The 72,089-nt window shown below is 38.5% G+C and overlaps 1 protein-coding gene across 1 annotated transcript; it reads right to left on the bottom strand.

Annotated features, from left to right (window-relative positions):
• Positions 1–30,933: 30,933 nt before the first annotated feature.
• On the bottom strand, positions 30,934–41,486 carry LOC117664358 (uncharacterized). The gene is made up of 5 exons (XM_034415278.3): positions 41,165–41,486; positions 39,643–39,786; positions 35,819–35,956; positions 33,813–33,953; positions 30,934–31,088 (listed from the first exon to the last, which is right to left on the bottom strand). The coding sequence occupies exons 1-4, from the start codon at positions 41,256–41,258 to the stop codon at positions 33,814–33,816; spliced, it is 516 nt and encodes a 171-aa protein (XP_034271169.1). The 5' UTR covers positions 41,259–41,486; the 3' UTR covers positions 30,934–31,088; position 33,813.
• Between the last annotated feature and the right edge of the window lie 30,603 nt (positions 41,487–72,089).

Raw genomic sequence — 72,089 nt, 5'->3', positions numbered from 1 at the left:
TTGCTGTAGCAATTAAAAAAACCAGACTAAGAGAGAGAAATCTAAATTCTCATTCTCCCTTAAGTATAAAGCCATCTGGGTGAATTTGAGCCTGTTATTTGTTTATTATTTCAGTTCAGGTTGTCTTCATCCCCCAGAACTGAATAATTTGAAACATTTATACAAATCTGATTTTAAAAAACACAAAGAAAGAAAGAGAATATGCTTAAAGGCATATAACACAAACGTCCCTGTATTGATTTCTATACTTGTGGGTAGGGGGGTGTTACCATATACATAATAGTTGAACTTTTCTGCAAATAGCATCCAGTTTCTTGGAAAAGACAATTAGAAAGCACTTATTTATATTTTTTTCAATCTAACAGTAACAAATCATTGCTTAATACATGTACAGTATCTACTTCCCAGGCTGAGGATCCAGTTGCACAAAATAAAGTGGCAATTTTTATCAAAACAATACAATGAAACTATTTCACCATGTTGAAGTAAATGCTTGGTGTGTTTTAGCTAATCTTCTGTGCATACATGTAGCTGCACAACAGACTTTTCACTTGAAGCGATGTTGCACAGCAAAATAAACTGACTCAACTTGACACTCACATTAGAACAGGAGTGTCAAACTCAATTTCATTGAGGGCCGCATCAGGGTTGTGTTTGACCTCAGGAGGCCGGAGTGGGCGTGGCCAGGGTGGGCATGGCCAGCTCCACATCACTCATGTCAGGGGCACCTATGGTGGCCCAAGAGCTCTGCCAGAGAAAACGTGGCTCTTCAAAGCTCTGTTTCTTATACATATAACATACAACAATCCAGCATTAATAAAAAGCAAGCCTCTCAAAAAGACAAAATTCCAAATTGACAGCATCAAAATATGTAGAAAATATATAAAGTTGGGTGCCCATCAGACGCCAACTTTCGATCAAAAGGTCGGCAGTTCAGCAGTTCGAATCCCTAGTGCCGCGTAACGGGGTGAGCTCCTGTTACTTGTCCCAGCTTCTGCCAACCTAGCAGTTCAAAAGCACGTAAAAAATGCAAGTAGAAAAATAGGGACCACCTTTGGTGGGAAGGTAACAGCGCTCCATGCGCTTTTGGCATTTAGTCATGCCGACCACATGACCACAGAGACATCTTTGGACAGCACTGGCTCTTTGGCTTTGAAACGGAGATGAGCACCGCCCCCTAGAGTCGGGAACAACTAGCACATATGTGCAAGGGGAACCTTTACCTTTACCTACAGTAGATGGAACTAGAATTCTGAACCTTCCCCTTTTGCTCCTCACCAAGGCACAAACATGCCTTGGCAAACATCATACCCCCAGGTCATTGCCTTCATCTCATCCCCAGCCTATGAGTGAAACTATAGCTACGTCAGTATTAAAGCAATATTTTCCCCATTATTCAAAGACTGTCCCAAGGAGTATAGAATCAATTTGCCTTGTCATCCTGTCCTGGGATACTTGTATTGAGTTTTTAAAAAGCTGTGAAGACAGACTGTGGATTGGAAATGGAGATGGCACTTCATGCCAATATAGTTTTCTGCCAATTTCAGGATAAGGAAGTACTGTATCTAATCCACAGAACTCTGAACCTGGTTTTGAAGACACAGAAGTTTGAAGAGAGCAGGAAGTTCATGTGTGTAAGAATAAACAGTGAAATACATGGCTGAGCAAAATATCTTATTATAAGTATAATGTTTCTCAGAAGTAAGGGGTCTTATTTATATATGGAGAGAAATTCTTTTCCAGATAATCGTGATACTTAGCTGGAAAGCACTGGGCTAAACTTTAGGAATTATGCCTTTTAAATCCTATATTTTGTATGTTGGTGCTGGAATGGCATTTATGAACTGACATACCCATCTGGTGGACAGTTGGTGAGGTGCTGTGATCAAGATGCTAGATCAGAACAAGAAGACCCAAGTTCTAGTTCTCCCTTAGGCACAGAAACCAACTGGGTTACTTTGATCCGGTCAATCTTTCAGTCCTAGACTGTGGATTTTTTAAATTTAATTTTTAAATCTATCTACCAACTCCCACTCGACCATTGTGGTAGATTATCATCCATAATCATCTTCAACAAAAAAAAAACTTTCCTTCTGTAGTGAATTCATTCATTCCTTCTATAGTGAATACACATACTTGGTTGTTCTAAGCATTCATTTTGAGTCTCTGATACTTGATCCCCTGAACTATATCTAGAGTATGATTTTGCTTGTTGCTTTTTCTCTAGTATGGAGTTTTGTGTTTAACCCTGCCTGGCCTGTATATTGCATTGAACTGATATGCAGTTTTAATTTTATTTCACCCCCTTTCGCTTTGTTTTCTTATTACTTCTGCAACTAAACAAGTTCATATTTGAAGCTGATCCAATCAAATTTGCAGTTCTTAAATGAGTGCATGTAATAAATGAAATTATCAGTGGGATTTCAGACATCTTCCAGTATAGAAATGAAAATAAGTTAAAGCAATCATCTGCGATGTACAAGCAAACTGAAAATACAGGTCAGTCCAACTTCACATAGAGAAAATGCTAGGTATGAGAGTGGGAGAAGATATTATCTTTTCCTAGCATAGTTCTTCTAATATAAATGCCAGTTTAACACTAGAAAATGATTAGATTTAAGATCTGCTATTACCATGAAGATACCAAGTGTCATTCTTCTTGTGGGTCTCCTTGTTCTTCTCTCAGACATGACATCAACACTGGGTAAAACACATACAGGTATGTTCTTAATTAAATAGCTTTCTATGGAAATGGACAGAGGAACACACTGCATGTACTAAAGATAAGTAGTGGTAATTAATCCATTACATATACTCCCTCAACTTTAAAATGACTATGGACAGATAATATATATTATGTAGACTATGGGAGTCTACATAACACTGTATATAATGTAGACCATGGGAGTCTACATAATATACAGTGCTACAGAATATAATCCAGAGTACAGTTATTGGCAGCTATGAAAGAACATAACCAAGAAAAGGACTTCATGAAATGCAATAATTAGCAGACTGGTAACATTATATCATGGCCGTTACTTGGAAATTTAGGAAATTCTCCTAGCACATTTGGAGGGTAGTAGGTTGGGGAAGACTGCTCTATACAATCATTTAAACCTTCCCTTAAAGTATTTTTGAAAGCCATCCTCTAATCCTTGAGTATTTATAATCTTATTTGGAGGAACCTGGCTTTTTTGCCCCATTTATACAATTTTCAAGCATCCATAAATGAGGGGTGAGCTTGGTGGGATAAAATGCAGTCCCTGGTACCTTATAAACCAGGAGCTTTTAGTCTGATTGTTTGAAGGTAATCAATGATGTAGTTAAATGTTATAGATCAAGATGTTGGGCAAACAGATAATGTATTAGCTCAAGGCTCCATATTTATGGCTCCATAAATGTGTTGAATTTCTGATGTTAAATTTGAGAAGAAAATACTGGGAATATAAAAATATCTGATCCACGGCCATACTAGCTGTGCACTTGAAGGTGCATGTATAAAGCAATATTTATCTATTAAACTAGGAATCTAACTTTTATAAACTAGATGTTCTGTATGTAGCTGAAGGAGGATAAATAGAGTCTGCATCAGAGGTAGCTGATATGTGGCTTCCTGGGTACAGTATTCCTAGATTCCAATACTAATCGGGAGTGCCAATTTTTATTGAATAAAGTGCTTAGCTGTCTGGGATCATAATTTCCATTCCATATGTTTTCATTTGTAGAAAAATACATTCCTAGATTTTTCCCATGCATTATAAGGTTCCTGAGGTAAAGTAAGCACCCCACCAGTATTTGGCACTAGAGCCAACACGTTTGCAATATTCTCTTGTGGAAACAAAGTTTTTGACAGGAATGGTGCTTGCAGGGATATGATATGGGCTCTTCCTGCAAGAAAAGTAAAGTCACTCCCTAGAAAAAGATTTTTTTTCTGTTGCATTGCTGCAGCTTTGTAATCAGCCTATTTTCCTACTAGTGGGACCTCTTGCTTTATATTATTTCCTCTATACTAAATACAAAATAACCAGCATGGAAAGCTTAATGGCATTATTTATTATCTCCCCTCTCCTGAATTCCAATTCTCACAACAATATGCAGTCACAAAAGTGCATAGTTGCAGGGGTGGGCTGCTGGGGGTTCGCAGCGGTTTGGGAGAACCTCTAGCTAAGATTCTGTGCAGTTCGGAGAACCCCCAAATCCCACTCCTGGCTGGCCCCACCCACCCTGCCCCTCCCAGGAGTCTCCACACAGCCCGTTTTGGATGCAGGTAAGCGCAGGGCACGCACGGAGGCTCGGGGAGGGTGAAAAACGGGCCTACTGGAAGTTCAGGAAGGGCCTCCAGAGCCTGGGGAGGCCATTTTTGCCCTCCCGGAGGCTCGAGAAAAGCCTCTGGAGCCCGGGGATGGCAAAAATGCCCCCCTACCATGGTGCACGGCCACCCAGCAACCAGGCAGAGAACTTCTTGCTAAAATTTTTGAAGCCCACCCCCCGCATAGTTGCAAATATGCTGCAATGAGGTTGGTTGGTTGTTTTTGCCATCTCAACCTACCGGTACATGGGCTGCTAATTGCAATGGAGAAAAGGTGACCCAAACGTGCTTTTTCAAAAGGCAATTGGACTTTATTTTTTTCCTTGAAGACATTTTGTTTCTCATCCAAGAAGCTTCTTCAGTTCAGAAAAGGTGACCTTACCCATCTTTCTGTTTGCAACTAGTATATTCAGATGCCTGAGAAAGAGTATTAACTGAATGCTTTTTTTTTCTCTTCTATTGGACAGTTGGAGAGATCACATGATCTCCACATGTTTTTGGCATTTTGAGCTCAACAGATGTAAAAATTGTTACGGGCTGTTTTTGAACTATTTTGAGAAATGGGACAGAGTAGAAACAGAAGGAATCTGGCAGTGGCTCCAGTCAGGAAAGAGGAATGCTGTTAGCTTATGTTGTACAATATGTTATGCAGTATGTGACAAAGGCATTGTTTTCATTTTTACAGAATAATAGAGTTGGAAGAGACCTTGGAGGTCTTCTAGTCCAACCCCCTGACCATTTCATACAAATGGTTGTCCAATCTTTTCTTGTCCAAAGAAGAAGAAGAATATTTAGATGAAATTCTAAAGGGTGGATTGACCATTCCTTAGTTACAAAATGGCAGAAGGTGTAGGTACAATCATTTCACTCTATACACATTTCTCCACAGTTCTACAACCTCCCTGTTTTCCATCCTTCAATGGAAAGATGTCGTCATAAAAAATCCTCTCATGAAATAGGCCTTGGGTGTCAGGTGTGCCTCCTTTCAATACTCAAGAAAGAAAAACCCCAAGTCCATTTTCATAGAGAAAGGTACTTTTACTGAGTATGAACTGAATGCAACCAAAGGAAAGCAAGGTCTGAAGCAAAAGATGCGAAAATTACATATAGAAAGCATCCCCAAAATCCTTCCCCCAACCGTCCAGCGAAAATTATCCAATCCACATTGTCAGATGTAAATGCCTTATTCTCCAATGTGTAAATAATGTATATATGGAACATCAGAGGTTAACTTATTCTTTGGACTTTAATGTATTCATAACTTACCACTCCCATTCCTAGCTCCACCCCTTGTATATATAAGGAGCCACCCTCACCATTCTCGTGGCTTCTACCTCGAATATTCAGTGAATATAGAATGCCTATCATAATTAAAAAGAAATATATTTAAAGCTTTAACTTCTATTATCTTTATTGAGTCTGATCCTGAAAATATTGCAACAAGCTGGTAGCAGAGGATGGTTTATTGACTCAATAAGTAATTAAAAATGTCCAAGAAAGATAGGCCCAACACCAGGGCCTACAGCAAAGAAATAGAAACTGATCAAGAGATGATCAACGAATCCACCAATGCGATTTCGAGAGAATCCGAAGAATACACCACTGAAGAAGAAGAACTAATGAGTGAAAATAATGACCAGAAAGAAATCGAAATAGAAAATAACGAACTCAGGTCAGAGATATTAAAGATACTAAAAAGCCAAAAGAATGATGAAAGTCTCATCGCGGACCTCCAGGAGATGCTGAAGAACAGCGGAGCAGCGAGAGAGAAAAACGTCATTAAAGAAAAACCCAAAGATCAAAAAATCGTAAGTGAGATGACTACTGAGAAAATAGTTGTTAAAAAGAAAAGATGTGATCCCGCGCGAAATTTTGAATGGCAGCCATCTTGGTTTCAACGAACTTCAAAAGAGAATGGAGCAGAGCCAATCAAAACGCTCAGTTCAAAATTTCTGGCGCGAAAAACACTATCAGACGAAGAAAGTGAGAAAGAAGTCTCAAACTCTTCAGATGATCCAAAATCAGAAAGTGAAGACGATTTAACAAAATCTCAAGTAAAATCAGCAATGAAAACGCTTTTTGCTGCTTTTGGGCCAAGACTGAAAATTACCAAGACATCTACGAAGAAGCAAGAAATCAAACCGGCGACTCAAGACCTGCACGCTCCCATCCTGACTTCGAAAGCGACGACGCCCGAGCCCAGAGAGCCATGCCGATTTCGCCCTACACCACAGACAAAATCGAATACCAACGCACACAAAAAGAAGAAAAGAACCGTCACCACCACCAGAACCCCAAAAACCGAGCCAGAGACCGACTCATCTGAGGAGGAGCGGATCGAGAGAGCTGAAAGGGAGAGAACCTTCCACGACGCCACCAAAGAAGAAATGAACAACGCGCATGTGCGAAACTACGTAGACGACCCAGAAGGACTTGAACTGGCCAGAGAACCGCGCAGACTCATTGCAAGCATCCCAATGCCGTTCTGTAATTTCCTGCACTTGAGAGATCACGGACTGCCCCAGGTTGTAAGTAATGGACAGAATAATGTAGGTAACTTACCCAGTGACTTCCCAAAACTTAGAATTGATGGCATTAATTTACAAGAGTGGTATCAACAGCTTCAGGTTATTTTCATGAAAGAAAATTTACTATTCTTTATAACTAGCCCTCCAAGAAGACCTTGGACTTTAAAAATAGATTGTTTACATCATAGAGCATTTTTCATAATAATATCTAGCGTGTCTCCTGCAATGTATCATAGCATCAAACCAAACCTAACTGTATCAGAAATAATTCAATGCATGTTTAATCTATTTCACAGCGATAGCGTAGCTACAACCACAAGAATGTCTAAGGATTTCTTTTCCTCTAGAGTAAAACCAGGGGTTTCTATAAGTGAGCATTTGATAAATCTAAACAAAATAAGAGCTGAGCTACAATTGAGGGGGGAAGTGATTTCAGATCAAACAATGAAAAGTGTTATTATCAATTCACTTGATCCATCATGGGATAGCTTTATGTCACACTTAGATACCATTAATTTGGGATATTTATCCATAGAAAGTCTATCTAACAAATTGATAGCAGAAGACAATTCAAGAAAAAATCGATCCAGTAACCAAACAGACCACAAACCTTTTAGGAAAGTAGTCTTTCAAGATAAACATAATGAGGCCTTTAGATGCTACAATTGTGGATCCAGGGAACATAGTAGAAGAGACTGCCCCAAAGTCTCAAGAGAGAGACATAGACCAGAATATAGGAGCAAATATAATTACAGACAATCTTCCACAGATAGACACAAATATAGAAGCCCACCAAATTACAAAGAAGGTAGAGGGGGTAGAGAAAATTCAAAAGAGAGGAAATCTGGGTCACTGAATGGGCTAAATAAACAAGACAGCACCAGAACACAGCAGGATGAGAATAACAATTGGCTTATTGACTCTGGTGCAACAAATCACACCACCAACAACAAAAGTATATTATCTTCATTTATAGAAGATAAGTTTGTGATAAAGGTAGCTAATCAAGAAAAGGTTCAAGTACTAGGCAAAGGAAATGTGACCTTGCCTGGTCTAGGGAAAATAGAGGGGGTATTATTAATCCCAGAAATACCTCACAACATACTAAGTGCCATAAAATTAAGCAGAGAATCTGATATCAATATAGTTTTCTCAAAGGGGAAAGCAACTATAGAAAAGAACAAAACAAATGTAGGTACTGTAATGATAAAAGGAGGTCTACCCTATCTGATAACTAAAGAAAGATGTTTACATAACATTGATTCAAATATGGAAGATTGTATTGAAGCAGATGATGAAAATGTCAGTAACAGTGACAATGATGAGTGTAGAATAACTCATGATCACAAAAACACATACAAGGAAAAGAAACCAAAAATAGGTAAACCAATTCATGATGAGTGTGCTCACATCTTACACAGGAAGTTAGGACATGCAAGCTTTCCTGTAGTACAAAAAATGACTGAACACGCAGAAGGTGTCAAAATAAAAAATTGTGAAAATTATTTGGAATGCTCAGTATGTAAGTCCACCAAACTAAAAACCAGTCCCAGACCAAAAAAATCTAACAGATCAACTAACAATATTTTTGATTTGGTACATATGGACTTAGTTGGTCCATTAAGTCCCTCAATTACCTATAGAAAACGTTACTTCCTAACAATAGTGGATGACTACAGCCGATATGGTTTTGTTTACACATTAAAGCACAAGGATGAAACATTTCAGAAATTTAAGGAATTCTACAAACGTATAGAAACACAACATAATATCAGAATAAAGCAAATTATGACAGATAGGGGATGTGAGTTCATGTCTAAAGAATTCTCCCAATGGTTAAAGGATAGAGGAATGTTACATTTCACGTCCAATCCTTTTTCTGCATTTCAAAATGGAGTTGCAGAGAGGAAAAATTCCACACTACAAACCATGATTAGGTGCACATTAGAGGATGCTGGTTTAGGCAAACAATTTTGGTCAGAGGCATTACATTATTCGAATTACACTCAAAATAGAACCTGGTCCAGTATTGTGAATAAGACACCATATGAGGTGATGTACAATAGAAAACCCAAATTATCACACATGCACATATTTGGAGTCACTGCAGACGTACACATACCTAAACAATTGAGGAGAAAGGGAGAAAACGTATCCAGGAGATTAAGATTCATGGGATACGAAACTGGAACCAAAGGGTACAGATTTATTGATAGTAATAACAAATTTATAGTATCCAGAACAGCTGTGTTCCATGAACAGGCCAATTGGTCAAAATTGCACCTTAATGAAATATTTCCTAATAAATGTAAAGATACGATATCTTGTGAGGAAGGAACAACAGAAAATCAAAATATTAACAAAAGTAAGAACAAAACCAAAACTTGGACTAATAGTCAGCATAAAATAAAGACAGACACATTAACAAAAAAGGAAGCTAGATATTTGCATGATAACCATAGCAAGCCTGAAAGAACTATTAGAAACAATAGAAACCAAATACCAAATAAATACAAAGATTACATAATGAATATGAATGGAGAACAAATAACACCTAATACATATGAAGAAGTATTGAAACTTCCACATGAAGAAAAAGAAAAATGGGAACTAGCTATGGAAAAAGAGATGGAAAGTTTACAAGGATTAAATGTATTCACACCTGCGATCGCACCTAAGGATAAAACAATTATAGGTACCAGGTGGATTTATAAAATTAAGAACTTAGAAGGAGGCAATACCTTATACAAGGCTAGACTAGTTGCACAAGGCTATGCACAAAAATATCCAGAAGACTATACTGATACATATTCACCCACAGTGAGAACAGAGAGTGTCAATACAGCCCTTGTAGTAGCATCTGCACTCAATCTGGACGTATTCCAATATGACATACAGACCGCATACTTACATGCAAAATTAGATAAGGAAATATATGTAAGAGCACCACACAGTCAATACACTAATAAGAACGAAATTTGGTTATTAAATAAGAGTCTGTACGGATTAAAGCAATCCGGCAAAAGATGGTACGATTGCTTGGTAAAAGTACTTAAGACCATGGATTTCAACGCCACCACTGCTGATAACTGTTTCTTTGTAAAAAAGAGTAATGATCATATTGAATTTGTATTAATTTACGTGGACGATATTTTATACATTGGAAAGCATAAAGAGAGCAGGGAAATCTTTGTAAATAAGTTAAATGAACACTTCTCACTGAAATCTCTGGGTAAAGTGAATAAATACCTTGGTGTGCAAATTAACAAAACTAAAAGGGGATTCAAACTTACACAGAAAGATAAAATCATCGAACTCCTAAACAAATGTAACTTAAATAATGCTAAAACCTGTGACACCCCTATGCAAACTGATTTTCTTAGAAACACTGATGAATCTTCCCCTGAGTTTAAAGACAACACATTTTACAGATCAGTTATAGGTTCACTCCTTTATATATCTAATTGGACTAGGCCAGATATTGCATTACCTCTCAATCTATTGTCAAGATATGTTAGTAAACCAACCTTGTATCATTGGGAAGCTGTCAAAAGAATTCTAAGATATCTGAAGGGTACATTAGATTTTTGTTTAATGTTGGAACCCAATAATGACAGAGAACCAAAAATTACTTGTTATGCTGATGCAGATTGGGCTGGTGATACAACATGCAGAAAGAGTACTTCTGGTTATGTTTTTCTATTGAATGATTGTCCAGTTTACTGGTATACTGGTAAACAAGAACTAGTAGCCACTTCTACTACAGAAGCGGAATATGTTTGTTTGTCCAAAGCTGCAAATAACCTTGTATGGTTCAATGATCTGATCACTGATGTTTGGAAGAAACCCACCTTACCATTTATTATGCATGAAGACAATAAAGCGGCCATTGAAATATCCAGATCCGATGCAATTGGACAAAGGTCCAGGCATATTGATATAAAGTTTAAGCATGTGAGACAACTGTCTCAAGACGGATTCATTAAAGCAATACATTGCGATACTTCTGAACAATTAGCTGACATATTAACAAAACCCTTACCTTCTAAACAACACAAATATTTAACTTCTAAATTATATGTATTATATTGTCCTGAATCAGAATGTAATTGGTGTTGTGTAACGAACCGGCATTTAGAGGGGGATTTGTCAGATGTAAATGCCTTATTCTCCAATGTGTAAATAATGTATATATGGAACATCAGAGGTTAACTTATTCTTTGGACTTTAATGTATTCATAACTTACCACTCCCATTCCTAGCTCCACCCCTTGTATATATAAGGAGCCACCCTCACCATTCTCGTGGCTTCTACCTCGAATATTCAGTGAATATAGAATGCCTATCATAATTAAAAAGAAATATATTTAAAGCTTTAACTTCTATTATCTTTATTGAGTCTGATCCTGAAAATATTGCAACACACATTCCCCCCAGGGGTCATGTGGGGTGCAACGTCCGATGGTGCCATCCTTCTGCTATGCCATGACAGTCGACCTTGAATTGTTATCAGCTTCAAAGAAAACTCTGAAGAAAACTTTCTCTTCTCCACCAGCTCACTTCCCCCCTCCCAGGTATTCCAATAGCTCCCCCCTCCCCCTGTTTCATGGCAGCTGAGCAAGCAAGTAATGAAAAAGTGGAGACTGACACTGGGTTTCCAAATTCCCAACTTTTTCAACCCCATGAAAGAGAATAGATTCCAGAGGGTATATTCCCTTCTCTGACTAAATAAGGATTTTAGAATTTATTCCAAATTCTTTTGATAGTTCTTTTTTGTTTTTTTCTTTATTTTTCAGTTTGGTGTTATTGTATTTTCTTTATTGTATATTTTTCAATTTGGTGTTATTGTATATATATTCAGTAGTAAATTATTCTCATTTTGAAAAAAATACATATTTTTTTCACCTTATTTAAGGCTATGCAGTTTATGGAATCATATAACTAAAGCGACATATTTTTTTAGTAAGTAAGTTTTCCTAAATGCATTTTTAAATGTACATTTTATATTACTGATAATTTTTAAAGCTTAGAATTATGTTGGACAATAAGGAAATGAAAAGAGTAGAAATTTAAGTGCGAATATGCATCCCTCTTGAGAACAATTTATTATTCTTTTTTTTAATACACTTTATTAAGCTTTTATTACATTAAAAACATAAAAAAATATTTCACTCAACAATAGCTATTTGTGGTGTTTTTCTTGTGATGATAATTCGTGCATTATTTACAAAAAATTAATTGTGCATATTTACATTCTTATTTTATCTATTACTTATACTTAATAACTATCTATCTTTAATCTACAGTATCTCCTTTCTATCCAGTTATACCACTGTTCCCAGACATTATAAAATATCAATGCCTCTTTATCTTTTAGACACAGCGTTAATTTGTCCATTTCTGCGCAATTCATGACCTTTTGTATGACCAGTTTCTCTGCGGGTGTGCATGGCTGTTTCCAACATTGAGCATAGGCAATCCTGGCAGCAGTTAATATGTGTAGTACTAGATATTTTGTGCCCTTCACATATTTTTTTTTTGAAGATCAATTTATTATTCTATCACATCTTTCAATTACAGAACAGAAACTCTACCCACAAGACACCTTCCTATGCAGAACCTAATGCATGTGAAATTAACTCTGATTGCAAAAGAATCCAGATTTGCTGCCTATATCAGTGTACAAAACGTTGTGTGAATCCGGTAGAAGGTATCTAAGAATATTCGTTTTATACTTTGGAAAACTACACAAAGGAGAAAAAAGAACAACAATAAGGTATCTACTCAGTTTGCTGAGAACCAGTTTGATTAATGCATCAGGCCAAAACCAGGATACTGTGAATCTAGTCTAGGCATGACGCCATCTAGATGACCTAAGGACAGTCACTTCTCTGCCAATTCTAGTAAGCCGGCAGTAGCAAACCACTCCTGAAATCTTGCCAAGAAAATTGCAGGAACCTCTCCAGGCAATCACCAGGAGTCAACACTGACTTTAAAGCACAAAAACAAACACAGACAAAACTCAGCGTTCAGCTTATACTATACATTAAACAGAAATACAAACTTTTTGTACAGTAAACAAATGTACTAAGGAAGTAGACATTATGAACTGGACTACTAAAATAATAAAATATTGTATTGGGAATGATTAGTATAGAGGGTGTGATAACTATTAAATAAAGACAGGAAAGGAGAAAGGGAATAAGATGAGAACTGGAGAATATCAGCATCTCAGAAATCCTCAATGATCACGTTAACTAAAGGTGATGAAAGTTCTGATCCAGTAAATTGAGGATCTGTATACTGCACAAGTAAAAAAGAGGGTTGTGAAAATATCTACAGACCCCTCACATCCTGGACATAAATTGTTTCAACTTCTACCCTCAGAAAGACGCTATAGAGCACTGCACACCAGAACAACTAGACACAAGGACAGTTTTTTCCCGAATGCCATCACTCTGCTAAACAAATAATTTTCACAACACTGACAAACTATTTACTAAGACTGTATTACTATTATTCTTCTCATTCTTCCTATCTCCTTTTCTACTTATGACTATAACTTTGTTGCTTGTATCCTTTCAATTTATATTGTTTATTTAGTTTCCTAATATGATGTTTATTGCTTATTTAGTATCCTATGACTATCACTAAGTGTTGTATCTTATGATTCATGATGAATGTATTTATGATGACTATGATCGTGATTTATCACTTATATCTTTTATGTACACTGAGAGCTTATGCATCCAAAGACAAATTCCTTGTGTGTCCAATCACACTTGGCCAGTAAAGAATTCTATTCTATTCTATTCTATTCTATTCTATTCTATTCTATTCTATTCTATTCTATTCTATTCTATTCTATTCTAATTCTAATTCTAATTCTATTCTATTCTATTCTATTCTATTCTATTCTATTCTATTCTATTCTAATTCTAATTCTAATTCTATTCTATTCTATTCTATTCTAAATATAAGGGTAAAAGAGTTTGGGAAAATCAAGGTACTGTCTTATGCAGCAGGAGTAACCATTGGTAAAAATTGCAATGAATGGGCAAATATAAATTCAGATGAGAGGAGAATGAATCATCAGAAGTTGGGAAAACAGCTATAGTATACAGACATTACCTGCACATGTATATAAACTAGCAAATGGGTATTTCTATGCATGTTTAGTTTCTATTTCTAATATCTCTGTGGCCATAGGAGTTTATTGGACTTTTGTGCATTGTGTGGAGACATGTAGAGACCTTTTGGAGGGAAAATTGAACCTAAAATCTCATTTTCCCTATTAATCAGAAGTTTTTCTTCCCCTTTTTTCCCCTAGAATAATCTCCAATTGAATTAATGTATGAAAGAGCATCCTGAAAGAGAAAAAAAAATGGCATGACAAGGATTGTAACTTAAATTCACCCAAGCTTCTTTTGAAAAGAAATCATTGTATGATGATTGAAGATCATTGAATGATTGAAGATCATTGAAGATATTTTTCAGACAATTCATCCAGCAACAGATAACTGTTTTGATTACTGTAAGAAGCTGATCTAATAAGAAGGCCTCAAATGTTATGAATATTACAAAATCACTCAGGAAAATTTGATAAATAAATAGGAATCAGTTGAAAAACATTTAGCATTAAAATATGAAATTATGGAGTAAATATGTTCTTTATGTCCAAAGAGTTAAAACTTAGTCACTGCAAGAGAAGCAAACTGTCTCTGTCTTGTAGTCCAAAGTCTCCATTTCAGAAACCCTTCATTTATATTTATGTCTGGCTTAGTTATAGATTTGGAATCAAGGTCTGACTACATCATGAAGCTCACACATACTTTTCTCCTTGGGGGAAAGACCAGGACAAACTTCAGAATTTGTGTGTGTGTATGTGTTTCTTGACACAATTTATTTTTTTCTCATCCTGCATTATTATTTATATAAGGCAGAGAATGTATCCAAACTCATTTCCTATTTTCCCTAAAACAACAACACTGAGTTGAGTTGGGCTGAGAGAGAGAGAGTGATTGGCCCAAAGTCACCCACTAAGGTCTTTGCTGAGGAATACTAAGTAATGAGGATATGATAACGTAGAAGACAATACCAATTATACACGATGGCTTCGATTCAGACTTATAGTTACAACAGAACCATGTAATGACTGAGCCCTTGGATTGGTTCATTTTATTGATCTTAACACTGGAGTAAATCTAATTTGTACAGTTACAAAACCCTCAAAAAGTCTGATGTAAAAAAATTAACTTAAATGACATTTTACAAAAAGTTTTTTAAAAAAAACTGCATATTCAGAAAGAGTTCAAAAATTACAAATATTTTAATTTAAAAAATATTTTAATTTTTAAAAAATTACAAACTTCAGAATTAATGAATAAAACAAATGAAATGTCTAAAGCACTATGAACTCATACTGTCTGTATTCATATATGTTATTTATGTCTTCTTTCGGTTGTTTGTTCGTTCATTCATTACTCACATTTATAAAGCCATCTATTTTCCATCTCATAACTGTGCAAGTCTCCCTATTATAATAAGTGTTGAAAGGAAATCTGCAGCTGATTTTATTACCCGTGGAATGGCCTTTAATTGCCAAGTCATTTGGAACAATATAAGGATTTTGAGTCACAATGCCCATAAAACAGCCAATTCCTGTTCAGGACTATATATGAGTTTTTCCCCATTCTCAAATCCATAATTAATTCAATTGGGTAATATAGCAACAGTTCAGTTCAACAGTTCAGTCTGATCTGAAATATTGCATTCATAACTTTTTTTTTTCAATTGACAAATACAATGGGAGAAGAAAGTTTCATATTGATATAATGCTATTATGAAACAAACACTTTTAAATTTTAACTGTTGATCAGCTTGTCCTCTGAAGATGGAATATAATAGTGCCCTCTTTGTATTTCCCTGATGCTCTGTTATCAGGAAAAATAAGAGAAACAATATCAGTATTTCAAAATAAGAAGACAATATGTACCATTTGGGGATGCTGGCAGTGAGATTTTAAAGATACCATTATGTTTTCAAAATAAATTTGGGCCAATGAGGCCACCTTTGTTTAAATAAATCCTGGTTTTGCTACAATTATAATTCATTTGACCTGAAGTGCCATTGATCAGAGTTCTTGTTCTTTTGGTATTCAAAAGGTTTTTTTTTTTCTGTGACTACTTTCCAATGAAGAACAAAAGGCGATACTTCCAATAAAAACATAACATTAATGCAACATTTCTCACAGATAGTCCTCGACTTACGACTGATCACTTAACAACCATTCAAAGTTATGGCAGACTCCCTGTCAGATGCAATGAATCAAGAATGACACTATGATGTACTCAGATTCGTTTCATTATTGCTGCTCAACCATAGAAAGAATCTTGCCGGACTAAAGCACAAGTTCATAACTATCAGGTATATTCTGTAAACATTTAAGGATGGTCCACTCTGTGCTTCTGCCTGAATACCAAGGATTCCAGGTTGATTAGCCTCTTATTTATTTATTTATTTATTTATTTAAATTTAATTTCTTAGCTCCTCCTAAAAGTCCCCCTTCCTCCAGCAACTCTGCACCCGATTTCCCTATGCATTTTGAAAGTTACTTTTTATGACCCATTTTCAGAGTTACAACTGCAGTATCACATGGTCAAACATGGTTGCATTTTTGGGTGTTTGGCAACCAGCTTGCCTTTACAGCCATTTGCAGCAACTCACAGTCAAGATACCATAATTTGGGTTATTTATTGCAGTTTCCAGTATTTACTTCTGGTTTCTGACAAAAAAAAGTCCATTGTGGAAAATTAATTCACTTAATGAGCCTGGCATACATTTAGTGACCATGGAACCATAGTGACCATGGACCATGGAATAACCATGGCATCTACTTACTACCACAATGATTTATGACCGTAATTCTGGGCTTTGAGCAAAGAACTACCTATATTTACTGGGACAAATAGTGGCTTCATTTCTATTGCCAGACAATATTCCTAACACTTTTCTTTTAAAGAAATCCCTTGATATATGAAAAGTTCATATACCTTTATCAGTGATGTTCAGCATGTCTGTTATCCTGAGGTTTATATATGATGTAAGAAAAAAAATTAAATAAGAGGTTTTCAAACCACCCAACTCAACGTATTTGTACTTCTAGGAGCATTGAGAATACAGCTCAGCGCTATAAACCAATGTTATAAATGTATAGAATGCTGGACCGGTTAAACTGCTCTTATGGTTTTCTCCAAAGAATCTTAGGAATTGTTTGGTGAAGATGCAGAGATTTATCTGTTAATATACTAGCCCCCAACAGAGCTTCTAGACTCACCATAGGAAGGAATGGTAGTTAAATGTGAGTAATTAAATGTGTCCTCAGTTTATTATCAGCAAACAAAAAATACCAGAAAAGCTAGAAACTCAATATTTTATCAAGAAGATAGTATAGATGCTCCCCACTTTGAAGGTTGAAAATAAACTACTATAAAAACTCATCCTGCCTTCACACATTGAGCTTTTGAGACACATCTGCACCATGAGACACATCTTCCTTGTTGGCCTCTTGGCTTTTTGTGTTGAACTGCCTTTATGTTGCCACACCTTAAATCTCTTCTCAAAAGGTAAGTGTTAAAAACTACAGGTTATTATCTAATCTGGATGTGACAACATTTGGGTTAGTTAGAAATGAGATCTAAAGATTCTGACTCCACTTTAGGATTGGAACTGCCTCATCAAATGCAGTTGTGTCTCCACTAAATGTTTGCCTACAGCATATTGATTTGGGAAGATTCTAATGATTTCTGAAGCTTTACCAGCTATAGATGGGAATGATGGAAATAAGAACTTTGGAAATGTTTGCTGACTGGCTTTTCATTGTGCATAATAGGGGGATAAATTTACAGTGAACCCTCACTGTATTTCAGACATCATTATATTAGAGAGGGTCCAGAGATATTTTACTAGGAGGGTTCTCAAATCTTCTGCTCGAAATATAATTCCCTATACTACCAGGCTTGAAGTTTTAGGTTTGGATAGCCTCGAATTACACCATCTACATTCCGACCTATGCTTAGTTCATAAGATTATTTACCAAAATGTTCTACCTGTAAATGAATTCTTTAATTTCAACCATAACAATACAAGGGCCATCTTAATCTTAATTGTAGGAAATATGACTTTTGCAATAGAATAGTAAATGTCTAGAACACTCTACCTGATCCTGTTGTTAGTCTCTCTAATCCCCAAACCTTTTACCTTAAACTGTCTACCATGGACCTTTCATGTTTCTTGAGAGGTCCCTAAGGGGGTGTGCATAAGCGCACCTGTGTGCCTACCGTCCCTGTCCTACTGTTCCCAATTATATGTAATCATTCTATGTGTTTATAGCTATGTTATGCCAATTTATATCCTTTTTTTTGTGCCAAAAGTTTTTAATGTGTCCATGTCTGTGTCTACTTTGTTACTTGTTTTCTTATTTGTTGACAAATTAATAATAATTTGTTGACAAATTATTATTATTATTATTATTATTATTATTATTATTATTATTATTATTATTATTTAGATTGATCTCATCAAATTGTGCAAGGCATTTGAAGGCTCTCTTGGCTTGCTCTTTGCCACATGTCCTTTTTTCCACATTTTTTTTCCAAGCCAAAGAAAAGGAAAACAGAAAAAAGATCAATATTTTTCCTATGGAAATCAGAGTTTCTTTCACTTTTGAAAAGGGAATCTCTAACAATACCCTTTTGTTTCTGCCATGTTGCCATCAAAAAGAATTCTTAGGTTACGACTCTGTGCATACCAGTATATAGCTCCCCAAATGATGGGATTTCTCTGATATTAGAAACATTTTTAATGAATGGAATAAAACATCATCTGACTTAGAATCATAGAATGTAAGGTTGGAAAAGAACATCACCCAGCATCTATGAATCCAAATTGTTCCTATTTGCACCATGGGTATTAGCAGTTGTTTTTTTTCATTATTCTTCTGGGAGTTGAAGTCCACAAGTCTTAAAGCTACCAAGTTTGGGGACTCCTGTCTTAGCTTGTCTTCAAGATGATGTCCACTGATTCTCAGGAGGTTAGTGAAAAGGATAGTCATCACTGGGTTTAAAGAGTCTTGAGGACCCTTCTGATGTTATCCAGATATGTCCAGGAAGTTGACTGCTTCAGTCCTTCTCAAAAGGAGTAATGCCTCTTCAATACACAAATTGAGTCATCTTTTGAAAGGATGCTAGACCTGTTTTTTAAGCATAGGCTTAGTGCTAAAAGTTCTAAATCTTGAACTCTTGAATGAGAGTGGTCCGATGTTGCACAAAAAGCAAGTTTAAACTGGAAAATAGAGTTGGGTTAAACTAACCACATGTTGTTGACTCAGTTGGCTATCAGTGTATTGCAACTATCTATTGTTTCTGCCAACATGACATTTCACACAATAATTCTTTTTTTTTACTGTTTGGAGTTGATGACATTTTGTCTACTTCTACACCATTTGACCTATTTCCCAAGCTACTTCTGGTCATACCATTCACTTGCAACACCAGTGAAAATGAACGGTGCTCATTGCTATCAATCAATCACTCTCTCTTATTTAATCCAATGATCCTTCTTCATCCCTATGACCTGTCAGCCTGGCCATTTTGTATGCTGGTTTAGTATTCTTTCAAAGAGTGCTAGATCCAGGTTCATGAATTTCCTGAGAGTTAATACACACAGAAAAATTTTAAAGCACCTGCCCACATTTGGCCATCCCCATCCTCTTACACATAAAAGAGAGTGCCTAGTAGTTGTTTTTCCCTCTAGCAGATGATATTAGCTGGGAATGCTAATATGAAGCCAGGGGAATCCACCAATTGATTTCCTTCTCTTAAAACAATAAGGATAGTAACAGCCTTGTAACCCAGAGACAATAGGGACTTGCAATAATGGCCCTGCAATTTATGCAGGTTACTTTTCTCTAGTTCATGGACCAGAGCATAGTCCTTTAAACCAACATCTTGCTTTGGAAGCTAAAATTTAACCTCACCGTATTTTAAACTGCTCTATGTCTATTTGTAATAGGCTGAGCCTATTACGAATGTGCATGTGATCAATATTATATTTAAGATATCCTCTGAAAGCAACAGTAATCTCCGAGGAATCCCATTTGTAGCTTTCAGACCAATTCTAGAAGGAACTTGGAGGTAATTGTTGCCCTAAACCAGTGATGGCGAACCTTTTCGGCACCGAGTGCCCAAACCGGAACGCACGTGCATGCACCGGAGCCCCGGCAACTTGAAGACCAGCTGTCCAGTGCGCATGCACATGCTCGCCACCTGGTCTTTGGGTTGCCGGTGCATGCATGCATGCTGGCCAGCTGGTCTTTGCACAGGCCGGAGTGCCAGAAACCTGAAGACCAGGTGGCTGGCGTCGCATGCACACCAGCAGCTGGTCTTCGGGTTTCTGGGGCTCCAGCATGTGTGAAGATCAGCTGGAGACGGCGCGCATGCCCACAGAGAGAGCTCTGTGTGCCACCTCTGGCACGCATGCCATAGTTCACCATCATGGCCCTAAACAGTATTTTTTTTCCTGCCCCAGAGCCCTTATAATTATCATTGAAATTCTTTTCTTTATGTTCCTGAAGAGAAACCTGGGACTTGCCCAATAGTTCATGCTTCCTGTTTGCTGTCGCGTGAAAGGAACCAGTGCAGAAATGATGAAAAGTGTCCTGGGGAGAAAAAGTGTTGCCAAGGTGCCTGTGTGAAACAATGCTTGACCCCTGAGAAAGGTATGATGTTCAGTTCCTGGAGATAGTCTGGATCAGATCAGCTATATCTTGATCTTGTGTAATGCCTTTTCAAAGGTCATCTTTCTGATGATGTAAGAAAATACCCTTTTCCTCCTTAATCAACTTCCTTTCTTGTGTCCTGCTTTTTCATATGAACAATCAGACTACTGAATGCTCTTTTTGGGAGCTGTGCTTGGCTTCCATACTATAGAATTGTTTAAATAAATACATTTATCTCCATCGTCTAAGATCTACTAGTAAAGGTAAAGGTAAAGGTTCCCCTTGCACATATGTGCTAGTTGTTCCCGACTCTAGAGGGCAGTGCTCATCTCTGTTTCAAAGCCGAAGAACCAGAGCTGTCTGAAGACGTCTCTGTGGTCATGTGGCCAGCATGACTAAACACCAAAGGCGCATGGAACGCTGTTACTGTCCCACCAAAGGTGGTCCCTATTTTTCTACTTGCAATTTTTACGTGCTTTTGAACTGCTAGGTTGGCAGAAGCTGGGACAAGTAACAGGAGCTCATCCCGTTACGCGGCATTAGGGATTCGAACTGCTGAACTGCCGACCTTTCAATTGACAAACTCAGCGTCTTAGCCAACACGTCCCTACTAACGTCCCTACTAACCTGCAACAAAAGAAACAAAGAGTAGTATACAAGTTACAAAAGATCAATTATTTAACTTTTCTTTTTATTATAGTGAAGACAGAGAGAGAAAAACATACAGTATAAAGCTAACAAGAACCCAATAAATAATTGAGATTTTAATCAGTGGTAACTTTATTGGATACTTATAATTATAACAAGCACCCTATTTCATATATGATTCTTTACTTCCATTTTTATAGGAAACCCCGAGACTTGTCCAACAGTTACTGCAACCTGTACAGGTCCTGTTCAAGAACAGTGTGCAATTGACGAACAGTGTACAAATGGTAGGAAGTGTTGTCAAGGCCCATGTGGAAAGGCCTGTCTTGTGCCTAACAAAGGTATGGTAACCAACTTTACTATGCCCAGATGTGTTTAGTCAACAGAAAATGAGCAAATCAAAGGTTGGGTCTTCAGCCTCCTTGAGAATACAAGGTCCTCCCATCATACTTTTTTATATAATAAATATGAATTGGTTCTGGTATCTCATTTAAAATGGATCCAAACTACTCTCAGAGTAGATGTTATTTATTTATTTATTTAATTAATTAATTAATTAATTTAATTTTTCCAGTAAAATCGGCAACTAAAATCTTGCAAATGCAAGCTCCATTTCAACCCCTTAGAAATTCTATCCAGTCTCAATAGAATTGAATTGTGTGGGTTTTTTTTTTTCAATTTGGAATAGAAATCAAGAGCAAAATGAGTTATCTAGAATGTAAGACATCAATTTTGCCTGTTCAAATCCCCCCTCCGAACTCAAAACAATTAAGACAAAAGTCAAGTTTTAGTCTCACTCTGTTGAAATCATGACAATATTGGCAGAACATGAGTGGAGTGGCAGGTGCAGCCCTCAGGCTGAAACAGATTCCAAACCCTTGATATACATTTGGCAAAACTATGTGACAGCAGGCTGAATCTTGCTTCTTCCACATTTTTCCAGGTGAGGTTTAACCTTCGAATAGAACTGGGAAATTCCCAAATCTCTTGTCAGTTATCACTCTTCCTTGTCTGTCAAGTTCAGATCTGGCCCTTGACTGATACTCTATTTTCTCCGGTTCCTTGGCCCCAACCAGCAATGATTCCCAGAAAAATCCCACTTCTGGAAGCTGTCTGAATTTTTTCAGGCTCCTTTGAAAAGAAATGAATTTTGCAGCTAATTTTCACAGACTGTAATCATTAATAATACTTAATCTGGTGACTAGATTAATCACTGCAGGATCCAATCTGGGTTGGTCACTGGGACCAGAGATTTTATTTTTCGAGTTTTCAGATTCATGCTGGAGCCCATCTTCAGGGAATTTCTCTGCTAGAGAACCCAGATTGGATCCTGCAACATTATCCTGGGACACGTATATTCGCCTTCATTCATGAGATGAATTATTTTTCAGGCATGTGCATGCATTGTAAGTTAGAGCAACTAAATGTAAATCACAGCCAGGATAGGATTTTTGCTTTCTGCAGATCTTTTCTAATATCATTAAGACTGTCCCATCATATTTTTACAGTGAAACCTGGAGTTTGCCCAGGCGTCAGTCAACTTTGTTCAGATGTTAATTTTAAAAATGAGTGTGAGAATGATGAGGAGTGCCCACATCAAAAGAAATGCTGCATAGATGTCTGTGGAAAAGCTTGTATTTTCCCTGTTCAAGGTATTTTACTCAATAACTTGTCCAAGGCAGTATTTTTTAGACCACCCTCTTCCTCCTCCTCCTCCTCCTCCTCCTCCTCCTCCTCCTCCTCCTCCTCCTCCTCCTCCTCCTCTCAAGGTGATCAAACCGGTCAGTGCTAGAGGAGATCAACCCTGACTGCTCTTTAGAAGGCCAGATCCTGAAGATGAAACTCAAATACTTTGGCCACCTAATGAGAAGGAAGGACTCACTGGAGAAGAGCCTAATGCTGGGAAAGATTGAGGGCAAAAGAAGAAAGTGATGACAGAGAACGAGGTGGCTGGATGGAGTCATTGAAGCAGTCGGCTCTTCATAAATAGACTCCAGAGGATGGTAGAGGACAGGAAGGCCTGGAGGAACATTGTCCATGGGGTTGCAATGAGTCAGACACGACTTCGCAACTAACAACAACAAAGGAACCTTATAGTATGTTCATTCTAGGGTCAAGCTAAGTAGGAAAAAGTCAGCTTCAGTTGCATTACAAAAGAAGGATAAGGGTAAGAAGCAAAGCCATCTAAATCTGTTCACACTGTGGGTGTGAAAGCCTTCCTAGTACCTTTTTTTCTTCTTAGCATCCTGCAGCATTTGCAAAAGTTTCCAGAGGTCTCTTGGAAGAAGAGGTTGAGGAGAGATTGTAAGCCAGAGTGAAGTATAGCAATGGAGATGTTTCTCTTTACCTTTAGGAGCAAGGAAGGCACTTGGCATTACTAAGTGGCTTTGTGAAGGAGACCTGAAGCACTGTCTCAAAGGCTTGTGCAACCAAGGGGGAGAATTATTTCAAGATCATCGATGAAGTGTAGAAAGTGGGTGATATAGTGTGGTGGGACTGTCCAAAAAACCCTGCAAAAGAAGAGTTAATGCTAAGCATGTGGGGTACTTCAATTCAGTTGTAATCAAATACTGTCCACTTAGGCTTGATCAGTCATGTGAACACTTTCCCATATCACCTTAGCGGGGTCAGATTGCCTATCAATGACAGAGATACAGTAATATTACATACTTTTCTGATTTGTATAGAACTAATCATGCACAAGCCCAGCTGTATCATTTGATCCCTGATAATGTATCTTGTTTGTACTGATTGTGAATTGGGGTGAAATCCAGCAGGTTCTGACAGGTTCTGGAGAACCGGTAGCAGAAATTTTGAGTAGTTTGGAGAACCAGTAGTGGAAATTTTGAGTTGTTCGGAGAATCCGCAAATACCACCTGTAGTTTGTGAGCTATCCAACAAGGATGCAGAGATAAAGCGAGAGACGCTTTCTCCTTCTCAGAAAGCAGAGGTGGGTTTCAGCAGGTTCTGACCAGTTCTGGAGAACCGGTAGCAGAAATTTTGAGCAGTTTGGAGAACCAATAGTAAAAATTCTGACTGGCCCCGCCCCCATCTATTCTCTGCCTCCCAAGTCCCAGCTGATCAGGAGGAAATGGGGATTTTGCAGTAACCTTCCCTTGGATTGGGGAGGGAATGGAGATTTTACAGTATCCTTCCCCTGTCACACCCACCAAGCCACATCCACCAAGCCATGCCACGCCCACCAAGCCACACCGACAGAACCGGTAGTAAAAAATGTTGAAACCCACCACTGTCAGAAAGTGGTGGAAAAAGAACAGCCCAAAGCAGGAAAGAAGCCAAAGTATCCTTCTCTAAAAGAGGATTTTTAATACAGTTGTGAAAAACCAAACCACCAGGGAGAAGTGGGGTTTGACAGTAGACTTTAGAATTAGCTCTTTTATTGGTTAAAATGTCCAGCTTGCCTTGATTTTCGCCTCATAGCCACAATCTTGCAATGCAGGTTAAGATGAGAGAGAATAGCTAGGCCAAAGCCACTAGTAAGTTTCCGTGGCTGAGAATGGGCTTGAACCAGGGGTGAAATCCAGCAGGTTCTGACAGGTTCTGGAGAACCGGTAGCGGAAATTTTGAGTAGTTCAGAGAACCGGCAAATACCACCTCTGGCTGGCCCCAGAGTGGGGTGGGAATGGAGATTTTGCAGTATCCTTTCCCCAGGAGTGGGGAGGAAATGGAGATTTTGCAGTATCCGTCCCCTGCCATGCCCCCCAAGCCATGCCCACCAAGTCACACCATGCCCACCAAGCCACTCCCACAGAACCGGTAGTAAAAAAAATTGGATTTCACCACTGTTATGATAGGTTGGGAGATATGGTGGTTGACAAAATCTTTCCTGAAAAAAATACCACTTACTTTTGGTTTCCTTTTTTTTAAATTCTTATAGAAGTACCTAAAAGTTGCCCCATAGAAACTATAAAATGCCCCCGCATTTTTAAGAAAAACTGCCAGAATGATTATGATTGTGGAGGACTCAAGAAGTGCTGCAGCTCTAACTGCTTTTTACGATGTATGGATCCACAATAAGGTATGTGGAATGTGAGTTATTCAATGTCTGCAGGATGACTCCTAAGATACTGTATAGTTAAACTATATTTATCTAGTGGGTTATGAAATCACTCCAAAATTATGCATTGGAAACTGATTCCCAATCTACAAATTTCTTTTAATGTGAAATTTCAAATAAATATTTAGCTTTCACAATTAATGGATGTTAATTGTTCATTGTATCCTGCATTAACATCACTCTGATTTTATCTCTCATACAAGAAGATATTTTCTTATAAGCAGAAAATAGATTAAAAGAGGGAAATTGAAAACTGGATTTTTTTTTTCAGTTAAAAAAACCTGTTGCAATTTTCCCTTATTTGCTTATTTTTGTTTTTACTTCTAGGACTAGTTGGTCTCCTTCCAAACAAAAGGAGCAAAATAAACAAATCATCAATCATCTCTATCATTCTTAGGACCACTTTGAAGAAAAAATTTCACTAATAAAGATGGTAATTAACTTCTCTGTGGTACAATTTTGCCACTTTATTTGGTGTTTCTCTACTATCTTTGGCAACTTGTACCGAGTACTGATGTAATCAATGAGGATAGCATAAATCACTGTGGGCAGAATTACTTTAGGGTGGTGACTGGGAGAAATCTAATAAAGCAATATAAAATAACACCTTGGCCCAGTGGTGAAATCCATTTTTTTTTTACTACCGATTCTGTGGGCGTGGCTTGGTGGGAATGGTGTGGCTTGGTGGGCATGGCAGGGGAAGGATACTGCAAAATCTCCATTCCCACCCCACTCCAGGGGAAGGATACTGCAAAATCTCCATTTCCTCCCACTCCTGGGGGAAGGATATTGCAAAATCTCCATTCCCACCCCACTCTGGGGCCAGCCAGAGGTGGCATTTGCCGGTTCTCCGACTTACTAAAAATTTCCGCTACTGGTTCTCCAGAACCTGTTAGAACCTGCTGGATTTCATCCCTGCTTTGGACCACATTCATTTGCACAAAATATTAAGTTAAATGTCATCACCACAAAGCAAAAGGGGAAGGACCCATAACACAAACACTTCTTAAATCACATTTTAGTTCCATCTTCAATCCAATACTGTATACAAAAAAAGTAAACCATGCAAGTACTTTTAAGATCATGAGTCTCACAATTAAAAAAAAAAATAGAAAGATGTAGCCAATAAAATAACACAAGGGTACTCTTATGAACATATAATATGCATTCCAGCAATAATCCCTCACTGCGCAGAAAAAGCAACATGCATTTATTTTTCAGACCTCTGAACTCAGACCATAGTGCCTACATATAGTATTTCAATTGCAAAAATTAGATGGCCCAAGTACAATTCAGCCCATTTTGTGGTCTCCCTTCTGTGTCTTACAGCTGCTTCTTTGTTTCTCACAGACCTACAACAACCCTAATCAAATAAAATCTTATTTGGGGTCATGAAGAGAAAATAAATACGCTGAACATAAGTGTTTCTGAATTCTCAATCGTAGCATCAGTATAGTGGACAGAATAAAATGTATTCCTGCTCAAAAACCATTCCCTATCATTGCAGATGCATGCGATAACATAATAGCAGCTAAATTTAAGATGCCAGTACCCATGAGGGCAAAATTCATTTTCACTACTTGCTTTGAGATACTATTACTTTCAATATATTTTAAGATTCTCGTAAACATCACATAGAAAATGTTCAACGTTTAATGTTTTATCTCAAATAGCAGTTTACTAGCCAGAAATATTGTAACTCAAGTGCATTCAGTAACGATCATTGATAAACATCGTTGGCAAATTAAGGATTTAAAAAATTCAATATCAGGACAAGCTGTAATTCAATAAATTTGCAGAATAAGGTACACATCTAAATGATTGACACTATGTATAATTTTAGTACTGTACTGCCCTCTGGTGATAACTGAGAAACGTAAGTACTGTATGCAAATCTCTAAATTTTAGAACTTTTCTTTGTTTATTTATGTGACTCCCCTCCTGCGCGAGCTGCACTGGCTCCCGGTGGTCTTCCGGGTGCGCTTCAGGTTTTGGTTACCACCTTTAGAGCGCTCCATGGCATCGGACCGGGGTATTTACGAGACCGACCAGTACGCTCCCATAGAGAGGGGCTTCTCAGAGTGCCATCGGCCAAACAGTGTCGACTGGCGGCCCCCAGGGGGAGAGCCTTCTCTGTGGGGGCACCTACCATCTGGAACGAGCTCCCCCCAGAGATACGGAGGATTCCGGACCTGCGCAGGTTTCGTCGTGTTCTCAAAACTTTTTTATTTCAGCAGACTGGCCTGGCCTAACTCTCCTCTTTTAAATTTTTAATTCATGTGATTTTATAAATTGGGTGTTTTAATCTGTGTTTCGGCCAAAATATTTAATAATTTTAAGGGATTTTTTAATATTTGTATTATCTGTATTTTATCTTGGCTGTTCACCGCCCTGAGTCCTTCGGGAGTAGGGCGGTATAGAAATTTGATTAATAAATAAATAAATAAATAATATTCAGGTGGCTGGCCATCTGAAAAAGGCCACACATTAAGGCATTGATAACTATCTAACTGTTGCTATGGAAATCAAAAAAAGACATCACTGAAAGAAAATGGCTGCCTCTGTTCTTCTTTTTTTTCCTCAGTTTAATCATAATTGGCCAGGGTCATAGTCTTGATCCATGATCCATTATACATCCCTTGCTCTCTCTCTCTCTCTCTCTCTCTCTCTCTCTTTTTTTTTTTTTTTTCATCATTTAGCATTATACCCCTCAAAAACATAAAATATTATACTGTATAATATTTGCTGTAAGACCTTTTCTTCTTCTTAATACAGCAGCTTTTTGTTACAGGTAGTCCTCAACCGATAACAGTTCATTTAGTGACCATTCAAAGTTACAACAGCACTGAAAAAAAAGCAACTTATGACCGTTTTCCACACTTATGAGCGTTACTAACTTAACAACTGCAGTGATTCACTTAACAACTGTGGCAAGGAAGGTTGTAAAGTGGGGTAAAACGTATTTAACAACTCTCTCCCTTAGCAACAGAAATATTGGGCTCAATTGTGACTGTGAGTCTAGGGCTACCTGTGCAAATTTAAGTTTAAGTAACAAAGAATTATAGTGGGATGTAGTTACCTTCAGGCCCTTATTCACACTCCTCTTACCATCTTAGACCCCACGGAGCTGCGGTGGCGCAGTGTTTAGAGTGCAGTACTCTGCTGATCACCAACTGCCAGCAATTTGGCAGTTCAGGTCTCACAGGCTCAAGGTTAACTCAGCCTTCTATCCTTCCAAGGTTGGTAAAATGAGGAGCCAGATTGTTGGGGGCAATATGCTGACTCTGTAAACCGCTTAGAGAGGGCTGGAAAGCACTGTTAAGCGGTATATGTCTAAGTGCTATTGCTATTGCTATCTGGTTAGGTGCCAACTGAAAAGGGCATTTGGCAGGGTGGCAGTGGTCTTTAAGCTTTGATAAACTTCACCACCTGTTATGAGACAAGAGGATATATATTTGCTACCTTTTGGGAGACAGAGAGGAGTTGAAGAGAATCAAAGCAAAAAACAAAGCAAAAAACAAAAACAACATATTTTCTTATTTAAATACCTTGCAAGCAATGTTTTCTGGAAAGTCTCTGCTTGTAGTCCTCCCAGCAGTCTGGAATTGACTACTAGTAGGATCTTCTCAGTGTGGTGGCCTAAGAGGACAGTCATTCTTTTTACATGATCGCAGTGTTCCAACATTTGAGGGGCTCCTACAAAGGCGAGGGGCTCAAACTAATTTTCAAAGCACCAAAATGCAAGATGAGAAACAACGGATGGAAACTAACCAAGGAGAAAAGCAACCTAGAACTAAAGAGAATTTTTCTAACAATGAGTGCAATCAACCAATGGAACAGCTTGCCTTCAGAGGTTGTGTGCGCTCCATCACTGGAGGCTTTCAAAAAGACACTGGACAATCATTTATGAAATTGTATAGGGGTCTCCTGCTCGAGCAGGGGGTTGGGCCCCAATGTCCCTCCAACTCTATTATTCTATATGTTCTAAGAGTTGCATAATCAGGAGAAGGAGGAGAGCCAGATAGCCCTTTTGGTGCATGGTTTCAAGAAACATAAAACAATACATATTCACATGGGTATTTGTTTATTTATTAAATTTATATGCCACCCATCACCATCAAGCAACTCCTCATTTGCTGGGAAGACATTGTTCCAGGATGAATTTTAAATGATTTTTTAAATACAGTTTAGCACTCCACTTTTATTGCTCTTTGACAGTAAGCTGCTATATTGAATTGCTTTAATGAATATTGTTCTGTTTTTAATGCACCATTTGAGATTCCCTCAGGAGGAAAACTATACAGAAATAATAAAATATAAAATCCCTCATTCCAAGAAATACAGTAGTACTGGAAATTTTACAGCATTCCAGTGAGAGAAAATTGTACAAACTAAGAAACCAAGAAACCTATTAGAATGAAAAGAAGACTACAGGATTTTAAAAAATAGTCAATATGGATTTTTGTTGTTGTTGTTTCTCTGAGGCAGATGAAAAGATAACAAGGGATAGATAATTGTACTGATGGGATTGGCTAGCAGAACCAACTAGGGTGCCTGGAGAGTATGATGTCTTTTAAAAAGTAATTGCACATTTTTTAAAAAATCAGAACTTGGATTGCACCATAATGATTGCCTTCTTGATCTTTTTGACCAAACCCTGCAGACAGGGTGCAAAAAGAGATTGTACCGCCAAATCAGAGGTGAAATCCAGCAGGTTCTGACAGGTTCTGGAGAACCGGTAGTGGAAATTTTGAGTAGTTCGGAGAATCCGCAAATACCACCTCTGGCTGGTCCCTGAGTGGGGTGGGAATGGAGATTTTGCAGTATCTTTCCCCTGCCATGCCCACCAAGCCATGCCCACAAACCCACACCACACCCATCAAGCCACACCCACAGAACCAGTAGTAAAAAAATTTGGATTTCACCACTGAGCCAAATGTTTTCTCCATCTCTGTTACAATCTGCCACATGAGTTAAAACATTCAGTTTGACTCATGGCATGCCCCATCTAGAAAATAGTTGCAGGAGATATGACAACTTATGCAAATTACAAATTGTTTGGCTTCTTCATTTTGATACCTAGCTGAGTCACTATTTTCAGGATATGCAAAATATGTCAATAACCCAATTTTTTCTCCTCTTACATATTTTATACAGAAAATGTGCCCTGTTTTTCCTATTGCATTCTTTAAACACAGTCTTCTTGTATTTTATAAATGTCTTGACTCTCCAAATTATTTGGGTTCAATCAACTTTTCTATTAGTTTAAAATGTTTCCCCACTAACCCACCTCATAATAATAGCCATCTAGTTTTGACTCCAGCAGGACAGGAGTCAAAAGGCTTTCCTTTCCTAGGCACATCTGTTACAGAATTAAGGAGAGTTTGACATCAGCCATTCCTCCACTTAAATCATTTTAAACCCTTGGGTACTCAATTGGTTAAGAATTGTGCTAATGTGTAAATTTAGAATATACTGATGCTGCTTTTTACTGAGAAAGTCTTTACATATAACCAACAATCTAGATTCCTCCGGATTGTCCTATCATTGCTCTTTATGCTGAAGATAAGGAAATGATCAAACCAAATCATTACGATTCAGAAAGTTGTGCCATTGGCAAGTTTACTAGAAGCTTCATGCAAATGATATCTTCAAATTGCCAGGATCCAGTGGGAGCTTCTTGGGTATGTTAACAAATTCCTGGAACAATTCTTCTCATATAGAAGGCCCTCACTGGAATTAGACCTAGAGATAATTAGGGAAGAATAGAGGAATAAAACACAGCAATTCAAAATGAAAGCAGACGTCACATAAACAATTTCTACACCAAATTGCTAGCTCTGATTCACATCTTGCCATTGAAGCACATCTTCCTTGCTTGAGTGCCATAAGATTAAAATTGTGAACTCAAGCGTGAGAGTGACTCATTTTCCATTTGCAAGACTACAACAGCATTCTCCCGGAACTGCCAGAAATGAGCAAGCGGACAACTTTGAGAAATGTAGAATTATTATATACTTTGTGGATATCTCAGTAACATGCTTCCATTTTAGTTAATTTCAAATCCAAAGACACTTTTTAGAAATTTGTGTATATTACTTATTTGTTCCAGCAAAGCGAATCAGCGAATGTAGTCTGAGCTATGCATTTTAGTATTCTACCAATTTTACACTTCAGCTCATTTAAGGCAAGATTGTATGACATACACTAAGAAGGTGGCTTGTAAATATATGGTCAAAACCAGGGGTGAAATGCTCACGGTTCGGACCGGATCACCCGATCCGGTAGTGATGGCAGCGGGTGGTTCGACAAACTGGTAGCAAAAGTCTCTGCCCCACCCCCCGCCCAGCTGAGCCACACAATCATCAGAGGCTTTTTTTTTTTTTTTTTAAAGCATTTTTTCTACAACCTCTTCAGCGGAAAAAATACTCTTAAAAGTAAAAAAAAAAAGCCTCTGATGATTGTGCAGCTCAGCTGGGATCGTCAGAGGCTTTTTAAAGCATTTTTTCTACAACCTCTTCAGCTAGAGGTTGTAGAAAAAATGCTTTTAAAAGCCTCTGATGATCCCAGCTGAGTTGCCTGATCAGCAGAGGCTTTTTTTCTTTTAAAAGCCTCTGACAATCCCAGCTGAGTTGCCTAATCGTCAGAGGTTTTTAAAAGTATTTTTTTACAACCTCTTCAGCTGAAGAGGTTGTAGAAAAAATGGTTTTAAAAGTAAAAAAAAAAAAGTTGGCCACGCCCACTCAGTTACATTACCCCACCACCACCAAGCCTCAGATACACATACATGTGCTAAGCAAAGCCAGGCAAGCAATCATTCTTCAACTCTACACGGAGAACTACATTGCAGATGCACGAGGATAGAGAGTGATAAATGAGGAGAGAGAGTGATGCCCTCTAATGGCCGCCTTTATATAGACAGCTTCTTAAAGGGCAATAACCCTGCTGACTCATCCTCAGACTTAAAGGGCTGGTCAGCTTTAAATCATCATTACCCTGACAGGAGTCTATGGACATTCTCAATCATCCAGGTCATGGTTGTCCCAAAGTTGCTTTTTCAAAAGGCAACTGGTCTTTGTTTTTTCTTGAAGATACTTCACTTCTCATCCAAGAAGTGTCTTCAGATCTGATCTGAACTGAGGAAGCTTCTTGGATGAGAAGTGAAGTGTCTTCAAGCGAAAACAAAGTCCAGTTGCCTTTTGAAAAAGCACCTCTGGGATTAAAAGCAGGGGCCACTTTTAAAAAGTCAACTAATTTTAAAAAATGATACTCTAAATAGCAATAACATTTAGATTTATATACTGCTTCATAGTGATTTCTCTAAGGGGTTACAAAAATGAATGACTGTCGCACTGAGCTTAAAGGGAGCTAAGAAAAATTATCTTTCCAAGTGACAAGGACTAGTACTTAGAACGCCATCCTAATTTCAAAAGGCTGATTTTTTTTTCTCAGATGAGAACCCTTCAGAGTTCAACCATATCTTTCCCTGAAAGCTTCAAATTATGGGCTCTCAGACAAGAGCAGCAACTTGGTTTCAAGAAGGTGCAGGTATGCTTCAAAATTTCCCTCAACTTTTACACTTCAGCAAGGAACTTTTTTTTCATCATGTTACAGGGGGGGGGAAACATCAATAAACTATAAATTACAAAAAGGTCATATCTTTTGTCAAGCTGCTAGCCTTTTTTTCTGCCTAGGCTGCCTTTCCTAGAACAGAAGAAATATTAGACCGTGATGATGCTTCCAACACTAAAAACATCATGAACCCAACAGGCCAGTGTGACTTTTCAGTAACATAGTGATTACTGACTTTTAGGAGTCCAAAAATGCAGCCACAACCAGGGGTGAAATGCTGCCAGCTCTAGCCGGCTCGCGGGATCCGGTAGCGACGGCGGCGGGTAGTTCGGAGAACCAGTAGCACCAGTGGCGGGAGGCTCCACCCCACCAACCGGAATGTCGTCACGTCCTGGTTTTGATCATCTGTGCATGCACAGAAGGCTTTGCGCATGTGCAGATGATGGCACGCATGGCACGTGCACATCAGCAAACCGGTAGGAAAAGTAAGTACATTTCACCCCTGGCCACACCTAATAGTTCCCTTTCTGTGGCCCCAGAGTTCTCCCTAAAGATAAATTTAGCCTATCTTATTCTTCTTGAGAGTCTAAGGGCAAAATACTGGCCCTAAGCTTTGTAGAGACTTAAGACATCATTTCACCACCTAAGAATCCTGAAAAATTGAGAGAGCCCACTTGGCGCACAAAGCATGGAATGGCTTTTAGGGTGCTGGAGGTTGTACACCTCAGGATTAGAAGAATCCTAACCACGAGGATTTCTTTTTTTCTTTTTAAGTGGAGCATTTGTGAGAAGTTGGATGTGGGATAATCCAGTGCAGAACCTCAGACCAGTTCATTTCCATTCATTCTGGCTTGTGCCATGCAGAAATTTGGGGTCAGCATTCCCCACTGGAATTACCTTAATGTGGTTCCACACAGCGCAAGGCACAGTTTGAGAAGCAGCATTTTTTATTTTTTTTGCACTCAGAGTCATTATTACATTCATATTGTCCTTTAGTTGGACATTTTCTAATCTCTTTTGGGCAATGCTTTGGTTTTTCTGCAAAAAAAAAAAAAGAGCAGTAGGAAAAAAAGCTGTATCCATAGCATTCAATCCGAGCCTTAAAGATACTTTATTTCCACAGTAAGCGGACAGCATTAAAACTTAAATCTGATAAGGAAACTATGCTTACACTTTAGAGAAAGAAAGAAGGATATTTGAGAACACAAGCAACCTCAGTGGGAGCCCAGTGGGATATAACAAATGTCATCATGCAAATAATGTGATTTATGGTCTTGCATCAGACGTCACAAAACACTTATGTTAGACATTTATGTTAGATTTGGAGGTTTTAATAGGGATATCTGACGATGCATGTTGAGAACATACTGGATCCACAATTATGAATTCTATCTCAAAGGTCCTGCATCCTATGATCTCAGGAACCATTTTCTGCATCTGGAAAGCTAGAACAGAAGCCATAGTCTAGTGCAGAGGTCTTCAAACTTGGCAGCTTTAAGACTTGTGGACTTCAACTCTATTATGCACTACGCCAGAGGTCTTCAAACTTGGCAGCTTTAAGACTTGTGGACTTCAACTCCCAGAATTCTCCAGCCAGCTATGCTTCAATTCTGGGAGTTGAAGTCCACAAGTCTTAAAGTTGCCAAGTTTGAAGACCTCTGGTGTAGTGCATAATAGCCTAACACCGTAGTGACGAACCTATGGCACGTGTGCCCAAAGTGGCACATGGAGCCATATCATCTGGCATGCGTGGCATCGCTTGTTCCTCTTCTGGGTTTCTGGTGTGCATCCACATGCGATGAAGAGCTGGTTTTCCATTTTCTGGCGTGACTATGCACGCCGGCCAGCTGTATGTGCATGCACGGCAGTAACCGGAAGACTTGCTGGCTGGTGCGCATGTGTGCGCCAGAAACCAGAAGTATCTTATCCGGTGCGCGCATGCCCCCTGGGCAGTTCCTCTTCCTGGTCATGGCCCTGACGAGCGCATGCGAGTGAAGTGCTCCCTTATCGGCACTTGGTATCGCACATGTGTGCACGCTCCCATCACTGGCCTAACATATGGCATCAAGTCCTTTGTGTCAGGGACAGTAAGGAAACAAAAGCTGCTTGGATTTCTGGAAATATCTTAATAGTTGGTACAGTTTTGTAACAGAATCGTGCCTACTAAAATAATTCTTCCCCGCTACCTATACCTAGTATCATTAAAGCGGTCCTATTCTACATCTCATTTTTATCCTCCCCTCTCTCTTGGACTCCAGAATTTCTGCTCTAAGAGAAGGTGCTGTCTCAAGATAAGAACAGGGCAAAACATCAGGCTGCAAAATATTAGGCTACTATGTTGCAGGAATTGGTCTCTGAAATCATAGGATGCCGGACCTTTGAAATGGAATCCATAATTCTTGTTTGCGGATCCAGCATGTTCCTAGCATGCATCATCCGATATCTCTATTAAAAACATCCAAATCGAAGCAGAGTCAGGAGGGCTATGTAGCATTCATGTGAGAAAATAGTTTAAATAGCACTGTTATTGCTTTAATATTGTAAACCACACAGAGTCACTTTGTGGTGAGATGGGCGGCAAGCAAATTTAATAAATAAATATACACTTAAGAGTTCAATTCAAGAGTGAGAAAATAAAATGAAATGCTTATATACCTCATTCATGAAGTGATGTTCTTCCTATGTCCACAAAAGGCAAAAATAATCAGCAAACCTGTTACTAGGTTTGCTTCCTAATTAGTTTTTTCCACTTTGATACCTACTGTATATGTAGAATTGCAAAGGGGGTGTTTCTAGTGGCTGAAGAGGGAGGGAGGGAGGGAGGGAGGGAGAGAGAGAGAGTGAGAGAGAGAGAGAGAGAGGGAGAGAGAGAGAGAGAGAGAGATTTAAGCCCCATGAAGTACCTTTTTCTGGTGTGCGACACACTGTCCCACAACTACCCTCACAGCATCTTTTTATTCCTGGACATTCATCATCCTTCTCACATACATCAAAGGCTGCTCGGCAAACTACATATTGCACTGGACAGGTTCCAAGTTTCACTGTGTAAGAAAAAACTCCAAATATTAGAGAAACAAGCATATGAAATATAAATTAGGTTCTTCGATGCTTCTTACGAAAGAAATTCCTACAGATTTTTTTTGGGGGGGAGGGAGGAGGACATATACTTCCTTTGAAATATCTTCCTTCTCACTTGTGCAAATGTTCTAGATTTTGGGAACTCAGCAACCTGATTCCCCTGAAGCAATACTGTATTTCATTGAGATGAAACCAGAGGTGGGTTTCAGCAGGTTCTGACCAGTTCTGGAGAACCGGCAGTGGAAATTTTGAGTAGTTTGGAGAACCAGTGGTAAAAATTCTGACTGGCCCCACCCCCATCTATTCTCTGCGTCCCGAGTCCCAGCTGATCGGGAGGAAATGGGGATTTTGCAGTAACCTTCCCCGGAGTGGGGTGGGAATGGAGATTTTACAGTATTTACTATCAGACATGAGGTGCAGGATCCATTCCCTTTTATTGAAGAGCTTCAGCAAAAGAGCCAGCAAAATGCCAGGACCCAGAACAAAAGATTCAACAAGCTTTTATACAGTTTTTCAAGGCGGGATAAAGAAACATTGTCTAATAGGCTTTTTGAAAATTATCTAAAGTGTTTCCTATTGGCTCCACGCTTATTTCTAAATCTTAACTAATAAATACTTCAAAAGTTATCTAACAAGTATTCTATAGGATCTACTTCACCCCTATTCCTAAAAGTTAACTAATAGGTACTGTTGAAGACATTTGGTAGCAAGTCTCCTATTGGCTCTATCTTAGCCGTATTTTAAATCTTAACAATATGTCTTGTATAATATGCCTGACAGTCAGCTCTTGTTTCCTATATTCCTATACCTGTCCACCTTCCCTCTATCTTTGTTATGCAGGCTTTGAACATACACATCTCCTCTCTTTCTTCTGAATTCATGCCATAACCTTGCATTTTTACAGCAAATGCACCATCGCTCTCTCCTTTGCTAAACATCACAGCTCACATCCCAGGCTTTTTTTGCCTGCTCTCCTTTTGGAATATGTGTATTCACATGTTTTATTATGGACATCCAAAATATTTCACCCAGCTCTATACCATATCTGCAAAAGCAGTGTTCTTTCTTCTAACTGCAATGAAATGTAAGCAAGCACATTCTTTAAAGCAATGGTTAATTTGGGGTGGGGGTATTTATTTTCAATTAAACAGATTTATTTTACAATAAATATAAAGGTAAAGGTTTCCCCCTGTCCAGTAGTATCCAACTTTAGGGGATGGTGCTCATCTCCGTTTCTTAGCCGAGACAGCCAGCATTGTCTGAAGACATTTCCATGATCAAGTGAGACTAGCAGTGGCCAGTGAAATGCTGAAGTGCATGGAATGCTGTTCCCACCAAAGTGGTATTTATTTATCTACTCGCATGCTAGGTGGGCATGAGCTGGGACAGGTAATGGGAGCTCAACCCATCATGCAGCGCTCAGGTCTCAAACCCAGGCTGTCAGCTTTCCAGCTGAGAAGCTCAATCTCTTTAACTGAGCCATCATGCCCCCTACAATAAATATATTGTAACATTATATATTATCTGGGATTACATGTTAATTATTAAACAAGTGATATTTATTTCTTGCTCATCCCTAACCCTGATTAAATTATTAGTTTTATTCATAGGAGCATCACACAAATTCATTAATCATTTTAGGGTGCCATACAAGGCTACAGTCATAATTTACAGAGTGCAATGATTGAGCTTCCCAGTAGCTTGAATTCAAACCAAAATACTCATATTATGGCACGGCACCTTGAAATCTATCTGCTAGCAATTGCTATGACTTATTTCAATAATCAAAGTATAAATCCATCAAACATGCCATCCTGGATGATGGCAGAGATGCTTCTAATTCTCCTGGTCTGCTCCAAAATGACTAATACTTATTGTAATTTGGCTGCACACGTTTCACTGAATGACATGTTTAACAAAAGATTAGTGGGAAGCATTACAGCACAATTCTAATTCTGCAAGCTAGTTGCTGGTTCTTGGAGAGATCCATTAATGTCCTTTGATTTTTTGTTGTAAGACTAGGATATATATTATATATATTATGTTATATATATATATATATTATAAGAGGATTAATGAAAATGATAGGGTTGCAGGATAAAGCTTTCATAGCATTTTCCCCCCTCCTAATTATGGAAATTGAATTCTCTAAGTGAGACTCTTCTGTAAATAGAGAGCCTTATGGCAATACTGCTTACATTTCTTTTCCCTTAAAAAATTGCTTGCTTGATGTGGACAAAGATGCAACTTTTAGAGCAAACATACACACACAAATCTGAACTTGAGTTCTAGAAATTAAAGCATGATGGAGGAAAGAAGGTATAACATCCTAAAAGGGCTATAGTTCAGTGATACAGAATCTGCTTTGTACACAGAAGTTCCCAATGTCAGAATTCCCATCATACACTTGAGCTTCACATTCGCTAACTGCCAGTTTGCCATGAACTATGGAGGGAGGGAACCAGATGGGAGGGTGGAATTTAGTACTCACAGTCAAGGTCAAGGTCAAAGCACTGGAATGCAATGGCTCACCAACCATCCCGCCATTGAAGAGACAGTTCCCAAAACAATTTATTCAAATGTAATTGGACAAGAAGGGACTAGCAGGGAGCAGGAACTGGATGGGGAAAGTTAACTGAGAAATCTTGGGGCACCAATTTCAGTTCAGGCTTTGTTATACTGTAAACCACTTGGCTTTTAGTAAAGTATGTCTTTCATTACAAATGGAGTTGAGAGGTTTTTTTGCCTAGAGGATCAAGTTGGGACTGATCTGACACCCAATTTCAATGCCAGAATTTTTAGAAAAAAGATGGAAAAGGTCCTATCCATAATTATCCTATTTTTCAGAGTATAAGACGCACCGGAGTATAAGACGCACCTACCTTTTTTGGTGAGGAAAAGAAAAAAAAAAATCTCCCTCTGTCTCTGAGCAATTTTTCCTCATTGCAGCAAACAGCAAACAGCCTGCTTTACTTTCATTTTCGTTTTCAGCATAGCTTGATTAGCACAAGGGGGGAAAAAATCTGCTCCAACAATTTACCTCTTTGCAGCAAGCAGCAGAGCCCTGCACAAAACAGCTGAGAGCAAATCAGCTGAGAGTCAGGAGGCCGATCCAATCAACTTTTGCTAATTAGGCTGTGCTGAAGCTGAAAGGAGCTGCTTTTTCTTGCTGTTTGCTGCAAGGAGGTAACTGCTGCGAGGCAGAGGCCAAAGGGTGGGGGCCAGTGGGTGGGCGGGGCTACATTTGGTGTATAAGACACACCTAAATTTTCACCCCCTTTTAGGGGGAAAAAGGTGTGTCTTATACTCCAAAAAATATGGTATATAGTACAGTACTATGCTTGTCAGTACAGTATTAATAATCGTAGGCTCACTGGACCAATGACTTGAAAGAATGTAAGACAGTTTGCAATGGTCTAGGCCCCTTAGTGAAGGTACTGGTAAGTTTTAGACATCAGAAGCAATTAACAATTAAGGAAGTACAAGGTCACAGAAATAGCATAAACAATGGGGAGGTGGTTGGATTAATCTTAGGAGTGGCTGAAAGATAAGCAGGGATTGAAAAATGTATTATTTCTTTTTCCAGGATGGCTTTCTACGTAAACTAGCAATCATTATCTCCCAGTGAAGCAAAATCTGAACCTAGTACCGTTCTCTGGTAACAAGCAGGCTTGCCCGCAAGAGCCAGGACAGCATTTCCTTGCACCCGGACACTGGTCATCTTGCTTGCATTGATTTCCAATAGGTCCTTCATGACAGATGGCATCAGTGTATGGACAGATACCAGGTTTCACTTTGGAAAAAAAATATAAGAAAGTTTTAAGGATATTTGTAAATACAACGGAACAATTAGAAACGTTGTGATGAGAATCTACCAGAGGGCATGAACAGGGCGGAAAAACTGTAAACATAAAACTTTAACGTGTCTAAACTTTTCTGAATTTTCTAAGGAAAAGTTTCATTCAAAAATAAATATAACACACGTATGTCCCTTGGTCTAGGACAGTGATGGCTAACCTTTTGGGGGGAGGTTCGCGCGCATGCCCACACCCATAATTCTATGCGCCCCGCCCTGTGCGCCCAACCCCCCTCTACCCCCCCCCACTTCTGGCACACAATGGCCCGATAGGCCCATTTTTCTTTGTCACCTGGTTCCAGATCCTCTCTATGCATCTGGGGAGGGTGAAAACAGCCTTTCCCCCCCCAGGCCCTCTGGAGGCAGGAAACAGCCTGTTTCCATACTTGTGGTGGGCCCAAAATCAAGTGGCCGGTGCACGCATGGGCACCAGAGCTGAGCTGGTGTGCCCACTGATATGGCTACATGTGCCACCTGTGCCATGGGTGCCATAGGTTCGCCATCACAGGTCTAAGATAATCCTCCATAGATGGACCTTCTGTTAATGCTTCCCAATCTGGTTATCTATTAGAAATCTATTAGAAAGGCATAGACCTTAAAAATAAAAACAGGAACATGTAACAGAATAGATGTACTCTGGAGAGTTGAACCTTGTTTATAACCCAAATAATCGACAACAATTGGGAAACTGTAGTCTGTGTGCCAATTTTTTTAAAAAATGGGAAAGGGGATAATTATCCACCTAGCCTTTTCTATCAGCCAGAGATGGAATAGTTGAAGGAAGCTTACATTCCCCCCTCCCTGGTAGATAGAACTTCACTTCTTACTGACAGTTGCTTTGGCCTGGACAGCTAGAGGTCATCCATCACTTGTGGCAATTCTCCCTAACCCTCGCCCAAATAAGCAACAGCTTCAGGAAGACAATATGAGGCCATCCAAATCACACATAATAAGCACCACCTACACACTCAGCATGGCTTTCTGATTTTGATTCCCCTTTTTTCTCTTTTTCTTCCACTCCCCTTTGAGTGCCATCTTTGTGTTTTGAGCCTGAAGACAGAGGGGTTTCCCCGGCAACTGATGCGACTCTTTTGACAGGCAAAAGGTTCTCTCAAAAGCAAGATAAAAATGCAACAAAATAAATAAATCTATATAAACCACAGCAGGAGATCATCACTACTTTATTCTCAGTTGTTACAAACAAAGAGCATAAATTGGTTCTTGAATCCTCATTTCTAGACAAAAACAGAATAAAAGTAACTGGCAGAGGCTTTCTGATCTGGATGAAATCCCCAAATATTGTCCTTCCACTTACCTTTGGTTGGATGTGGGACACCTGCAGTGAAGCAGGTTAGTTCTACACAGAAGATTAAAAAGCCAGTGAGAAAGAAAATGTCAGTTGATCTCATGGTGCTGTTAGAATGATGTCTTCTCTGACCTATCCTGCCATCCAAGGTGGTTTATGATCTTTTACACATAACTTTTGAAGAAAAGAGCACTAGCTCTAGTTTTACTTTCTGTAAAACTGCCAGGATTCCTAGTTTTCCAGTGGACTGGACACATGAGCCCTGTTCAAAGCTACTGTTAATTACTGATGTAACAGTCATTCCATCTCCCTGGGGAAACCTAGAAACTCTGTTGAGGGCAATGAGGTTCTAACAGAGAATTCTCAGAATCCTCTGAGATTCTGAAATGTTTTGGAGGAAGCCATGATGACAGTTGACCTGATTGGTTGGTTGGTTGGTTGGTTGGTTGGTTGATTGATTGATTGATTGATTGATTGATTGATTGATTGATTATAGCCACCCATCTCACAGCTTTGACTCTGGGTAACATATAGATACCGGTATAATGTTTTGGCTGCCTTCAGAAGAGTTCTCATCCAAAGAGGATGAAGCTGTTGACTCCCGTGATCCAGTAAAGCTGAATTAGAGCCGGCAAGCTTAAGCCTTAAATCCGTTCGGTATATAGAAATCAATTTATCATTCTTGTGTGACATAATGTAGAGAATAAAAATGCATCTGGGATGTCTTTCCCTGGAATGAATACCAGCTTCCAGGAAAGGCATCCCAAAGGTAAAGGTAAAATTTAAAAAAGTTTAAACTTGATGTTGGTTGCATTTGCACAGAGGCCTGGAGCTTGCTACATGTAATCATGCAATCATACTTGGCAGCAGAGTGGTATTGAAACATTCTTATCTTGCTTCCTAGACCATCTATTGATCTCTCTGTCTTTAGACATTATTACAGCTTCTGCAATATTTTTTTTGTTCCAACTGTATCATCAGATCATTTTCATCACTTATATCATGTGCACAGAATATTAGAAAATTCCCTGCCTTTAAAAACCTGAAAAACAGAAAATATTAGAAGAAACACAAACTTAACTAAGCAGTAATTTTTAAAGAACATATTGCAAGCTATCAGAATTAATTCCAATCACTCAGAGATATATTGATCCCTCATCTTGTCACTCTTATTTGAGTCTTCGTCCAACTATTTACTACAAGTACTGGCTACTTCTAGGTCACAGTACTGTATGCAATATTTATTTCAATCCATATGTGGAAAATCTATAACATGACCATTTAAGGGCAGATTTATTTATTTATTTATTTATTTATTTATTTATTTATTTATTTATTTATTTATTTAAATTTGTATACCGCCCTTCTCCTAGTGGACTCAGGGCAGTGAACAGCCAGAACTAAAACACATGCCAATACAAAATTTAAAATTATTTTAAAAAATTACATAACTGGCCCAATTTAAAACAATTCAATTAAAACCCAATGACAATTTAAAACTAAAAACTAAAAAAGACTAAAAAAGGGGGAGGGGGTTCACGCCAGCCCTGCTTGACGGAAAAGAAAAGTTTTCAGGGCACGGCGAAAGACCCGGAGATCCGATATCCTTCGTATCTCCGGGGGCAAATCGTTCCAGAGGGCAGGAGCTGCCACAGAGAAGGCCCTCCCCCTGGGGGTCGCCAGCCGACATTGCCTGGCTGACGGCACCCTGAGGAGTCCCTCTCTGTGGGCGCATACTGGTCGGTGGGAGGCTATCGGCAGCAGAAGGCGGTCCTGCAAATACCCAGGTCCTTTGCCAAGAGGATTTATCTACAAGATAAAAGCCAATCAGGAAGAAAATGTGGCATCCTTGGTGTCCTCTGAGCATTGTCATTTGCTTACAGAAATTTCATTGCTAATTAGGTAACATTACTAGGATTGTTGTTACCTAGTGAGTAATGGAATGTCTCAGTGGTGGGTTGCTACCGGTTCGCACCGGATCAGGCGAACTGGTAGCAGCGGTGGTGGGAGGCTCCACCCACCTGCCCAGATGCTTCTGCATATACGCAGAAGTGCTGCGCATGCAAATGCGCCCATGAGCAAATCAGTAGCGACAGGATTTGGAATCTGCCCCTGGAATGTCTGGAAGCAAACAGCCAATTCAGAGACCACCAAGGACTTCATATTTCAACTCTGAGCTACATACAGTATATTCTCTTCTACAGGAAGAAAATACTGTCTGATGTCATAATGCTGTTAGCAACATACTCTCAGTGAGTTTGTTTTATCAAGAAAAGCAAGCACAGTATGTTTCTTGCAATAGGCTGGCCCAGTAAATACATTCTTGGAAAAGAAGCAAAATTCCAAGTTTTCACTAGGCTGGGTAGGTAGATCTTATCCAACAACACATTTAATAATGGATTTAATGCTTATTCCTTCTATCTTGAGAATCCTTGACCCTGTGTGGGACTCCAGGATCCTCAGCAACCCCATAAGAATAAGTCTATGACTCTTTATGAAGAGAGCCAGTTTGATGCAGTGATTAAGGCACCAGATGGGAAACCAAGAAACTGGGAGTTTTAGTCCCATCTTAGGTGACCTTGGACCAGTCACTTTGGGAAGGAGAAGGGAGGCAAGGGCAAACCACTTCTGACATCATGCCAGGAAAACTTAGCACTTAGACTTATATACAGCTTCACAGTGCTTTATAGCCCTCTCTAAGCTGTTTACAGAGTCAGCATATTGTCCCCAACAATCTGGTCCTCATTTTACCCACCTCAGAAGGATGGAAGGCTGAGTCAACCTTGAGCCTGGTGAGATTTGATCTGCCAAACTGCTGGCAGCCAGTGATCAGCAGAAGTAGCCTGCAGTACTGCACTCTAACCACTGTGCCACTGCAGATCTTGAAGGAACTAGTCCAGGCAATCAGCAGGAGTCAACACTGACTGGAAAGTATGTGCGTGCGGAGGGAGGGGGAGGGAGGGAGCGGGGGAGAGAGAGAGAGAGAGAGAGAGTCTATGCATTCTGTGCTTTTATAATGCTAGACTAAATTTGTTAACCTAAGCTTTCCCAAGTCTACCATATAATCTACATTAAAATAACCAAGTGTATTCATTTCAATTTCATTCTTCCACATAAGATAGCATTCCTAAAATATTCCTTCTAGCATTTCTTAATTTCAGTTTCATATGAAATCATTTCATCTCTTTTATTCTTAAAACCATCTTTTCTACAAAGGTCTCTATCTAAATCAGTTTTAAATTTGAATCAGAATTTGTCCTATATTTTGTCCATGCCCAAATATCCAGCTCCTGCCTTTTTCTTTCCTGCCATCTTGACTTTTTTTAATCTATCCCTGTGGATGCCTTATATCTGACTTATTTTGTGATGGTCTGCAACCATGCTATTTGGGTGGTAATTCCCCCAACACGCTGCAGGACTCTGGATTTTGATCCCTAGATCTAGCTGCACCATTAATACTGCATTGTGCTTTCCTAGTTTTATACTGTAGTATAAATACCTAGTAATACTGAATGTTCTTTCTGCGCCAACTCAGAAAGCTCAAACTGCCCAAGGAGCTGCTGATACAGTTCCACAGAGGAATTATTGAGTCTGTCATCTGCACCTCTATAACTGTCTGGTTTGGCTCTGCAACCCAACAAGACAGACAGAGACTTCAGAGGATAATTAGAACTGCAGAAAAAACAGTTGCTACCGACCTGCCTTCCATTGAGGACCTGTATACTGCACGAGTCAAAAAGAGGGCTGTGAAAATATTTACAGACCCCTCACATCCTGGACATAAACTGTTTCAACTCCTAGCCTCAAAACGACACTATAGAGCATTGCACACCAGAACAACTAGACACAAGAACAGTTTTTTTCCGAATGCCATCACTCTGATAAACAAATAATTCCCTCAACACTGTCAAAGTATTTACTAAGTCTGCACTACTATTAATCTTCTCATCGTTCCCATCACCCATCTTCTTCCACTTGTTACTGTATGACTGTAACTTTGTTGCCTGTATCATTTGTACCCTACGACTATCATTAAGTGTTGTACCTTATGATTCTTGATGAATGTATCTTTTCTTTTATGTACTCTGAGAGTGTATGCACCAAGACAAATTCCTTGTGTGTCCAATCACACTTGGCCAATAAAAAATTCTATTCTATTCTATTCTATTCTATTCTATTCTATTGTTATTTGTAGCTGCATACTGCAAGGCTCAGTCAAGATTACCATTAAAGAGGTATCTCTAGCAAAAGGCCACACAACCATTACCTCTATTTCTATTAAGCCCTTTTCTTCCAGGGCTGAAGGCTCAATTTAAGAGGGCTATATAAGTGAACATGAATTTTGATTTGGCATAAAATTAAGCCATTACATACACAACTTTTCATTAGGGCTGTATTGCCACATCACCACAAGAGGGCAATATGTTGCTCTTCTTTGCAAAACCATCCCTTTTATAGAAACTCATTAAAGATTTCTGGATATCTGATACTGAATTTCTAACCTTATTGGTTTGCTAATGCTTTAATATAATACTATATGTAGTGCATGAAATAAAATCAAAACCATTAAGACTTAATTTATTTCTTTGGATCCTTTTACACATACTGCATTTGCATTGCATGACTTCCTGATCTCATGTTGCCTTCTAGAACATTTGTTATCATTTCCCCAAGATCAAATCATAGAGGGCTGATAAATTCTACAGTAGAGCATCTACATACTGGACATATGGGGATTTACCACGTTAGCTGCATTTAAACTGAATTACTGTAAACTGAAGTTGAAACATAATTCCTCTCTTGGCCCTGTTCATTTTGTCCTGGCTTCTATGTGCTTCCAGAACTTTAAGTCTTTTTTTTTTATTAAAAAAGTTTTTTATTTTATAAACAAACAAACTTACAATTCTGAATCAATCATACAGTGTATCATCTGAGTACATCTTTTGTATCTTCTTGTTATTCCTCCGGTATTTATCATATCTTAATTTTATCATTTCATTTATTGTAACATTCCCCCCACATTTCTTACTTTTCTATTAATACATTTATCTATCTTTTTATTTTAGTAAAAAAAAAATTTTTTCAATAGAGCAAAAACAGGGTATAAGATTTAACAAACATAAGCTAAAATAAACTAACTTACTACAAGATTCAAAACTCCCTCACACTCTTTAACTCCCCTTTTAAAAATTATTCACCAACCTTCCTTTTATAAATTCTCTTATCACATTTCACATTTATTGCTAAGATCCTTTCCATACCTTCTTATCAATAAGACATTCTTCAAAATATAAGTTTCAAAAGGTTTTTTTAAAAAAACTATCCATTAAATTTTAAGTTAACCATTTTAATACTTCAATAAGTTTTAGAAAGCTATCCAATTTTAATTAAGCCTTTTTACTTCAATGAAACAGTAAACTTTTCAGATTTATTACTAAGATCCTCCTCAAAAGAAATTAATCTTCTCTTATCACATTTCACAGAAAGTCTTATTCTCACAAAGTTGTGCTCATTCTTATGTTAAAGGCCATGATCACACAATACACAACACTCTTAATCACAACAATGAAAGGCCAAGGATGTCACGTTAAACTTGCAACCTAACATTTCCAAATCACATTCAGCATCTTACAAACAGAAACACAGCCAAGTGCAGCGATGGCAAACCTTTTCGGGACCGAGTGCCCAAACCGGAATGTGGGTGCATGTGTGTGCATGTGTGCGTGCCAGAGCACCGGAAACCCAAAGACCAGCTGGCCGGTGCGTGCATGCCTGTTTTGGGCCATTTTCCGGGCCATTTTCTGGGTGTTTTTCGGACCATTTTCCGGGCTGTTTTGGGGGGCATTTTCCAAGCCTTTTTCAGGCCATTTTCGGGCCATTTTCGGGCCATTTTCAGGCCATTTTCATTTTCAGGCCATTTTCAGGCCATTTTCATTTTCAGGCCATTTTTGGGCCATTTTCAGACCATTTTCAGACCATTTTCAGGCCATTTTCGGCCCATTTTCAGGCCATTTTCCAGCACTCTGGCACCTGTGAATACCAGCTGGCTGGAAGACAATGCACGCCAGAAACCAGAAGAGCAGCCGGCGACAGCGCACATGCCCACAGAGAGGGCTTTGCGTCAGTGGCAAAACCCATTTTTTTTTATTACCAGTTCTGTGGGCGTGGCTTGGTGGGCGTGGCAGGGGAAGGATACTGCAAAATCTCCATTCCCTCCCCATTCCAGGGGAAGATACTGCCAAATCCCCATTCTCTCCCCACTCCTGGGGGAAGGATATTGCAAAATCTTCATTCCCACCCGACTCTGGGGCCAGCCAGAGGAGGTATTTGCCAGTTCTCCGAACTGGTCAAAATTTCCGCTACCGGTTCTCCAGAACCTGTCAGAATCTGCTGGATTTCACCCCTGCTCTGCATGTCACCTCTGGCACACGTGCCTAGTGTTTAGGGCTTAACACAGGCCTAGTGTTTAGGGCTTTACAAAAGACTAACAGTGTTTAGGTCATTCTAGTCTCTGAAAGGAAGATGTTCCATAGAGCAGGGGCCACTGCTGAAAAAGCCTGTCTTCTAGACTCTGCCAGCCTCTTTGGCTGACAGGATCTGCAGCATGCCTATTCTGCTAGATCTGGTTGGATGGGTAGAGAATTTTGGGAAAAGGCAATCCAATCAAATACCGCAGTTCCAAGCCACATAAGCCTTTAAGGTAATCACCAGGGCCTTGAACTGCACCCAAAAACACACCGGTAACCAATGCAGCTCACACAGAAGTGGTGTTACATGTCCCGTGTATCTGGCACCATTTATTATCCACTCAGCTGCATTCCGCACTAGTTGAAGTTTCCAAATGGTCTTCAGGGACAGCCCCATGTAAATCATGTTACAGTAGTCTAACCTAAAGGTTACAATAGCAATAGCAACACCAAGAGCATTTAGAGTTATATACTCCTCCATAGTGCTTTATAGGACTCTTTGAGCGGTTTACTATGTCAGCATATGGCCCCCAACAATGCGGGTCCTTCTTTCACCAACCTCGGAAGAATGGAAGGCTGGGTTGAGCCAATCAGGATCAAACTCTTGGCAATGGACTGAGTTAGCCTGAAATATTGCATTCTAACCACTGTGCCACCATGGCTCATGGGTATGAATTACTGTGAGCAGAGCCTCCTGGCAAGGGTGCAACTGGTGTACCACGCTTGATCTTTGTGTAAACTAGGGGGTAGCTTGCCTGAGACATTGACTCGGGCTTTGGTGGCTCAGTGGCTAAGTCGCTGAGCTTGTCGATCAGAAAGGTCAGCAGTTTGGCGGTTCGAATCCCTAGTATAGGTCTCCTGCGTGAGTTCTAGATGACCTCCAAGGTCCCTTCCAACTCTGCTACTATTACATTTACTCACACTACCACAATACCATTTCAGACAAATGGTTGTCCAATGTCTTCTTAAAAACTTACAGTGTTGGAGCATTCACAACTTCTGGAGGCAAGTTGTTCCATTGATTAAAGCCTTGATAGCAGCTCTTCCTCCTGTCTTTCAAGATCATTCCTTCTGTCCTCTACATCAATGAATCATTCATTTCCCTGTCAAGGTCATCCTTTCTATATAGAGATAGGGCATGCTCTGAGTCTTGTCAATTAAAGAGTGTCATCTGTTGGGTTCCAGGAAGAATACCTTCTCCAGTGCAGAGATTAAAGTGGTCACCTTCTGTGAAGCTCTTAAAACTTGCCTATACTCCTATACTCCCAGGCACAAAAGTCAGGAGGTAGTTGAATTTGTAAGATGTGTGAACTTGGTATGATGGGCTTGCCTTTGGTTGCCATTCTTTGCTTTTCTGGAAGGTTTTGTGGGCATTTATTATTTGTGTTATTACTATTACATTTATATTTTGTTGTATTAGCTGCCCAGAGCTGCTTTGTAAGATGACCTGCAATATAAATCCGATGGATAGATAGATGATAGGTAGATTAGAATCCTTCCATTTGCAAGACCTACATGAGAAGGAATATATTTTACACTATTTTGTAATAATGATTCAGAATTCAGACTCTGCAGTTAAGAGAGTATAATATGACATCCCTGTACAATCTTGGACTAACTCCAAAATGATGATTTAAAGCAAAGGTAGGAATCTGCTATCTCCCAGTGTTATTCAACTCCCATATGGCTATTCGTGATTAGGGGTCAAATCCCTGACACCTCACTAAGAGGTGTCAACAAAGGTGGGAGGGCACACGCAGCCTTCCCCTTCCACAATATTTTTAGTAATTGCCAATTGTCAAATAAACATACTCTTTATTAGTGAAGATATGTTGCATGTAATCAAACTAATTAGCTATTTAATCTTGATTATATCAAATGTAATCAATGCCATCTCAGAGCTATACCTAAGCTCATATTTCTGAGCTAACAGAAGGCTTCCAAGGACTCAGTCGGTCCTATATTCCTGGACCCCCATCTCACTGAAACAATATATGGTAACAGCCCTGTACCTGTTTATATTTAATTCCCTCCAATTGAAAATTATTCAATTAAAACAATGCAAAAAAAGATAGTCCTAGAAAAAGCAGGCAGGGTGGATAAGGTGAATTCAGCAATTAAGGGGTCAGATGATTCACTTCTTTATCAAGAGTAGTTATTATCACCTATTAAGCTAGAATCTCTATATTACACTTGATTTGATAATGATGCAATTATCATGGCCTTTAACAAGATTAAATAGCTAATTAGTTTATGTGCAATGCAACTTCACTAATAAAGAGTATATTTATTTGACAATTGGCAATTGCTAAAAATGCTTTGGAAAGGGAAGGCTGCGTGTGCCAGCAAGCAGTTCTGCAAAAGATGCGAGGCAATATATCCAAATCCAACTTACTTGTTCAAAATTATAACATCTTCATTTCCCTTATATCAAATCAACACTCAGTGCATCTACTGTAGTTTGACATTGTCTATACTGGGGATAAGCATCCTTTAGGTCATGGGTGTCCAACCCGATCGCATCACAGGCCAGATTGTGATATATCATGTCATTTTTTGCCTTTGTGGAGCCAAGGTGGGCATGGCCTGTGTGTGACGTATCCGGCCCGCAGGCCATCAGTTTGACGGGCCTGCTTTAGGTGGTCAGAAGCTGCTTGCTTGGTTATTTATTTATTTATTTACTGAAGCAATTTATATAAGCACCCATCTCACAGCAATGGCACATAGAGGGTTAAAAGTGAAAAACAGTAACATAATTTATAAATAAACATTCTTTTTACATATAATATAATGCAACTGTCTAATCATTATTCCATTTCCAGTCAGTGCAACTTCCAAAAGCTCTTCAAGAGTATGAAGAGTGTGTTATCGTAACCCAACCAGGAGGTGACTAAGGCATGAGTTACAATGTGTAGGGTTTTCTAGTCTAAAAAAAGGTACAATGGTGCACAACCTGCACAAAGGCAGATTCTTCAAGGATCCACAGATTGTGCACCAACTTTGTCTGAGGAAACACAATCCCATTCAGAGATAAAGATGAAAAGTCTCTGGATTTGAGGGCTGAACCCGGACAAAGCTGTGTAATTGGATACAATCAGTAAGTTGATGATACCTCATCCCATATTGCTTCATACAGATGTTTAAAAAGAGCAGGTAAGGTGGAGTCCTAAGGAACCACACAAGGCAGGGACTAAACTAACCAGAACAACCCAAGTGCTGTGTCTACCACTCCCAATCCCCTGAACCAGTCCAAAAGATTACTATGACTGATAGCACTGAAAACCTCAGAGAGATCAAGGAGGACCAGGATGGATACAGTACTCCCATCCCAAGCCCAAGGAGCAAGGACCATTAACAAGTGTAATCAATGGCATCTCTTAGTTATAACCTGATCTGAATCTGACTGAAAAGGGTCCAAACAATCTGCTTCTTCCAGGTCTCTCTGGAGTTGAAACTAACCATTTCTCAACAACCTTCCCTGGAAAATTAAACTTGGAGACTGGACAAAAAATTCTCTAGTTCCTCTGAGTCCAGCAATGGCCTTTTGAAGACCAGGCAGATAACTCTCTCCTTAAAGATGTCCAACCATATATCACATCTTGGAGGTCTTAACCAACCAGGAGGGACATGATCTATGACACTGGTAGCCAAGCTCACAGCTCCAAAAACCCTATCCACTTCATAGGGTCCTCTTCTTCTTCTTCTTCTTCTTCTTCTTCTTCTTCTTCTTCTTCTTCTTCTTCTTCTTCTTCTTCTTCTTCTTCTTCTTCTTCTTCTTCTTCTTCTTCTTCTTCTTCTTCCTTCTCCTCCTCCTCCTCCTCCTCCTTCTTCCATATCCGTTATTGGACATTGGCGATCATGTTGGCGATCCTATTTTTATCAATAATCGTACAAAAAAGCGCTGTTGAGTTTTGTTCAAACCAGTCCCTTAGATTTTGAAGCCATGATGTTCTTTTTTTGCCTGAACCTCGTTTGCCTTCAATATTTCTTTGGAAGATTAAGCGAAGTATGCTGTATTTTTATGGGTGTTGCATCACATGTCCAAAATATTCTAACTTTAGCTTTTTTATGGTTTTGATGATTTCCCTTGGCTTTCCCAGGTGGCTTATCACCTCCTCATTTCATAGGGACTACTAGATTCAAAATCTTCCCAGATAACTGGGAGGACCCGGATTGTGGGGGCAATAAGCTGACTTTGTATGAAAAAGAACACCGCTTGGGGGTGGGGGCGAAAGCCCTACTAAGCAGGTATATACAAAAGTATGAAGGCTATTGCTTAATGCATTGTAAGCCGCCCTGAGTCTCCGGAGAAGGGCAGCATATAAATCAAACCAATAAATAAATAAATAAATACATAAATAAATAAGACTTGTACCTCAGGCATTTTCATAGAACCTGAACAGGTAAAGTCTAGTTCTGAACAAATTCAAGCAACTCTGTCTGACATATACCTAGAACAATCCTCACAATGACCTTGAAAATGCATCCCTGATTTCTCTTTACTTAGATATAGTAAATATCTGTTGTTGATAGTGTTGGAACCTTGACAGTTGGCTATAGTACAAAGTGTCTGTATAAACTGTTTTTCCTTTTTCTTGTTCTTATCTCATTTCCTAATTGCTTTGACTTACCATTTCTTACTCTTTTTAAGGATTTTGCATAACATTACTTTCCCCGAAGAGAAATAGTATGATAGGTATGTCTCTGTGTATGAATAAGCCTCTGAGCTATATCCTTAAATTTATGTTTTTGAAAAGAACCTCTACAGAATTTAATGACCATGATGAACAAGCATTCATGCCTCATTAAATCTGTGTTTCAATGTAGCCCCAGTAACATTCTAGGTTATTTATGTATTTTATTTGCTGCCATTTGTATGCCTCTCAATCCCCCAAAGGATGGGAGCTCTGAGATGGAATGAAATTGTTCAAGATTGCAATGTTAACACCATTTGCAAAGGCTGCCATCTCGTAATGTGTTTTCTAGTTCTCCTTTGTCTCTGTTCTTTTAATAATCTTCTTGCTGTCTGGGAGTTAACAGAAGAGCAATAGTGGGCAGTTTATTGTGCAGCTATTTAGGCTTTCACGCACTGAGTTTCCAAAGTCTTTAAAAGGCTGAACATAGTAGGAGACGTGTTATCCAATCGGCACAAAAATACATGAAGGCATTTTCAGCACAGATAGTATTTTTCTCCTAGAATATTGACATTCTGAGAAATGTCATGTGTCGTGATTTAGTATTCCTGTTTTTGTTGCTTTTAAATCAGAAGATTTGATCGGTGGGTTTTGGTTTATGACATATCTATTTGAGTTTATTTGAAATGGAAGGCAGACTAACAAGTTGTTTAAGTAAATGCAATGATAAATAAAAAAATATTGTTTTAAAGTGCTGGGTTGAAAATTTCTTCTGAGGTTCTTTTCAATCGCTTGCATGCAATTTTGATGGAAAAGCAATTGCTTTCAATCGTTTTCCAGAGGAGATTTTTTTTGGTGAAATTCTTTTGACTAGGATGCAAACTTTATTCTCCTAGTTATAAGATAGTTACGCAGTAGGCTTTGATTTGTACTGTCCATTCATTTCTCCAGCAACCTGAAACTTTCCACACCTCCTTTCCACGCCCAGAGGAGAATTCTTCCATTGGGCTTTTCCAAATTGGCAAATGGAAAAATGTTGAGTCAGAAAATAACAGCACCAGCACTAGGATTCCCTGCTGCTCCAAGAATAAAGGACTTCTCCAAAGAAGTCCAAAAACTAAAATTCTAAAACAATGTGAAAATAAAATAAAAAGAACAAACAAAAGAAGCCTAGTTTTAAAGAGAGGAAAACAGCTGTGAAATTAGAAGATGGTTTTCAGCAGAGTGCAAAAGCAAGAGCTAATCTGGGTCCTCCCCACTAGGAAATCGTGCATTTCAATTTTGCTTCTTAAAGATTGCAAGCAAATTCTGCTCAGAGTAACACCAGATCCAATTCATTGTTCACTACATTGGGGGAGGGATCTCTTGGGGAAAGGAAGATAAAAAAAAAATCAAGATGTCAGATACAACTGTGCAATAATAACCACCTCTTGTCCACCTCTTTTCTACAGGGAGTGCACACAAATTGTTTGTAGAGGTTGCAGGTGCTATCTTGATTTTTTTTTTTTTTTGCCTCTTTCTTCCCATTGAAACCCCTGAGTAGAGCCCTTCACATCTTTTCAATATGCTTCTATGTTACAACATTGTCCAAGCCATATGTTTGATTTCACAAAAAAAGTCAGGCAAATTTATGCCTCCTCTGAAAACCATGATGCGGTCTTTTAACCACTCACACTCCCCCAAAGCATTAAAAACACTAGATCTGCATATAACCTGGAATAATGTTCCTGTAGATTATATTAAAGAGATACATAAGCATTTATTGTGAGACTAGTATCTTAAATATTTTCCTCTGTGTGCAACAATTCTGCAAGGAGAATTAAATGCCCTAAATGCAAGACTTATACAGGTTCTTTTGTCTCTCAGCTGAAATATCACAGGATGTTTCTCTGTTTAATAAGATTTCGATTTATTTAGAAATAAAAATGTGGACCTGACTGCAAATTGCCACTGTTTCAAAAGATGATAAATCCTTCATATGAATAAACTTTATTCCCTTCATTGTTATCACCAGTCGTTAGCCACTGGCAGCATGCCCCTCCATCAATTTGAAAGACAAAGTATAGGTGTTTTTTTTAAAGAGTAAATAAACATAATATGTGGCACACATACACATGGAGAATTATGGAAGCAGTGTTAGGTCTTCAGCCAGCTCCTTTTTGTAATGATGAAACTCAAGGCTGGCCATTGAAAATCTAGTATTTATTAAATTACTGGTAAACTACCTTGCTGGATTGTTAGCCTAGAAGGGAATATTTTAATACATGCAATTCTGAAACAGTCCCACATGTCTTTTCCAGTCTGACAGACTGAGTCAAAAGCTGGAAGCCTCTAGCAACAGGGTTGGGACTTAACAATTATGACAGACTCAGTCCATCAATCTGAACAGACGAGTACCACCCATGCCTGGCTGCTGTCTCCACCCACAATGGAGAAGGGAATATTCTAATACATGCAATTCTGAGTTTTATACAGGTAGTCCTCAATTTACGACCACAACTGAGCCCAAAATATCTGTTGTTAAATGAGACATTTGTTAAGTGAGTTTTGCCTCATTTTACGAACTTTCTTGCCACAGTTGTTAAGTGAATCACTGATAAGTTAGTAACATGGTTGTTAAGTGAATCTGGCTTCTCCATTGATTTTACTTGTCAAAAGGTTATAAAAGGTGATCCTATGATTGCAGGATACTGCAACCATCATAAGTATATCATAAGTATGGCAAGCACCTGAATTTTGATCACATGATCATGGGGTCATAAGTGTGAAAAATGATCACAAGTCACTTTTTCAGTGCCATCGTAACTTTGAATGGTCACTAAATGGACTGTTGTAAATCGAGGACAACCTGGAAATTGGCTTTTTTTCATTTTGGGATTGAGATTCCTTTGGTTTGATATTATGATTTCCAAATTCTGCCCCATTGTCGTGCCTGCCTTCTCCTATTGCTACTCCTGCTGACCTGGCCACGGCCTTCAATCTATATAGGTTCAACTTATGTACCATCTAGGTATTATTGTAGGACAAAAGTCCTGGATTCTGTTTAGTACAGTGAGCAAAAGTGCCCAAAATGTAAACAGGAGGTGGCCTTTATATCAACTGACCTTGCCGGCAGCTACTTTGAAAAATGAACGGTGGAATCTCATCATTTTTCACACCTATTCCAATCACAAAACAGACATTCAGGAAAGCTGAACTGCTGAACAGAAGGCACAATACACAAACTGGGAAGAGGGGAGACTCCAAACCCCAGTGCTCAGAAGGAGATATGCTCCTTCTGAACACTGTAACATTCTAATGTGCCCTTTTCTGTTTCATGCTTCATAAACATCTTGCCAAATGCTGTCCTCCAAACAGCATGTACCTCCTAAACATGCAGCATATTCTGTCAAGGGCTTGCTCCAGACAGAACCACAGGGAAGTCTGCCATCCCGCTTGTCATCAAGCTCAGCTCTGTCTCCTTTTTTCTGTGCACGACTCACTTTCTCATTACTATGCATTCCTGGAGCATCATGAAGGTAACTGACTGTGCAATTGGAACTGGAGAGAGAGAGACACACTCATCAAGAATGGAAATTCAACAGGGATCCCAAGCTGTTCTCAAAACATATTGCCAAAGGTAGCTCCCACTATCCAACCTTTGCATTTTTATTGTCTTAATGAGAATCATCACACTTTTTAGAATAATGGCTTCATTTCTTGAACTGTCTTTGTCATTACTTGTGCAAAAAAAAAAAAAAAACAACCTATCCTGCCCTTTCCCCCTGTTAATTCTCATTCAGTTTAGAAAAAAGAATTTGCTTCCCCATTTGGGTGAAATTTTCTCAACTTCTATTCTTACACTTATTTGAATCATCAGCTATCTATTATGAAATGGCCGAAAGCTATATGAAATGCTTCACTGCACCTCATCTCTCTCCGACACTTCTCTTGCCTCAGTTAAATTCCAAAGGAAGACATTATGAGGTCAGAAATTCCCTTTGGGCTTCTTCTAACTGACTGAAAAGTGAACAGCAAGAGCAGTGGCAGGAGGGGAGTGGGCTTAATAGCAATGAAAATATGTAGAACAGGAAAAGGACCCTCTGCCACTTCCAACAATACAATCTGTTCAATGGGAGAAATCAGAAATCAATTCTCAAGCAACTTGAGAGTATGAAAAAGAGAGTATGGCTCTTTTTCAGGGAGAGAAAAGTTTGAGAAATTGCAATATTGAGAAACTGCAAAGCATTTTTTTAACAGATTAACAGAGTTGGAAGGGACCTTATAGGTCAGCGGTGGCAAACCTTTTACCCACCGAGTGCCAAACAGATACATGCTTCACTTATGTGTGGTTCCTTCCCCGGGTGCTGCGTGGTCAACCACACTATCTGCACATGCGCACAGCTTTTGCATGCCCTCCTGTGCGCTGTGGGCTCAACCGTACCATTGGCACACATGTGTGGCTTTTGCGTGGCTCCCCCTATACACTGCATGTGCAATTATATACCACCTGTGCCTGCACACGCTTTTTGTGACGAACTCCATCTGCGCATGCACAGACTGTGCGCAGGTACTCACACACACTTGCACAAATGCACACACATGCACAGGAGAGCTCCGAAGACCAGCTGCGTCTTCGGAATTGTGAACATGCACACCAGAGACTCGAACACCAGCTGGGGTGTGCGTGAATACGCAGCTGCAGGTGAGTTGGGCAACAGCTCACATGCCTGGAAAGATGGCTCTACGTGCCACCTTGGGCACGTGTGCCATAGGTTCGCCATCATGGCTCTATATTGTTTCAGACAACTGGTTGTCCAATCTCTTCTTAAAAACCTCCAGTGTTGGAGCACCCACAACTTCTATAAGCAAGCCGTTCCACTGATTAATTGTTCTGTCAGAAAATTTCTCCTTAGTTTTAGGTTGGTTCTGTCCTTCATTAGTTTCCATCCATTGTTTCTTGTTCTGCTTTCTGGTACTTTGGTAAATAGGTTGACCTCCTCTTCTTTATGCCAAGCGCCGAGATATTGGAACACTGCTATCATGCCACCTCTAGTCCTTCTTTTCATTAAACTAGAAATACCCAATTCCTGCAATCGTTCTTCATATACTTTAGTCTCCTAATCATCTTTGTTATTATTCTCTGCACTGTTTCTAGAGTTTAGATAGATTTAGTAGCAGATATTAAATAACACATTAATGGTCTTTAAAAATCAAGAGGATACAGAATCTGATAATCCCAAGGGAGATGTCTGTAGATATTATATTAGGCATCCTGGATTCCTGAAATTTGAAAGTAATGGGAATGATTTGCAAATTGATTGCATATATTATGCAAATTGACAGAGATTTGGGTGGTCCAGAAATTGGAATGATAAACTAAGAATTATTTTCTTTGTTTAAAAGGCTGCTAATCTGCCACTGCATTGTGATTGACCAAAGGTCTGTAATGGGTCTTAATTTCATCACAACAATTATATTAAATAGCATCTGAGGATAAGACTTTAAAATAATTGTCTCTGACAAACCACTGGCTTGGAACAGTAGCTTGATGTGGGCTCGTTAAGAAAGAGACAGTATTTTTCAAGAGCTGCTCCAGTGAGGTTTGCTCATAGCACTTTAATTAGCTGTCATGTGTCTTATGTTTGTGTGTTTAAACACAACAATACCAATAATTATGGTAGAGCCTTTCATTTTTTATGTAGTTAGGCTGAATGTTAATCTAAGTTACTGCCAATAAAAAGAGCATCTGTTCTGTAAATTGGCTAAACAAATCAGATTAGTTTATGCTAGTAATTGGAGAGATGTGATAAGTCATTCAGGAGACATCTAAGAATGGAAGCAGTGATCCAAGCAACCGCAGGTCTAAGGAATACTAAAAGATGTTAAAATGTTAAAGCCAATACAGGAAAATGGTAGTATCAACCTGGAATTGATGATGCCCCCCCACCAAAGCATACATGGAAATGACTGTGTGAGGTTTGCCAATTAGTCCAGACAAGAAGCACACCCAGAAGTATTAGTTTTAAGTTTATTGCAAGGTTACATGAGTACAATGCTTGCCAAATTTTGGTAAATTACCCAAAATTGTGGTGGTAATGGCATTCCCCAATCACAATAGGGACATTTAAATTGATGGAAATGTTTTAACTATACTGAGTAGGTAGTTTATTTTAAAACCCTTATTATCTTTTTGCACCCTCTGGAGAATATGAAGAGTGTCTAAATTTACTCTAGGGATGCTTAGGTGGTTGCAAAAAAGATGTGGAAGAACCATGTACAACCTTCTGATTGTGGATTTAAAATTCCTACATTAGAAGAAAGACATATGGAGAAGTATATTATTTAGGACTGATAGTTGAACTTACTGCTTACTCTGAAAATATAAAAAAGGAAAAAAGAAAAATGCAACCCTTGTGAACCTCAATTTTATTTTTCAGCAGTGAAAAAAAAAAAGATACATTCCTTAATGGATGCTGTTCTATGCTTTACCATAGAAATTAGCATTGTTTATTTGAAGACCCTACTTTTTTCTCATCACAGCTATCTCTAAAAATTCAAAATTACTAGTTTCTCCTTTCTCTTTTCTTTTATCTTGGACAGTTCTTAAATGTTTCCTTCAGTTTGTCAGTAGATGTTATTGCCTATTAGTCAGTTCTCAGGAATCGGGATGACTTTTCTGTTTTGCCAACTCTTTCTCGTGGTGGCTGCTTAGCTCCAACAACTGCTTCCTGTTGGGGCTCTAAAGAGCCTGGGCAGGGAGGCAAGGAGTGGCTGGGAGGGAAGGGTGCGTAGAGGCTGGTGAGGCGCCCTTTGATGTGAGTGACATCAAGTTGGCCACGCCCACCCAGTCACATGATCACCTAGCCACGCCCACCAGTCACATGATCACCTAGCCACGCCCACCCAGCAGGTCATTAGGCAGATCATATTAGTGGTCCGCGGGATTTAAAATTTTGAATTTAGTGGTCCCTGAGGTCCAAAAGGTTGGTGACCCTGGACTAGATGACCTATAACTGTGATGGCGAACCTATGGCATGCGTGCCACAGGTGGCACACAAAGCCCGCTCTGTGGGCACGCGAGCCGTTGCCCCAGATCAGCTCATCTGTGCATGTATGTGCGCCTTCCGCTGACCAGCTGGTTTTTGGGTCTCGGGAGCACATGCGGAGGGGCGCATGCGGGAGACGTGCGCACATGCATGGAGGGGTGAGGTGCACGTGCAGGGGTCATGTGCTCATGCATGGGGAGGAGCATGTATGGGGGGGTCATGCATGGGGGCGTGTGGGGGTTGCGAGCGCATTGCATTTTGGCTGCGTGCGCGAACTTTCGACACTTAGTGTCACAAAGGTTAGCCAACACTGCCTATACCATAAATATTTATTAAACTTAAAACTAAACTAAATTTTAAAAAAATACTGCATGTGAATGTGAGCTTACCCCAGAGCCCTTTTGAAATGAGGGACTTAGGGCATGCCAATATCAAGAAGTTCAGTGTGGAGTGGGGTGGAGTACCAATTATTGTACTGTATACAGTCTTTCCTTTTCCTTAGGGAATTCTGGGTCTGAAGTTTCTTTTGAAAGCAACCAGGCATCTCTGCTGAGTCACTATATGCTTTACATTATTGATTTTTCTATGCCAAGCATAACTTTTAATCTTTGCAAGTCTACTACTGACATATTTCTCATGCTTATATCCTACAGCTATTTATTTTGACATAGTTTCTGAAGTTTTTTATATTTTAATCATTGCTGCTTTATATTACCCGTATTTTTCGGTGTATAAAATGCACCGGAGTATGACGCACCTACCTTTTTTGGTGAAGAAAAGAAGAAAAAAAAATCTCCCTCTGCCTCTGAGCAATTTTGCCTCCTTGCAGCAAACAGCAAACAGCCTGCTTTACTTTCATTTTCATTTTCAGCATAGCTTGATTAGCACAAGGAAAAAAAAATATGCTCCAGCAATTTACCTCTTTGCAGCAAGCAGCAGAGCCCTGGGCAAAGCAGCTGAGAGCAAATCAGCTGAGAGTCGGGAGGCCGATCCAATCAACTTGTGCTAATTAGGCTGTGCTGAAGCTGAAAGGAGCTATTTTTTTCTTGCTGTTTGCTTGCAAGGAGGTAACTGCTGCGAGGCAGAGGCCAAAGGGTGGGGGTAAGTTGGTGGGCGGAGCTACATTCAGTTTATAAGATGCACCTAAATTTTCACCCCCTTTTAGGAGGAAAATGGTGTGTCTTATACTCCAAAAAATATGGTAGATTAAATGTGAATGTTCTCAATATTTTATTATATTTAGCTGAATTATATTGCGTTGCCTTTTGCATTTATCAATAAATTGTGCTGAATGCTGTGCTGTGGCTCTTGGGCAATTTACTAATTTTAAAAAATGAAATAAAATTCATTTGGGGAATCTGCATATAATTAAGTATACCAGTCTATAGTGCAAATCTTCCTATTTAATTGTTTTTTTTTAATTTACTGTCAAGTTGATCTTGATTTCTGGTGTCTTATTCCTGGTTTAGCTCTTACCATACCCTTGTCTCAGGGGTGAAATCCAGCAGAGAACCGGTAGCGGAAATTTTGAGTAGTTCGGAGAACCGGTAGTGGAAATTTTGAGTAGTTCGGAGTAGTAACCGGCAAATACCACCTCTGGCTGGCCCCAGAGCGGGAAGGGAATGGAGTTTATGCAGTATCCTTCCTCTAGGAGTGGGGAGGGAATGGAGATTTTACAGTATCCTTCCCCTGCCATGCCCACCAAGCCACGCCCACCAAGCCACACATGCCACGCCCACAGAACCGATAGTAAAAATATTTGGATTTCACCACTGCTTTGTCTCCACTGTAACAATGTACAACTCATCCAAGAAAATTCCTGTAATCTCCTTGATTCAATCCGATCACATTCTGCATTTACCCACTTAACCCCATTTAGAATGAGAAGAAAGTGAATATGCACACATAACACTCCAAGCCCTTACTAACATCCCCATATGTCCAATTATTTAGAAAATTCATCAAATGCTCATCTAGTAAGGCACTTTGCACAGGGCTTCATAAAGCATATTTCCTGGCGGTATTGTAAATATACTTAGCTAAATACATTTAGAAGAGGCAGTTTGGTGTAGTGGTTAAGGCATCAGGCTACAAACCAGGAGACCATGGGTTCCAATCTTGCCATATACATGAAGCAAGCTAGGTGATCTTGGGCCAGTCACTCTCTTTCAACCCTAGAAGAAGACGGTGACAAACCATTTCTGAAAAACCTTGCCAAGAAAACTGCAGGAACTAGTCCAGGTAATCTCCAGGACTCAAAAACTGTTTTGAAGACATGCATGCATACAGACATACATACAAAGACACACAAAAAATGCATTTATACCCCTTCTTCCAGTTTGTCATGAAACCATAAATAACTTGTTTTCAAGCAACCTGTACTGATTATCTTTCTTTAACATGTGAGCTTTAAAGTAATGTATGTTATTAGACCAACTTGTTAGCAGAAATACCACATACAAAGGTTCTTCAAGATCGCAAAGCTGTTCACAGTTCCAAGACTTTAACCTGAACCATCCCACATAGTTTACTCTATCAAAATGTAGTTTTCTTTATCCATATGTACTTCTTTTGACCAAGTGCTGCTGGAATTGCCCAGGGTTGTTGGTCATCCAGAATTTTTTTTTTTTCAATTTTTATTTATAAGTACAAACTAAACAGAACAATGAAACATACAAAACATAAAAACATATAAACACCCATTTCAATACATGTCCAGTTTGTCGCAACTGTAATATACATTTCTCTTTGTATTTTGACTCTTCCTTATTTGGTCATTCCCTTTTGTCTATCTACTATTGATCTTTATTGACCTATGTCTGTTCTTTGTTTCCATCATACTATATTTGGTCATTTTGTTTACTTCCTATTGCTTCATCTCTTTCCTATCTTTCAACCAACTATACCACTTTTCCCATACTAAGTAAAAGTCATGTTCTTCCCTATTTTGTAATTCCTTTGTGAGTCTATCTTATTCCGCACATTCCATAATTTTATTGATTACTTTATCTGGTGTTGGTAGATCACTACTCTTCCAGTGTTGCGCGTATAGTATTCGTGCTGCTGTTATCATATGTATAATTAAATATGTTGTTTCTTTTTCGTAGTGTCCATTCACTATGCCTAGTAGGAAGCTTTCTGGTCTTAGTTCTATCTTTTGGTGTGTTATTTCCTCTATTTGTATTTTGATCCTTTGCCAATATTGTTTCACCATTGGGCAGATCCACCACATATGGTAATAGGTGCCTTTGTGGTGGTTGCATTTCCAACATGTTGATGGCGTGCCGGGGAACATTCTTGCCAATCTGGCTGGTGGCAAGTGCCACCTATAAAACATTTTATAGAGATTTTCTTTATAGGATACAGACATTGTCAGGTTATCATATTTTCTTTCACTACCTCTTCTTCTAATTTATATCCTCGTAAGTAATTGTAAATTTTTTTGATCAGTTTGTCCTGTGTCCCTTGCAAAATTTTATCTAATTCGGTTTGACCTTTTTGGAATTCAAATTGAGCCGAATCTTTATTGTATCTTGATTTTATTTGTGTATACGGCCACCAGTCAACGTCTGTACCCCTCTTTTTTAGTTCTTGCCTCGTTCTTACTTCCCCCCGGTTGTTTAACAGATCTTTATAAGTTTTCGTTTTGTTATAATCCATGGCATTTGGATAGATCTAGGCTTCCATCGTTGACAACCACTCCGGGATTTTGTAAATAATGTGCCTTTTTAATACTCTGCCATGTTTGGTATAATGCGTGTCTGATTGTATGTCTCTGAAAATATCCATGCCTTTTGTCTGTGCCCTCCCATAAGAAGGCATGCCATCCTCGCTGAAGGTCGAATCCTTCCAAATTCAATAGTCTATGGTTTTTGAGTTCCATCCACTCCTTGATCCAAATTAATGCTGATGCTTTGTAATATATTTCCCAATCGGGCAATACCAATCCTCCTCTCTCTCTTGAGTCCTGTAGGTGTTTTAGTTTAATTCTTGCCTTCTTCCCTTGCCATATGTAGTCTGCAATTAGTTTATTAAAGTCCTTGAAGAAGTTCTTCCCCAGTTTTATTGGAATCACTTGGAACAAGAATAGTATTCGAGGCAACATATTCATTTTAATGGAGGCGATCCTTCCTAAAAGAAATAGCTGTAACTTTTTCCAAATTTCTAAGTCTTTCTTAATTTGTTTTGTTAATTTATCATAATTATCTTCTCTAATTGATGAACTTTTATTGGTCAGCCATATCCCTAGGTATTTTACTCTTTTTGTCGTTTGTATACCTAATTTCTCTTCTAATTGTTTTTCTTGTTGATTGGTAAGGTTCTTAGTCAATATTTTTGTTTTCTGTTAATTAATTTTGAGCCCAGCTACTCTCCCGTATTTCTCTATCTTGTCTAGTAACTTGGTGCCGGTTGTTATTGGTTGTTCTGTAATGAATACAATATCATCAGCAAAAGCTTGGAGTTTGTACTCTTCGGGTTTGATCTTTAGGCCTTTTATTTCATTATCTCTTCTGATTTCTTTTAGGAGGGTTTCCAGGGCTAGTATAAATAATAGGGGGGACAGGGGACATCCCTGCCTCACCCCTTTTAATATTGGGAATTGTTCTGTTAAGTCACTGTTAATTGTTATTTTCACTGTCTGGCAGGAGTATATTCTTTTTATCATATTTATGAATTTATCCCCAAATTTCATGGCTTCCAATTGTAGAGTGAGAAATTTCCAATTAAGATTGTCAAATGCCTTCTGGGCATCTAGAAAAATTAAGGCCGCTTGTTTATCTATGTTCAATTCATAATATTCTAATACGTCGATTATTAGTCTCATGTTATTTTTTAACTGTCTCTTTGGGATAAAGCCATTTTGGTCCGGGTGTATATAATCTTTAATTGTTTTTTTGATTCTTTCTGTGATGATTGATGTAAATAATTTGTAATCCACATTCAGCAAAGATATCGGTCTATAATTTTGAATCTGTGTGTGATCTGCTTCTTCTTTAGGTATTAGCGTAATGATAGCCTCTGTCCAAGAGTTTGGAATTTTGGCTTCCATAATTATATCATTAAATACTTCAAGCAGGATTTCATCTATTGAATGCTGGCAGTTCTTATAGAACTCTGCTGGTATTCCGTCTGGTCCCGGAGTTTTATTTATTTTCTGTTTATTCCTCGCCGCAATAAGTTCTATCATTGAAATTGGCCTATCCAATAGGTCTCTATGTGTCTCTGTTAATTCTTTAATCTCAACTTCTCTTAGGTATTGTCTAATGTCTTTTTCCGAGGGTTCTTCCTGTTCATATAATTTTTGGAAAAATGCTCTTGCTATATTCTTTTTGTCCATATTCCTGTATTGTATCTCTCCAGTGTTGTCTTGTAATTGATGTATGGTCCGTTTTTCCTTTTCTTTCTTCAATTTATATGCCAACCATCGGCCTGTCTTGTTAGCATGTTCGAAATCGTTTTGTTTCACTAATTTAATTTTCCTAGCTATTTCTATTTGTGTGATCAGATTTATTTCATGTTTTATCAAACCTATTTTTTCCTTGACTTTTTTGTTTTGTGGTTCATTTTGTAGTTTGTATTCATGTTCCTTAAGTTCTTTGAACAATTTATCTCTTTTCTGCTGTTTATCTTTATTTTTCTTCGCCGAATATGCTATTGTCAGACCTCTTATGTAAGCTTTCGCCGTATCCCACAGATTTTGGAGAGAGGTTTGCTCTTTACAATTAATCTCAAAGAAAATTTTCATTTCTTTTTCTATCATTTGTATATAATCTTTCTCTTTTAAGATTTCAACATTCATCATCCATCTCTTTTTCTTTCGATATCCTTTCCAAATTATTTTTAGTGGGCTATGATCCAACCATATGTTTGTCGATATTTCTATTTCTTCCAAATCTTTTCTAAGATCTGTTGTCATCCAGGACCAAGACCATGTCTATCCTGGACCAAGATAAATGTGGATTAGAATAAAATGTATACTGGTTTTTTTCCTTATTTATTTCTCTCCATGCATCTTGTAGGCATAGCTCTTGCGCCATTTCCATAAAAGTGTCTGGCAGAGTTTTTTTCCTAGTTTTATTTTTCTTGGTGCTCTTGTAATCTTTTTCAGTATCTAAAATTGCATTAAAGTCACCTACAAGGCAAATGTTTTCATAATCCAAATCTTTTACTTTATTGTATACATTTTTATGTTTAAGATGAGTGGACATAGAAACATTTTAGGTAAAATAAGCAAAAATCTAAAATCAGCAGGCAGAACTGGCCCAGAACCGAATGTGTTTTCAAATAAAAGAATACCAGCAAACTACAGTAATTGATTGTACTTAATTGCACAACACAACAATTTTGTTACTCCAGTTGGATTTCAGCTCAAGTTCCAAGTGTTAATATAGGGGTCTTTCAAGGAGAAAACACATCTTGGGAATCAAGATTCAATTCCAGTTACCAACAAATTCAGCAGAGCCCAACTGAAAAAGAAAGAAGGAGAGAAAACCAGAAAAGTCCTTAATTATTTAAAGGCTCAAATATGTCTGATATTATTGGTTTGCAAAGATGAATTAAAGATGTAAGTGCATCTGGTATTTGTATTCAGCAGTATAAATTAGTTAAATCTGGAATTCTTCAGAGAAATTTAAAATCGCCCTAAATTTATAAGCAGACAGGCAAATAAATTGCAATCAGAGCCAGAAGTATCCAACCCTGGACAATGCATACTCCATCATTTAAATGACTTTTCAAACCAATAGCAGGATCTTAAACCCATTAATAAAAAAACAGGGAGCTTGTGTCATCCTAACAAATAAACTCAAAGATATATTGCTACTTGCTTTTTACACTCTGCATGCCATCAGCAAACTTTCTGGACTGTTGCTGTAGGACATAAATTGAGGAGTCATTAAGCATCCATTTTGTAAGCCTTTCTCATCCAGAAATGATTGGTTGCCATATAAGACTATAGAACAATGTATCTCAACCTGAGCAACTTTAAGCAACGTGTGGACTGCAACTCCCAGAATTCCCCAGACAGTCATACTATATGCTATAAAACATTAAGGTAGTCTATGCTATAACTGTTCCAAAGTTATCCGATTTAAGAATAAATTATTATCCTTAATAATATTTTATTATGTTTATGAGGGGAAATAATCATTTCAGAGATAATTAAGGATGCAGCATTCTTATTATTGAGTTTGCATTCTGTTCCAAGGCTATTTTATTTTAAGTGTCTAAAATTCTAATTTGCAAACTTTATATTAAAATATAAATATATTTTTGCATATAGCCCCTACTAAAAAAAATTTTTTTTTACTTACTAGATGAGCACTAATGAGAAGAGTGACCTCTAAATCCAGCGAGGATTCTCTGTTAATAACAAGGTTTATCGAGTTTTATGCAAGCCATTCTCAGACCTGTTTATGGCCCTCTATAGAATATATATTGTAGCTGCCTACACATTTCCCTGAAAAACTTACTTCCGACTGTTGCAAAAGCTCAGCTAATAAAACTGAAGACACACATCCATTTCTGTCCAGAGGACAAATTCCTCAGCCATGTTTTGGCAGCTCCTCTAGGAGGGGACAGCTGTTTGCTGGTATCAATGACCTCCATGGCTGTCTTTTTTGGCAGTTGTACCAAATGGTACCATTCTTCTGCTTTGGCTGGAATGTCAACTGTCAGACTTGCTGCAGAGAAGAGATCTTGCTTTAGTTACCTGTAGTGGATATGCAGGCTGGATTTCAGTGGGATTACCTTTAAATCATTTGAAATCTGCTTACTAAATGTACTGTATATCCCTCGTTCCAAATAACCTTAATAACGATTACATTTTAATAGTTGCATTAGTATATATTTCCAATACTTTTCAAAATGTTCCTATTTTGGACATAAACTGTTTCAACTCCTACCCTCAAAATGATGCTATAGAGCACTGCACACCAGAACAACTAGACACAAGAACAGTTTTTTCCCAAACGCCATCACTCTGCTAAACAAATAATTCCCTCAACACTGTCAAACTATTTTCTAAGTCTGCACTACTATTAATCTTCTCATCATTTCTATCACCCGTCTCCTCCCATTTATGACTGTATGACTGTAACCTTGTTGCTGGTATCCTTAAGATTTATATTGACTGTTTCCTAATGTGATTTGATTGCTTATTTGTAGCCTATGACTATCATTAGTTGTACTTTATGATTCTTGACGAACATATCTTTTCTTTTATGTACACTGAGAGCGTATGCACCAAGACAAATTCCTTGTGTGTCCAATCACACTTGGCTAATAAAGAATTCTATTCTATTCTATCTATTGCTCTTTAACAGGTCTAACTGCATTGGGAAACAAATTTCACTACACTTACATCAAATTGTCTGTGTTTTGAGATCATCACTGGAAACTGCCAGTAACTTTAACTATTAATTCTACTTGTTAGGAGACATTGGGCCTTCTAAGCTATGGTCTAATTGGGAAATACTGTTCCAGTTGATGTTTTTCAGACATCTTCGAACTCATATACAGCTGTCCCTAAAGACTAATCCATTTTCCATGGCGTTTAATCAAGTTAGGATACTATTGAGAACATTGTAGATGTGTATCTAGTTACATCTAGTAATTTCAATATTATTTTGTTATGATTTTTATGATTTTTAAATTGTTACACATGTTTGAGAAGTTAATTTTAAAAACTATATAAATATAAAAGTGTTACCAAAAGGGAAAAAAGGAATTGTCAAAAGAGAAACTCTGAAATGTTTGAAATAGATCACAAGATGAATGTTTTATTTTAAATTCATCTCATTAATATTAGCACCTGAAAGATTTTGTTAATTTTTTAAAAAAATGATTTCTTTTATGTTTTATTTACACTTGACTTTAAACATTCAAATTTATTTTCAAGTATGCCTTTTAACACCAAAAACTAATTAAGATTTACAAAGCAATTCAAAGTAAAAACAAAACAAAACCCTGTGCAACATGGAAAGGTTTCTAGAATGGAAAATATATTTCTGTATATGGACAGATAAGTTTTAAAGTTGTCTTTAAAAAAATATTGAACATATTTCCATATTCCATACATGGCAGTTGCTGTACTATTTGCATTTGTCTTTGCTTTTAACATATCATGGGGTCTTGGACAAGGTTGGAAGAGATTGGTCTTACAGGACTTTTTCATAATATGATGCAATTTCTTACCAGTTTTATATATAGGTGCGTACAGCCTTCCTTTGTTCATTTCAAAACTGGTGGATAAATTCCTGTCATTAATTCAGGGGTCCCCGGCATCAGTCCATGGCATCCCAGAAACCGGTCCATGCAAACAAGTGAAGCCCCATCCATGGGATGCAGACAACACGTGAAACCATGCCCCCTTCTATCCGTGGAAAAATCTCTCTCCATGGAACCAATCCAGGGGTGAAATGCTTCTGGTTTGGACCGGATTGCCCAATCCGATAGCGATGGTGGTGGGTGGTTCGGAGAACCGGTAGCAAAAATCCCTAACCCCCCCCCCCCCATGCCCAGCTGAGCAGCGCAATCATCAGAGGCTTTTTATTATTATTTTTAAAAGCATTTTTTCTACAACCTCTTTGGCTGAAAAAATGCTTTTAAAAGTAAAAAAAAGGCCTCTGACGATCCCAGCTGCATTGCCTAATCGTCAGAGGCTTTTAAAAGCATTTTTTAAACAACCTCTTCGGCTGAAGAGGTTGTAGATAAAATGGTTTTAAAAGTAAAAAAAAAAAAGTTGGCCACGCCCACCATCACATTAGCCCCCACCAAGCCACGCCCACAGAACCGGTAGTAACAAATTTTACATTTCACCACTGAACCAATCCTGGTGCCCTAAAGATTGGAGGCCACTGCACTAGATGCACTTTCTTCCTTCATCCAAGATTCATTACATGGTGGACTCCACACAATCGGGGATGCTACTTCTACTTCTATATTATCTCTTCATTACATATCTTCATGATGTCATGATAGCACTCATCTGAGAAGCACCAACAGTTTGTCTAGCAATAATATCACCAGGCAAATGATATTACTGAAGATTTTAAAAAAGTACTTTAAATGAAAGCAACAGGGAGAGAATAGTCTCAACTAAGGCATGGCAAATTACTAAAAATGAAAATTATTTATGTATTTAATGTATTTGTTTAGCTAGCTAGAATCTTTTGGGACTGATCTCTATGAAAATGAGCCCCAGGGAAGCATATTTTTATTTCAAAAAAAGAAAAGCAGCAATAAAGAAGGAAAAAACCCCAGATTGATTGTTTAATATAAAACTGACTATGATTCCAAACAATAAAAAGTCTAATAAGCAGGAAAGTAATGAATGTACATTTGGGTTGCATGCAAAACTGCCATGCTAAGTACGTTCTATTATAATATTCTGTCTTTCTTTTTCTGCACCCCACTTCCCAAATTCTTTCTCTGCACCCCACTAGTTAATTTAACATTGTTGTTGTCGTCATTGTTGTTTTTCTAGAAAAAATTGAAAGTGACAGTTTATATAAATTTGCTATGCTAAAATGCAACTTTCAGTTTCAGCAAAGAATACCCCTGAAAGAGATCTAAGTAGAATGTCAGTCAATGCTGCAATTTTCCTCTCCAATTCAGAATAGCTGAACTGCAGAACTACAGTTGAACAGGTATTCATTTTGAAGTGCAAATAATAATTCCCTACAGAGACTCAGTTTTAGGGGAGGTGGTCAGGAGACTAAATATCAGGAAGATAATGTGGCACTGACTTTCCCCAAGCATTATCTACTTCACTGGTGACCAAGTCTTATATCTTGCCTAGTTTTCTTTCAGCTGGGTACAGATGCCTTGAGTCTTGAGTCTTTGGAGAAAGGCGGCATACAAGTTGAACAAATAAATAGACTGATCTCATGTTGCACCATTTTCCTTCCTCTGTACTAATCCATATTTGTTGTCTTAAACCTATCAGTAACCTACATCTCTTTTCTCTTCGGCAGTCTGAAACTACCTAATCCCACTTTTGCTTGCTAGGAACATTTTTCTCCTTCTCTGACTCCAGTAGCCACAAGTCTCTTCCTGCTAGCTCCTTAGCCTATTTTCAATTACTGTATTTTTTGGAGTATAAGACGCACTTCCCCCCCTCCCTAAAAGAGGATGAAAGTTTGAGTGCGTCTTATACACCGAATGTAGCTTCCCCCACCTACCAAAGAAAGGTAGGTGCATCTTATAGTCCGGAGCATCTTATACTGTGAAAAATACATAGGCTTGCCAGGTGTCCACTATTTGAGCGGACAGTCTGCTTTTTTCACATTATGTTCACTATTTTTTTTCACAAAATAGTGGACATTTTTTTAATTCAAAAGCTTTATGATGAAATGGTACGTAATCTAAAGCTGTACAGTCTAAGAGAATAAGGATAGGAGAATCGCATTTTGTCTTTTTTTTCATAAGTTAGAATGAGACAAAGATCGAATATCCATTGAACTCGATTCTCCGAAAAAAATAATGAGATTAAAATAAAAGTATATTATAAAATTATATACAGTTCACATTTTTAAAACGTATTGTAGCTTGTGTTGACTGACCTAAAATGGCGTCGAGTGATGAGAGTGAAAGCAGCGAGATTTCGAATTCTTTAAAACGAAAGAGAGGAGTGTGCAAATACACCAAAGTTCATGTTCATCTGCAGGGCGATTCTTCCCTTGATAAGTGGACGTACTTTTTCAAGAAAGAGCCAGCTCCGAGTTTACTGAAACTGTTCCAGTATTGTGCATCAATTCCAGTATCAAATGCAAATGTTGAACGAATTTCAGCGTCATGGGAAATTTGTGGACTGACGAACGTAACCGACTGCTTGTACCATCAGTTCGAAGTGAACTTTGTATATTTTTTAATATTTCTCAACGTTGTACTGAAATTAAAGAATTATTCCTTAAACACAAAGAATTGATCAAAGCTGCGCAGTCAAATAAAAAATACACACGAGAGCAAAGTAAAATGTAATTTAATATTTTACATATTATTAAAATATATTTGATGTTTTGAATTTTAAGTAAAGTTTTGAAGTGATTATTTTAATACGTGTTAAAATGTTTGTAAGAAAATATATAATTCAATTGTAAATTTTTTTTTATTTTTTTACTACTTAACACCCCCCCCCGCCCGTCCGCTATTTTTTGGAAGCAGACCTGGCAACCCTAAAAATACAATATCTATTTCTTCTCGTGAGAGATTCTGTATCCTTGAAATAACCTTATCTGTTTCCTACCAGCTTTTTCCCATCCTCAGAATTCAATATTTTCAACTTGTTGATTTGTATAATTGCCCCTAGAAATACTATAATTGCTCCTAGACAAGATGGCTAGGGGCAATTATATCTAATAAACAAACAAATATTATTCCCACAATTTCCAATCAACATAACCAAAAAGGGATTTTTTTAGAATTGATCAGAAAGAATGATTAAGTTTTAGATGAAGATCATAACTACTGTAACCCTCTCCTAACTTCTTGCCAACCAATTCCCCACAGCCAGAAACCAGTTGTTCCCCCAAGATCAAAGTCGAAACGTGCCTCAGCTCCTCTCCTGGTATAAGTTATCTGTCAACTCACGAAGCTTTCCTGACCTGCTCCCAAGTTGCCATAGGCAGGGGGATGGGAAATCACGCCTCGCAGCTGCACTGAGGAATTCACACCCCAGACAAAACAAAACACATCCTAGCCACCTGAAGTCAAGGCCATCTCCACAGAGACCTGCAACGGCCGGAGGGAGTGATTTCTACAACCTGCAAAATTGCTTCATTGGGGAATGTGCCTGGTGACAAAC

This window comes from Pantherophis guttatus, chromosome 3 (assembly GCF_059756535.1).
Source record: "Pantherophis guttatus breed Tessera chromosome 3, ASM5975653v1, whole genome shotgun sequence".
Lineage (NCBI taxonomy): Eukaryota > Metazoa > Chordata > Lepidosauria > Squamata > Colubridae > Pantherophis > Pantherophis guttatus.
Note: the sequence above shows the minus strand (reverse complement) of the source record. Positions and strands in the feature narration are given on the sequence as shown.

Coding starts and splice junctions, on each gene's coding strand:
- LOC117664358 (XM_034415278.3), bottom strand. CDS start 41,258: ATGAGATCAACTGACATTTTCTTTCTCACTGGCTTTTTAATCTTCTGT. Junction 35,957..39,642: donor CTGCTTGTTACCAGAGAACG/GTACTAGGTTCA, acceptor TTTCTTACACAG/TGAAACTTGGAACCTGTCCA. Junction 33,954..35,818: donor GTGTCGCACACCAGAAAAAG/GTACTTCATGGG, acceptor TTTTTTTTGCAG/AAAAACCAAAGCATTGCCCA.